The 72,089-nt window shown below is 36.1% G+C and overlaps 2 protein-coding genes across 2 annotated transcripts; both read left to right on the top strand.

Moving 5' to 3' along the window:
- The first annotated feature begins 31,866 nt into the window (after positions 1-31,866).
- Positions 31,867-34,118, top strand: LOC115929463. Its single transcript, XM_030998417.1, has 3 exons — positions 31,867-31,929; positions 32,435-32,535; positions 33,609-34,118. The coding sequence occupies exons 1-3, from the start codon at positions 31,925-31,927 to the stop codon at positions 33,872-33,874; spliced, it is 372 nt and encodes a 123-aa protein (XP_030854277.1). The 5' UTR covers positions 31,867-31,924; the 3' UTR covers positions 33,875-34,118.
- A 21,166-nt stretch (positions 34,119-55,284) lies between these two features.
- Positions 55,285-70,226, top strand: LOC100888717 (serine/threonine-protein phosphatase 6 regulatory ankyrin repeat subunit A-like). Its single transcript, XM_030998389.1, has 6 exons — positions 55,285-57,465; positions 58,334-58,404; positions 58,909-59,008; positions 59,492-59,645; positions 68,557-69,698; positions 70,161-70,226. The coding sequence occupies exons 1-6, from the start codon at positions 55,285-55,287 to the stop codon at positions 70,224-70,226; spliced, it is 3,714 nt and encodes a 1,237-aa protein (XP_030854249.1).
- Positions 70,227-72,089: the final 1,863 nt, after the last annotated feature.

The raw sequence follows: 72,089 nt of genomic DNA, 5'->3' as shown, positions 1-72,089 counted from the left end.
AGCTTCCCTGGTAGACTCAGTGGTGTGTTCATGGGAGTCAGGATGGGGTGATGATACATGTTGTAATTTCCATGTTACAAACTGTTATTCTCTTACATCTGTGACTTTGAATAAAAACCTTCACCCCACATTTCAATTATTGTAAGATTAGTTGAACATCTCATTGATTTACTCAATACCCAGGTAGGGATAATGTAAATTGAATATTCAAATACGGTTTGTTGACAAAAGGAATGTCCAAGATGTCGGCTACTTATTCTTCAGGTAAATGGTAACTGAAATGTGGGGTGAAGGTTTTTATTCAAAGTCACAAATGTAAAAAATAACAGTTTGTAACATGGAAATTACAACATGTACCATCACCCCATCCGGACTCTCATGATCACACCACTGAGTCTACCAGGGAAAGTTACAATGCTACAATAGAAAAATAAATTCCTGTTCCGTGCATAAAAGTTTGGTTTAATAAACCATGAAATTCACTCAGCAAATCATGAATGTATCATATCACCCTCAATTCGGTAAGCTCCAAAGGATTTACCTCTCACAAATTGGAAGGCTAATTCCTGCGCAACCTAATTTCCATACCCTTTACAAAAGTGAGCAGTACTCACCCAAGCATGAATTATTTTCAAACTTTTTGGTGTCATATGAAAGTTGAGTTTATGAGCTTTCCATACATATATAACTTTTCCCCCTAGAATCATATATTTGTTATTCGGCAGCCATTTCAAAAGTGTATAGTTTTTTTCGGGACACACTGTATATATGTTAGTGTGCAAAACACTCCGTTTCATTCGAGTACTTTGTTTTCACTAAATAATTTAAGGGACTCACGAAGCCACCGGAAGAAGAGCAATTGGCTTATCATGAAGAACTAACATCAAACTGCAACAAAATGATTTGTATAAATGTGAATAAGCAGAAAGGCTGCCATCTCATTTTCCCGTCTGAATGGGTTCTCTTCCTTACGTATATAAGTGCCCTTATTTTCTAAACTTTTTTTTTTTAATATTTGTGTGTTTATTAAATTTTCAATCATATACAAATTACATATTTACAAGTCATTGGTAATAATTAGACAAACAAAATAAACCAATATGTATAAGAACAACTAACAATAATGAAAGGACAAGAAAGTTATAAAAAAAAAACATTATAGTAAAAAAAAATACACTGTACACATATAAATCATAGTTTGAACTCCAGTGCATAAAGGGGAGTGAGGGGGCACAGGAATAAAAGTTAAATCAACATGAGTATCATAAGTCAAATCGCCATTTCTTAAAATGCGAAACAAGCTTGTTCCTTTTTTTCGCTGAGAAATATTCAATATCTTTTTGTTTCTTTATAAAACTCTTAAAAAGATCAACACTTGGTAAATCCCCCTTACTTATTTTCTAAACTTCCATGATGACCTATTACATTGTATGATGCTTTACCTAGTAAGATGCATTGATCGAGGTAATTTCAGGTATTACATATTGATGAGCTACTTGAAATTAACTAGGAGGTATGCGCGTATTGGGGAATGTGGCTTGCTGCTCTACTTTTTTAAAAAAACTTCCCACGACATGTAATGAGTGTTTAGTATACATTATATGGGACGTACAGTGATAGATGGAAAGTTATTTCAGTATATTCGAAATGACTTTTAGGTAACTCCTTTTTCCTCCCACTTCATCAACATTCATTCATTTCATTTCATCTACATTATTTCAAGAAATGCATTCAGAAAATGAAGAAGAAAAAAAGAAACGAAAAAAATAGGTGTAAAGAAAATATTGTCGGCGAAGCATTTGTCGTAGTACTAGTAGCATTTGTAGTTTATGGGACACTTTTTGGGCGGAGCAAATGTCGTCGGAGCAAATGTCGGCGGAGCAATTGTCGCTTCAGGCGGAGCAATTGTCGGCGGAGCAATTGTCGGCGGAGCAAATGTCGGTGGAGCAAATGTCGGCGGAGCAAATGTCGGCGGAGCAATTGTCGCTTCAGGCGGAGCAATTGTCGGCGGAGCAATTGTCGGCGGAGCAAATGTCGGCGGAGCAATTGTCGCTTCAGGCGGAGCAAATGTCGGCGGAGCAATTGTCGCTTCAGGCGGAGCAATTGTCGGCGGAGCAAATGTCGGCGGAGCAAGTGTCGCTTCAGGCGGAGCAAATGTCTGCGGAGCAAATGTCGGCGGAGCAATTGTCGCGTTTTGCGGAGCAATTGACGGCGGAGCAATTGTCGGCGGAGCAATTGTCGGCGGAGCAATTGTCGGCGGAGCATCTGTCGGCGGAGCAATTGTCGGCGGAGCAACTGTCGGCGGAGCAACTGTCGGCGGAGCAACTGTCGGCGGAGCATTTGACGTCGGAGCAAACGTCGCGGAGCAAATGTCGCGGAGCAATTGTCGCGTTTTGCGGAGTAAATGTCGGCGGAGCAATCGTCGGCGGAGCATGTGTCGGGTTACCCCCCCCCGGCCCCTCCTCTCTCTCTCTCTCTCTCTCGCCCTATTGCACGCGCTCTCCCCATCTTGCTCTCTTTGTCTGTCATTTTTAAGCTCTCCGATATGTACAGTACTCTCCCAGATAGCTAGCTCGGGCCAGACATATAATTTGCATCACAAATAGTTTTTCCGACTGACTGAGCAATAAATATGTATCGACGTCAATGCTGACATTGCTATGACGATGACTTTACATTGCATTTCATGTGGAAGGTTTCGTTTCGGGGTGCGCCTAGAGATAATACGCATACTCTATACCACCTTTGTATTCTAAGTAGATTTACGCACCCCTATGCCTTTCGCTATCTAAGTCATTGTATCTTGTCCGTTAATTCGACATGGGACTCGGATTATGGATAATAACATATTTCTGCACACGGAATCTGTATTGCGATTTATTTCTGGTGCAAGTGTTTTCCGAGCTCTGCGTGTTTCGATATAGTGCCAATACCGGGTTCGCCATTTAATGGACACCAACCCTCCTGATTCTGATCGTGCAAAATAACAGTATCTCAACTTCATTTTATTCATGACACGTTCAAGAACAAAAAATTCAAGCGAGTTTTTACCTTTTACTTTGACTGAATTTAAACAAGATACATCCTTGGGAGTTGGGACGCATGAATTTAACACAGACAACACTGCTGATGAGGAGAAAGACTGAAGGCCTCGCGTGTTTCGTCGTGTGTTTGGACACAGCACATAATTAAGCATACGGTAAGCTTCCTCTTGCAAATTTTCATGAGAATATTAAACATAACGATGACTCTTTCAACAACAAAATGAGTAGGATAACTAACTAAATTTCTTAATATGAATCGTAGTTCAATTCTGTTTCAGATTTAAAATAACATTCCAATATTTAAATAAAGAAAATCAACCAGTAAGATCAAATAATTCCATATATTTGAAAAAAATTCATTGACATGTTGACTTGCCAAAATATAAAAGATTGGCTATATCTCCAACAAAAAAGGACTTCACTAACAAATTTAGTATCAAACAAAAACACTCAACGAGCTTCGATTCTAGTGGTATGTCAATAGTATTAAAATTACTTCAAACATGATTACCATCTTTTTAAATCTCGTTTAGGGTAAAATATGGCAACATTTTTTTGCCGAAACGTCCTACCTTCGCGTTTAAGTATTTCATTTTGTAAGTGCTTCAGATTTGATCTTTTTCTAGTAATTTATGATGAATGGAACCTAGATCACTGATCAGGGCTTTTCATAGTCCATCGAAGAAGCTAAATCAAGGCGGACAACGTATCATGTCCGTTACGCTTCCTCTCGACTAGTTTAAAGAGCAATCCAACCCTTGTAATAAGTTCAATTGTATAAAAGCCGATAATAAGATAAACACATGTTGAGATGTTGACATATCAGATTAAGGCAAAATAGAGTCAGTAAGACAGGAAACGAACACATGTTATTGTCAAATTTGCAATACTTAATTCTTTCAGTGATCGATTCATATTTGAATGTTGTAAGTACTTTTCGGGTAGGTGGTATGATGATGAGAATTACAAAACAAAGTATGATATTTTAATATTCTTTCATTTTATTTTCAAGTCTAAGGTTGGCTGGTTCTTGTTAATTAAAACCTGTTAGTACAAGATCTTTATGAGGATTTAATTAATGATACATACACTGTAGTTCTCCAAAATGAAAATATTATCAATCGTTTTTAATTCTATATTGTAATCTGAGAAACCAATGCACAAGCGTAAACAACATTGTCAACAATTGGAAACAACGGCCTACTTTGACCGAAAAACAATGTCGGAAAAACTTCCATTGAAATTCTCCTCTTCAAGATTGTACTTTACAAGGACATTGTTTTTCTCACCCAAGCTTCACAGCTATCTACCATTGATCATAATAATCTACTTTTAATGATAAAACTAGGTGCATCAATAACGTAACAATATTATTTTAAGGTGTTATTTTCCCTTCTTTGAGATCTAGCCTAAAAATGTGTACAGCTTCGTATCGATGCAAAATGATACATGAGTGTGGGTGTAGATGTGTGTGTGTGTGTATGTGTTTTTTGTTGTTGCATGTGTACATGTAGGCGCGTTTAATTGGGTAATACAAACGTGTACCAATCATACATGATCAATTGTTTATGGGGACCGAACTCTTTGACGATAACCGTCACAGGAAGCCTTTAATGATCATGTTTATAAAAATGGTTATAACAAGGAGTTATTGGGTTATATGGGTTCAGCATATTACAAATCCTTTGTTATGGAGAAATATTCCTCCTATAAACATGTTTTTAGATACCCCCCCCCCCAAAAAAAAAAAAAAAAAAAAAAAAAACCTAAAGAAAGAAACATAGAAGAAAAAGAAAGAAAGTACAAGCGAAAAACGATGATGGTATAACGTTACGACAAACTAACACTAACCCGGACATTCTCTATATCGTTCAAGGTTGTTCGGCAGAAATGATTATATTAGATTTATCTTACATAAATACCTTGGAGTTAAAGTTTTGAGAGCCAAGTGCTAAAAGAAAGAAAAACATCACCAATCTTCAGATCGATCGTAGAGTATCACAAGAAAGGAAAGAAATGTTGATGACAGTACGAATACAGTGACCTGTACTGCAACTGAAGAAGAGCCCTTGGTTACGAGATTGTACATTTAGATGTTTGAATTAAATGATGCCAGAGTATCATTGTTTAATGTTTATATATTCTGTTCTTGTATAGCGCATATAACATTATAACTTCTTTATGCGCTTCCAAGGATCTTTGGAAATTGTTACCCTAGCTTTAGCTCCGGCAGCCGTTATCAGTGCACAGTGCATTTCAATGAATAATCCTATCAGGTACCCATTTACATTGCCTGGATCGAGTGCGGCAAATGTAAATTAATGTCTTGCCAAATAACATTAGTGCCGCGGTGGGACTCGAACCACAGGCATTGTGATCCACAGTCCGGTGACATATCCACTCGACCACGACACACATTAATGACATACTGAGCAGCTTTGAATGTCATTAGGCATTCAAGACTGACAAGAAAACTAATGAGTGAACCTGTTTAAGCTTGTGAAAGAAGAAATCACAGAAAAGGAAATTTGATTGCAAGTAAACATTTGAAATCAGTGAGGATACATAAATATTCCTACTATTTACGATCTGATTAGTAATGTCATATTATTTATCGTTTCGTTACATCTATACACTGATAAAACAGTTTGCAGATGTTACTGGGTAAATCGAAGTTTGGCAAATTTTGTCCGATAATTGGGCTATTTTCTCCCAACCATTTACTATATGAAGTTATCTCATGAAAGGTAAACAAATAGGTTGGGTAGGTGTTACTTGGCAAATCGATGTTCGACAAATGTCGTCCAACAATTGGGTTATTTCCTACCAACCATGTAGTAACCGATTAAATAATTGGGTAATGTTATCGCGCAAATTAGAGTTGGGCCATAATATGTCCAACATTTGGGTTATTTTCTCCCAACCATTTACTACATGTATTTACCTAATTACATGTTCAATATAAGTTGGGCAGATGTAACTGGGCAAACGTAAAATAGGCAACATTATTATACAACAATAGGGTTACATTATTATATAAGTGGTGTCGTGGTCGAGTGAATATGTCACACGACTGTAGATCTCAAGGTACGGGGTTTGAGTCCCGCCGCGGCACTAAAGTCCTTTTGCATATAATATTGTATCCAACTTAAAAATTGCCCAACTAGTGTCTAATATATGCTACACATTATGGTGAGAATTGGATGAATTTCTGATTGGGTAAATTTTTGTTGGTTAAAAGTTGGGTATCTTCTTTTTATCCAACACTGGGTAAATCATGCAAAATCTTTAATTTACCCAACAGTTGGTTAGACACATAATCGCCCTCATGATGGGTAAAAATTGAGCAATTTTTAGCCCAATATTTGTTATAGTGTACATCTACAGCTTTAGAATTTCAAACGAAAACTTCCCCTTTCAAATAAAAAGAAATAAAAGGGAGGAATTCAATTTGTTACAAAAGAATCGGGAAGTTGTGCCAAAATAACACCACTCACCGTGACCAACTCTTCAATAGGAGTAGCTTCATATCAATAGAAATGTTTATGGATTCGCAACTTCCCTTTTCTTTGTCCCCATTTTCTCGGTTGTCCCCCGAGTTCCCCGTTTTCTCTTTCTTTTTGCTGTTACCCAGCTCACTTGAGGTTAATTTCCCCTGATAATGTTTGAGCATCATAATACAGAGGAAGGTCAATAGAGAGCTAAAGAGAGAGGGGAAGAGAAAGAGAGAGAGGGAGGGAGAGAGAGAGAAAGATAGAGAGAGAGAGAGAGAGAGAGAGAGAGAGACCCTGGATGCTCATCTGACCATAATTAAATACCTAAAACCCCTGAGCTTCCGGGGCTCTGCCCCTGGACCCCACCAAGGACCCTAAGAAGGGCCTCTGGATGCCCACCTGACTGTAGTTTAATGCCTAATATCCCTGAACTCAGGGGGACTCTGCCCCCTGGATGCTCATCTGACCGTAATTAAAAACCTAAAGCCGTTGGGCTCCCGGGGACTCTGCTCCTGGACCCCACCAAGGGCCCTCAAGCGGGCCCGTGGATGCTCATTTGATCATAATTAAATACCTAAAACCCCAGTATGGGCTTAGCCCCCTGGACCCCACGCTAATTATTGACCTGCCAGTGTCACAAATAAGCTATCTAAATACTAAATATGCTTTAATATCTGCCTAAAACCCCTGAGCTTCCGGGGGCGCCGCCTCTGGACCCCACGTAGTCTAGTTCTGGACCCTATTGATTTTTGTTATTCGCCGACTATAAGCGTTAAGCCAGTGATGGCGCGATCGTTAGTGACTGCGCGATCCCCGAGAACCGGGTCCAGAACTAGACCCCACGCCGATTTATGCTCCACTCGCTTCGCTGGCTACACTCTACCTGATCGTTAATACTTCACTTTGAAAAAGGTGAGCCCCCTGGAACGTTTGCAGTCCCAACCTAAACTGCTTCCGGCGCGCCTGCCTAAAATGACGTGTCCAGTATCTCTTCCGTTTAAATGGCATCGAAAATAGTTATAACTTTCTGCGTATGTGATGTGTATTTGGCAAATAGATCCTCAGAGTGGCAAAACCAGTTATACCTGTCAACCTCCTGGTACCCAATACATATGGACGATTTTTGTTTTAGTAACCTATGTCATATCATCTTAGAGCGATTATTAGAGCAACAATCAGCTTCTTTTTGTATAAAATCATCAAATTCTGCCCTCATCCTTTTTTCCTCATTTGAATTATTAAAGTATAATTTTATGTATGGTTTTAAAGTTCCACCATTTTCTTTAAAAATGTAGAGTATATAATTATCATGAATTAATTTGCATTAAAGAATGATAAAAACTACACACTGGCTCCAAGATGAACAGAGCTTGATGCCTTGTGACCCCTTTTTGATGAATATTTTTACATTTTACTTGCTACAGAGTGATTCCATCATGGGGGTGAACACTGATGGCGAGGAGACGGGTCCTGGATCAACAGTAACAGATGAAGTCGAGGTAAGCAAAATGTATTTTTATGCTCAATCATTCTGGAAGGTTTAGTCATTAAAGTCTAAAGGAAACGATATTATATCTACTTATCTTCATATTTCATGTATACTTACGAGGTTTATAGACTTGACGTTCGCGCTTCTGATGTTGTAATACGTTCACGAAGAACATCTCCCACTCAAATTTGCCTACAGTACTATTTATATAAATATCAATCATCAAAACTACAAATTTCCTTAACAAGAATGGAACATCTGATTTTATAATAATATTCACTCGTTTCTCTAAACCCACTGCCCACGAGACCTTAAAAATAAAGAAATGCATAACAAAATATAGAAAGAGAAGACAAAGCTACGAGATCGACGGCCCTCGAGACCGACAGCCGATGAAACCGACAAAACAAAGAAATACATAAAAGAAGGTATATAAATCCTGCAGGCTTTCGGTCTCGTACGCCGTCGGTCTATTGAACCTTTTAGACAGTTGTCAGAAGGCCTGCGAGATTGACATAGCCGGTCTCGTGTGGTTTTTCCTGATGCATGTTATAATATGATTACAGATTAAATGGTCAATGCGCCACAAAAAAAAAACACTTGATTCAGTTCATGTTGACAGTCAGTAAGGATGTATTTTCATCAATTTCTATAGGCACCAAAATGGCTTTTTTTGGGGGGGGGGGGGGTTAAATAATATTGTCGCCGCTCAAATCGTCTGACGGGCGAGACGAGGCTCACGAGCCGTAATCTATAAAAAAAAAAAAATAAAATAAAATAAAAAAAGGCCACTGTAATATCAAGGTGGCATAAAATGGGTAATGAGAATTTCTTCTCATAATGAAATAATTCTAACACAAGGATGCTGATTTTGTATTTATTTATCCCTATTGCACCCTAGCCAGTTCTTCTGTACTAAACAAAATTCATTTTATTGTTTAAATTATTGGTTACATGTTTTAATCATCAACACACTCTGTAATAGTATTACAATGATTTCATCAGAAAAGCAAATGGCCAAGGCGTAAGCAAGGTAGATTACATAGTGTGTGATTGAAACCAAATTAAAGATTCATAAATGTTCCATCCTTTTGTCGGATTTCCTTTAAATTTTCACTGATCCATTTTTCTCATTACCCTGCCTTTATTAAAATTAATTTCATTTAGAAATGGGGTTCCCCCATAAGGACCCGGACGTCTGACGTAATACAAAATGTATTATTTCTTAGTCCTCTCTTAAGAATTATTCTTGGAGTGTCTAAGTGGTTTAGAACCAAATTTATACATTGTTTACAAAAAAACAGCTTTGGAGATTAAAATATGACAATCAGTCGGATTTATTTGTCCTACCGGACAAATTAGCTTTCTTCGTTAAATAAACCCTTCCATTTTCGGAGGTTTTTCGTTGTTAGCGTAATTTTCAATGTTACGTTCCACGAAACCGTCATGAGAACAAGTTCGCCGACGACCTATTGAAACATGTGTATTGAATTTAACATGCGTTTCATTGGGATGTTGATGAACTCTTACTTTACTTATGACGCTTTCGTGAAATGAAATGTTAGGGGTACATGTACTTCAACTAGTAGTTAGTGGAGGAAATGTCATTCCGGTACTTGTTCAGGATATTTATCATGACCTGTGAATGAAAGTTAAAAAGGATTCGATAGTTTAAAGCCTAAGATAAAGCCTAACAATAGAGATACGACCGGCCGTCGACAGCCGTCAAGCACTGGCCGCGAGTTGGTTGTCTGTGGTCACCGGAACATTTTGGTCAGCTGGAGGTTTACGCTGCTTCAACGAAAATCTTTTGTACACCAAACTGGTCGTGGAAAGGTTTGTCTTGGTTTTCAAAGGGTAGGCAACACTTCTCAGACTGATACACGACAGAACCCCAGTGGTTGTCGACTATTACTGGGCGATAGTTGGTTGAGAAAAAGTCAGCAGTTAATCTGCGAATGATGTACGATCAGTTACCGATTTAACTCTAAACGCTTGCCGAACATCAACAACCAGGAAGGAATTTCATTTGAAATTTTAAATTGTATATCGATGCTTATACTGCTGGTTCACAAATTTAGATTGTTTGATATTTTTCTATCGAAAGAAAAGAGGACGAAAGAGAAGAAACAATGAAACTTGATAGTTATACTGTGTCTTTATCTTATTAGATCAAGTTATTCTGTGATTTTCTTTTTATGTAAATTACCCAGTTTTTTACCTGCTGAAGCAGCCTAGTAAAAGCCAAAAATTCCAGTTCCAAAGTTAGGTAAAGTCTCATCCATTCATTGATGCAAGTTACGTATGCTACTGTTGTTTTGTATATGGATCCGGAAAAGTTCCCTCCATTTCATAAGCCTTTTCGGAGATAGCACTTGTACAAATGACCCCCAGTTATCCACAGATTCACAGATCCGCCAAACTTTAATTGCAAATCTTAAACAACTTTGTGAAAATGTTCTCATCACTTTATCATGACGATATCTGTAATTGCTGATCTATTTAACCGCGTTGGTCTTCTGACCTTTTCGTATCTTATTTTGCCAATAAAAATAAAATTGAATTGAATCGAAAGGAATTGTATTTCACCCATTCCTAATACCGGTAGGTGTTACATCAGCGTTTATAAACTGATACTGACGAAGGTGAATTTGACATGCTTTCCGAACATAATGTTAGTGTTTTGGCAATCGTAATCATTCCCGGAGTATGTTATTAAAGTTTCGAATCAACTAAAAAAAAAAAAACTCATTTTCAACCAAATGTGAATTATGTAGTTGCGTTTTTTGTTTTAGAGTTGCGTTTATACGCAAAATTTTATGTTAGAGGCCCCTTGATAATCTACTGATTATCACTTGCTATTCACAACGACTTCGAGGGAAAGGTACTATGGTATTTATTATGCGACAAATTTGAAAGACAATTCTGATTCGTTGCATTTTAACACAGAAATTAGATATTCGGAGGTTATTTCATTTATTGATAACGGTCATTCCCTCTACTGTATGTCGCCGGAGCAACCACTGTCGTAGTGCTAAATAAATTTGTCCATGACTTCCATTGGGGTATTCATACCTTGGTTGAGGGGGGGGGGGGGAGGTGATGAGATGTTATTCTATATATTTCAACAAAATAATCAGTTTTTCAGGCCGAATTCGATTACTTATATTGTTTTGTACAATGACTATATTTCGCTATTTATATTTTTAAGAGGTGTATTCTTTGTAATCTATACATAATTTATACATTGATCTCTACTATGAATGTTTGTCGATGATCCAGATTTTTATCTTAACTCATGAAACCTTGTTTCCTTTCTTTGTTGGGCTTCATTTATTAAAAATAAGTGCCACACAGTTGACCTCTTAAGTATAAGGTCGCATCTTGACTGAGCAAAACGACTCTGATAAAATACCTTAAATGTTCACACACACACAAAATCAGTCATCATTTCTTTCTTGGGTTGAAAATCGTCAAACATGAATTTAACAACAAGAATATATACAATTGTTCCAGGTTATTTCACCTTATATCCAAATTCTCTGCTATGGCATATTGGACTAAATCAATCATTTGGTACACAAAACCCTGTGAAATAATGACATAATTATTGTGATGTGTTTTATTTTTGTTTGTTTTCCTCAGCACACTGAGAAAGATTGCGATTTTGAACAACATCGTGACAATGAGAAGAGTCCCCCTCAAGACGCTGATTGTGACGTAGGAATTCAGGAACAAAAACCGTAAGTTTCTCTTTTTTAATCAATCATCATAAAGTAAAATGTAGGCCTTGATTGTGACATACTGGTTATCATAAACTGTATTCGGGTAATTACTCTAGCATAAAACATATCACTAGTGTATCAGTAAATATAATGGAAAGAGGAAACGGGTTAGAGAGAGATGTGGAGGGAGGGGGAGTGGGGGCGGGGGTGGTGGGGTTGTTACATAGGATTTAATATTCATTTATGAATAGGAATTAACGCAGTCACAACTAATGTATTTTCGCTGAGACATTACATTTTATTTCCGATGACTTCATACATGAAATCATTTTATTTTCAATCATTATCTGCAATCATTCATCATATTTGGATAATCATTGCAACTAGTAATGTCACGCATGTCCAACATTTTAAGCACAATGGTCAATTTCCGGTTTCAGTACCAAGCCCTTTACATTTTTTAGTAATTCTGTCCTTCTCTTAGATGAAACTTGGTATGATCCCCTCTCTTCTTTATAAGACTCAATTTTCTAATTGAAAATTATCCGCTCAGTTGAATGCTTGTTAACGGCAACCCTTTTAATATTAAAGTTTTTTTTTTCGTAACGCTCACAGACCGTCTGCATTGTTGGGGTCAAAATCTTTGAATTTAATTGTTCCTTGTTTTATAAATCTTTTACTAATGACAAAATAAACTCGCCTCTATCTGATCATTTTGGTATTACATTTTATTCAAAAATCTTACATTGTTCCTTAAAAATCGATATAGACGAAATGCATGATTTGCTTTCAATTTCCTTTGAAAAGAAATAGCCGGGGACCTAAAACCATCATCTAATCAGGCAGTAATTACATCCAATGATGTATCAATACGTGGCAAGGGACTTTAAATGTCACATTCCAGATTTCAAACAAATGGACACCCCCCCCCCCTTTCCCCCGAATATGGTGTCAGTCTCAAATGACGCCATGTAATGTTATTGCCTATCAATATCAATTGCATATCATTGTATAGCTTTTTGCTTAAAACTACATTTTCATAATACAAACCAAATTAGTTTCCAATGGATCGTTTCCATATCAGTCTTATTTTAGAATGGAATTTGAACAAGTATAAGTCAAATGACGCAAATGATTTCACAGGTTTTAAATGCCTGGTTCCATAATATCACATCGAGTACAACACCCAAAATATGTCTTTTTTATAGGGCCAAGGGAACCGGTATACCACTGATCACATCACTGCCAAACATGCCATCACAACCTACATCCGGTGCTTTGAATACTGAACACAATGAAGCACAGAGAGAGCATACAGATGGAGAAGATAGAGGTCTGTCTAATACTCCTACATTACTTCGACCTAATGTAGATATTGAGGACGTAAAAATAGAGCTGTCACATGGCGCTCTTGTAAATTTGAATACCGACACATCTGCTGATGACAAGTTCGTCAAATTGGAAGAATGCACATCTCCTCTGCAGCCAGGAGACGTCGTGGATATCTTAGAGACGGATACGAATGATGCTTTGTATGCAATGTATACTACACTGAAGGAAGAATCCCTGAGCGATGTCATCAGATTCCTCATGTCAAAAGGAACTGATTTGAACGAAGAAAATTTCATCGGGAGGATTCCTCTTCATAGTGCTGCTATTGACGGTAATACTGAAGTCATTGAATATCTCATTCAGCAAGGATCTGATGTGAACAAGGAAGACACTACTGGCTGGACGCCATTCCATGCTGCCATTCAATATGGCCATTTAGACGTGATCAAATATCTCGTGACTGAAGGGGCGAAACAGACGAGTTTTTGCGGAATCCCTCCACTCCATGTCGCATCGCTATTTGGTCATTTGGATGTCGTCAAATACTTCATTTCAAAAGGAGCAGATGTAAACGAAGGAGACGCCAAATGTAAGATTCCTCTCCACGGTGCAGCTTCTCGAGGCCACATGAAAGTCATGGAATGTCTCATTCAGCACGGCTCTGATGTTGACAAGGCAGATGCCAAGGGTTTGACTCCGTTCAATGCTGCTGTCCGAAATGGTCAACTAGAAGCTGTCAAGTATCTCCTGACTGGAGGAGCAAAGCAGACTAGATACAATGGAATGACCCCACTCTTTATCGCAACACAATTTGGTCATTTAGATATCGTCCAATTCCTCATAGACAAAGGAGCTAATGTAAACGAAGAAGATGCCAAAGGGATGATTCCTCTCCATGATGCAGCTTCTCGAGGCCACATAGAAGTCATTGAATATCTCATTAAGCACGGTTCTGATGTCAACAAGGGTGATGCTAAGGGTTGGACACCATTTAATGCTGCTCTTCAAAATGGCCATCTAGAAGCCGTCAAATATCTCATGAATCAAGGAGCGAAGCAGAACAGATATGATGGTATGACCCCACTTTATGCCGCAGCACAAATCGGTCATTTAGATATTGTCAAATTCTTCATATCCAATGGTGCTGATGTGAACGAAGAACATGACAACGGGATGATTCCTCTCCATGGTGCAGCTGCTGAAAGCCACCTGGAAATCATGGAATATCTCATTCAGCAAGGGTCTGATGTGAACAAGGGTGATGCCAAAGGTAGGACACCAATCATTGCTGCCGCTCAATATGACCATCTAGAAGCCGTCAAATATCTCATGACTGAAGGTGCGAAGCAGAACAGATATGATGGTATAAACCCACTCTATGCCGCAGCAGAATTTGGCCAATTAGATGTCGTCCAATTCTTTATAGCCAATGGCGCTGATGTGAACGAAGGGAATAATGATGGGATGATTCCTCTCCACAGTGCAGCTATTCGAGGCCACGTGAAAGTCATGGAATATCTCATTCAGCAAGGATCCAATGTTAACAAGAAAGATAACACTGGTTGGACTCCATTCAATGCTGCCGTTCAAAATGGCCATCTAGAAGCTGTCAACTATCTCATGACTGAAGGTGCGAGGCAGAACAGATATATTGGTATGACCCCACTCTTCGCCGCAGCACGACTTGGTCATTTAGACATCGTCAAATTCCTCAGATCGAATGGCGCTGATGTAAACAAAGAAAATACCAAACATCTAGGGTTAATTCCTCTCCACGGTGCAGCTATTAACGGTAACATTGACGTTCTGGAATATCTTATTCAACAAGGATCTATTGTAAACAAGGGCGATGTCAATAATTGGACACCATTCGATGCTGCCATTGAATTTGGCCATCTAGAAGCTGTCAAATATCTTATGACTAAAGGAGCGAAACCGAACAGGAATGATGGTATAACTCCATTCCATAACGCAGCTAAATTTGGTCATTTAGACATCGTCAAATTCTTCGTTGGAAAAGGCGCTGATGTGAACAAAGAAGATAACACAGGGATGATTCCACTCCACGATGCAGCTTCTGGAGGCCACTTAGAAGTCATGGAATATCTCATTCAGCAAGGATCTGATGTGAACAAGGCAGACGAAAAGAGTTGGACTCCAATCATTGCTGCCGTTCAAAATGGCCATCTTAAAGCTGTCGAATATCTCACGACTGAAGGAGCGAGGCCGAACAGGATTGGTGGTATGCCGCCACTCTATGCCGCAGCACATTTTGGTCATTTAGACATTATCAAATTCCTCGTATCCAAGGAAGCTGATGTGAACAAAGAAGATGATGATGGGATGACTCCTCTCCATGGTGCAGCTGCTCGAGGCCACGTGGAAGTCGTGGAATATCTTATTCAGCAAGGATCTGACGTAAACAAGAAAGATAATACTGGGGGGACAGCATTCAACGCTGCTGTTAAAGAAGGCCATCTAAGAGCCGTCAAATATCTCATGGCGAAAGGAGCCAAAGCTACCAGGTTGCACGGAAAGTCTCCGCTTCACATCGCAACACAGTATGACCATGTCGATATTGTACACTTTCTTGTCTCTAATGGATATGATGTGAACAAAAGAAATGAATGCGGCAAGTCCCCTCTCCATGCAGCATGTTACAATGGTAACATGGATATCGTGAAAGTTCTCATTCATCACAACGCTAATGTCAATGAACAGGATCATGATGGATGGTCACCACTCAATGCTGCTGCACAAGAAGGACACCAAGACATAGTCGATTACCTCGCATTGAATGGAGCAGACATGCACGTGAGGGATATAGATGGTTTGACACCTCTTCATGCAGCTGTCAACGCGGGCCATCCACATTCAATCGAAGGCATATCGTCATGTAGAGGTGACCCTGATGAAGAAGTAAATGGATTTCCACGATCTGGAGGCCACCAGAATCTAATCACAAGAGGATATGTGACGATAACGATGAAGGACGACAAGAACTCACGTAAAAGACAGTTAGCATACCAGGTAGACAATGAGGATGGGAATGACTGCACTCAAGCTGATAATGCGAAGAGAGGAGCTGATGAACTCTCCTTGAAGAGTCTCCCCACAAGGACCAATGATGACGAAAAGGGTGGCTATGAGGAACACAATCCGTTCATTCATGCTAAGCTGAAATATCCTGACAAAGTTGAACAAGAACCAATGCTGGGTCAGATGGAAGCAATAAAGAGCCCCGTGACAAAGAAAAGAGACACAACAACAAATGGCACAGACTTTTCTTCCCCGCGTGGATCTCAAACATGGCAACACATCAGTTTCTATCCATTCTATCTAGAAATCATGGGAACTGACGGTCACCCGTCTGAAAAACCGGAATCCAGATGTCACTCATTAATTGACGAAAACATGAGAGTGAGTGGCTATTGGTTATTTCAGTGTTATCTTATTAAACAAAGCATATATTTGATTGAAACTTCGGATAAGAAAGATATTAGCAAATACAAATTTGTTTGGAAGCAACCATTTAGCCAATTATAATGTCATCATAGAGATGAAAAATAAAGATTCGTAGAAATCAAAATAAATGACCTTTTGTACAAATACCTATAGTAACGATTCCGTAATATCTTATGTTTCGTTTCCTACACACCTGTGCATCATAAAAGGCCTCAAAATATATATTTGGAGAATTAAACATTGCATGCAATACTATTTTACACATTGGTCAGTTATTCCTGTTGTGAATAAAAAGAACGTGTTTATTCTATGCATATATGTCAAAGTTTGTTTTACTCATTAATTTGTCTAATCCTCCTAGAGCATCGTGCTTACCAAAACTTATCGTCGCAACTTTGTCTTCTTATTTCATTACCTTTTACAGCACTCTAATATGACAATTTCTTTGATGATATTTATTTTCCCCATCAGGAATCTTCTTCACCGATGAATGCTGGAGATGATCTACCAATCAAAGCAACTTCAGTGAAGTTTGAGAGGTACAAGTCACTTTCCATTTCTTCTATATGAGCAAACTTTATTATTTGTAGAACGAGATGTATTTAGAGCGTAAAGTTTGCTCCACAATTACTTGCATAATTGACAACATCAGTTTCCTTCATGTTTATTGAATATTCAGAATTATTTTGTATATTCTTCATAATGTATATGAATAATCGTTTACGGTAAAAAAAAAATCATTATGTACCTAAACTGTATGACATCACCTATTAGCAGAATTAGAGCACTTTAAGATGTATTACCTGCCTGGACTTGAACCTCAAGAAGCTAGAGAACAGTGGAGCAAGACCTGATGTGGTACCCATGGTACTGCTGAAGTCGATATTTTAAATCTAGGTATTTTTCATTGTAAGTCTATTTGTAAACATTCATACATACATTTGTATATTACAGAGATGTTTTGTTAATGGGCTATACATATTTAACATCATCTGAGTAGACCCTACTAACGACCAATGTGGTTTATCCTTACATCAGCTAACAGTAATTTCTACAATTAAATTCAACAGCTACCCTACACACCAACCCGCTGTCGTTCACCAAAAGCTGTATGACGGGAACCCTGTCTCCACCCATGGAACCTCCTCAAACCCAGTTTGGAAAATCGGGGTAAGAGAAAAGTATTGCCTAAATGTATGCTTATATAAATAGCTGTCGAAGCTAATGATAAAAATGGAATAATGTTCTACATCTGTGCAAAACAATACTTGTATGGGCCCTTTTTTAAAAGGGCAATACCAGAATGTTACGATTATATTTGGGAGGAAGCGTCGATTATTAACCCTTATAAGTAGTTTTAAACGTCGGCATTGAATGGTGCCCCCCACTCTGTATTGTTCTCATCGGATCCTTGCTAAATGAGATATTCCATGACTTTGTCAAGTTTCAACGAGGTTCTTTTAAATTCATACCTTTTTGATTTAGACCAAACATCGGACAGCGGTTTACCGGTGTCCTTCAATCCTGGCCCTCGTACAAACTTTCCTGCAGATGAGTATTGCTATGGCCATCATTCTTGCAGGAAGTCCAGTTCTTGTTGCAGGGAGCGGTATCACCGAACGAGTCACATTACAAGCTGGTAAACCTGGTATGGTCCCATTCCATCTCCCATTGCCACCTAATAGTACATCCCAGACTGTTCCATATTACACACTTCGATTCGAATCTCGGCATCGTCCATTCTGCATTAACGGAGAAGCTGATATCGAGGGCTTTAAAAACTCATCCCAGTTGCAAAGGTTTACCACCTCAATCACAGGTTTAGACACCTCTCCTTGCGTGAATCTTATGATAGATAACGTCGATAGTCTAGACGAGGATGGGTACTTGTTAACGGCAGTCTGGCATAGTTTGGAGAACGTTTGGCATGAAACTATGAAGAAGGAGATTGATGTACAATTCCCACCGGGACCTGCAAAGTGCTTCATCACTTTAAGTGAAGATGGTGACTATCCCTATGAAGTACACTGTCGAGCCACCACTGGGAGTGTACAGACCACACTATCATGTTACCAGAATGATCAGAAGATTGACGTCAAGGGTGATATTACAGATAATGGGCTAATTACCAATGGTATATTCTGGCTACACGATTACACTCATTTTTCTTGTTGCTCACATGATGTAGCCTTGTATATGAGGGCAAAAATGTGCAATGACTTCCAGTGGCCCCCTGGCAAAGAAACTACGAGACAGACTGTCCATACTGTACCTACATCGGTTACCACTCCCACACCCAAAGTAGAATCTGATACAGAATCAGGGGCTTGTAGGCAATTCACGCTTCCTTCTCTGTGGCACTTCACATACCTGTTCGTATACATCCTCGCCTTTGTTACAATGTACTAAACACAAAGTCATCATACGTCATATCACTTTCTTGTTTAAAAGATAGTGTTATACTTACAAATAAATATAAACAAATATCATCGTTCGAATTTGAATGTCTTTAATGTGTACAATGTTCAAAGTTGTTACTATTTCACATTCGTTTCTTAAATTCTTGCATAAATGTTTTTATGTGAAAGAAATATCAAAATGGCCTACTTTTCAATTCGTTGTTATGTGAATCTATGCTTAGTTTAATAGTCTATAGTCTCCTATATTTCATTAATTGAGGGAAGATCTTTAATAATCGATGGCATTATCTTTTATCACCATGTCGATTTGACACTTAAGTAGTTTGCTAATAACACCCAGCCATGTCTGACCCCAATTTTAGAATGAAGTTGAACCAATGGGTTTATACAAGTTACTCCTAGGATCAACATGCTCACGATGAACATTACTCTAAAGGTCTATGTTGCCCATGTTGCCAGATATATTCTCGTCACCAATCATGTAAATGTTAATTTGGAGTATGATTTCATTTTTTAGATTTTATTTTTTGCACTTTTCAATTTCATGTTGAGCCGGGTGTTACATTCTGAGTTTGAATAACTTGATATATAATAGTGAATGCATTAATGCAGAGTTAACGCCGTTCTAAGCTTCAAATAGGTGATTTATAGTTATTTGTCGCTATGTCAATAGAGGTCAATATGAGTTTGGTTTCTAACATATAAATGTATTCGTGAATTGGTAATAATGTATCTGCCAGGACTAATCCAGGAATAAAAAACCTCATGCAATCTACGGTCATCTTCACAACTAAATCTCGTATCTACTTCGGTGTCAACTCTAGTCATCGCTCTTTTTGCAAAGATTCTGCTGAACTTTTGAACAAACTACATTTACATGTCAAAAACTGTCCGACTGTCAACCAATTCAAAACTTGTCTTAAGACACAATTATTCAAAATTGCTTTTGATGATTAACTTACTCTCTGTTCACATTGATGTATATTTCATAGGTATTGTAATTTGTGGTATTGTTTGTAATTTTTTGTTTTGTTTATAATGGAATTGTTTATCATTGTATTTTGCTTGTCATAACGCTTAGAGACTTCGGTTGAAAGCGCTTTATAAGTACCGTTTTTATTATTATTATTATTATTATTATGCTCATGGAAATAAGAAATTTTCAACGGGGACGCATGTTCCACTGTCGAAGTCATAGTACATGTATATTTTGTAATGCACGGACAGACTTGTTGCCTGATCATTTAACTCCTAAAAATATTTTACATGTATGTCTACACTTCCTAATGTTTTTTTTATATTGACAAACATGTGCTTACAGGATATAAGGCCATTCCCAACACAAGCCACGCACGATAGAAAAGTTGTGCTTCATTGCAGAATATGATGTTAGCACCTTATTGCATGATGTTATGGTAGTGTCTATCACATGTACGTTTTATAATCTGTGGATTTGTGAATCCCAGAGCTGGAATAAGTTGTACAATGAAAAATTGGGACACTATAACCACGTAAACATTACAAGTTTCTTTGGATTTTCTTTGTAAATAGATACAAATATAAAAGTGATTTTAAAAACATGCTTTGCACTCGTTGAACATTTGTTTCTTATTTATGCTCGAATTCAAGTGCACTAATTCAAATGTGTATATACGCCGCAGTTTAATTATGACATCTTCATTATGAAACTCATTGTGGATATAAGAAAACCTGCGCTTTCTCGCATTTCTCTAATATAATTTTTTTTTTCCATACCATGATAATGAAATTATTATATACCCATGTATAGGAACTATTATATTGTTTTAAAGTGTTGTGATGTATTGTAGTATGAACAAATCCATAAACACAGGGCACAACTATCACAAGTGTATATATAACACTAGACAGAATGCAGCAAATGAAACAGATAACAAATCAACGCATACATGTAGATATATGCAGTCCAGTCTGTGTAAAGCTGTGTAGCGTCTTTGTAGAGGTTAATTTGTCTCACTTTGCATGATGAGGAAATGTTAATAGTAATAAAGAACCTCTTCACATATTTTTAATCGTATGAAATGAAATGTGGAAGGATAATTAATGGTAATCAGTGGTAGTCGTGATGTATTTTATTTGTTAAGATATTGTTTATTAATTATTTACATGAATTGATAATGAATATTGTTGCCCATATTCTGCATACTTTGCAGCATATTTTCTGTATTTGTACAGAAGAGTACAGTATGCATGTTGTACAGTAATCTACGAATCTCGTAGTAGATTCTTTTAAAAAGATTGTCATGTATAATAACCGAACATCTATGCGTATATTTTGAATAACAAATAGCGAAAGTTTTAATTCTTAGTAACGAAAATATTACTGTTGTATATGTATATCACCCCATTATTTTACTCAATATCATGATCGTGATAATAAAAGATCAACCTCTTTTGTATTAGATTATGCACCTTATCAAATTATATTTCACATTCATACCGACCTATTTGCTCATATGACAAAAGAATGTTGGTCACAAATGGTCTAACTGTGCTATTTAAGAATAGCAGTACAACTTTTGAAGACCGTTTATTTCGATGTACATATTTATGCTCGTGAAATAATGATAGAAAAAAAAACATCAAAATACCAGCCATGAAGAGGAGTCACACACTAAAAACAATAATTGAATATTTCACACAAATATGTATATACATATCCTGATTCATGGCTATACAATATATGTACCCATATATAATTTACAGCAATATAATGAATGTAACAATGGTACATGCATGTATCAAAGAAGTAAATTCCTAATGTATTTGATAATTTTGAAAATTATCTTCCTTTGTAAATAACTTTATCACTATACAATATATGTATAAGTTTACTTACTGTTTCAGTGTTCTTCTATACAAACGTGAATTGTTTTCTTCAAAACACTGAATACATCTAATAGATGTTGAGAATGAACATATAACCTTTCTCTAGTTGCTTATATGATCAGTGTGTTTCCATGCATATCAGTGGGTTATGTTACAATTAATATATGTTAAAAATCGCTTCAAACACCAACAGCGAGCAAAACTTAAGCTGCTTGTTATGCACTAGCCATGCTATCCTCTCATGAATTTCAATAGTTGTGTGCACTTTGTCTTTAAAAGCTTGAAAATGTTTGCTTTCTTGCTTTTCTCTGGAATAAAGAACTTGTTTAAACCATGACAATGACATAATTATGTACCCAAGCAGGAATATATATTGTTTGACAGTGTTGTGGTTTCTTGTAGTAGAATGAAATCCATATTTAAAGGGCATAAATAATCAGTGTAAATATAAAACAAGAAAGACAGGACAAGCGAAACAGATACCAACTCAACGCATACATGTATTTATATCCAATATACTCTGTTTGTAGAGGTTTATGGGTTATACTTTGCATGATAATAGTATGGTAATAGTAATGGAGATTTTCTTCACATTTTGTTACTTATATACGATATAAAACTTGGAAGGAGTATTGATAGTATTCAGTGGTAATAGCTAATGCTGTATATTGTTCATTGATACATGTATTACGTTAATGAATTATTTACAATTTGTAATACATCGTTTACAATAAAATCATGAAAATCATAGTAAATTGATTTACAAGGACTGTCATGTATAACAACAGAACCTCTTTGCGTATTTCGAATAATGAATTACGAAAGTTTGAAATCGTAGTAACAAAATGATTAATGTTGTATACATGTATATATATATATATTACTTTACTCAATATTATGATCATGATAATAAAAGGCCAACCTCTTTGTATTCAGTGGTGGATTATATGCTTAGATTTGAAGTTATCTTTGACGTTCATACCGACGTACTTGCTCATATTACAAAAGTATGTTGGTAACAAAGGGTCTAATTATCCTATTAAAGAATAACCGAAAAACTGTTATACGCCAAAATATCAGCCATGGCGAGGAGAGACAAAATAAAAGCAATAATTGATTAATGAACACAATTATGTATGTACATATTCTGATTTATGGCTATACAATATATGTTGCCTATATATAATTTACAGATATCCGACGAAGGTAACAATGGTACATGTATGTATACAAGAAGTAATTTCCTAATGTATTTAATAATTTAGCAAACGAGATAAATTTGTAAAATTATCTTCCTTTGTAAATAATATTATCACTTTACAATATATCGTAACAGTTTACTTTGACTTCCAGTGTTCTCCTATTTACATGTGAATGTTTTTTTTTAAATACTGAATAAATAACATAGATGTATATAATGTACATATAACTTTCTTTTAGATTCATATATGATCAATATGCTTCCATACACCTCAGTGGGTTATATTACTTTAAATAATGATTAACTTCGCGTCAATATAACATCAACAACAACAACCAGAATCCATAAGCTGGTTATTATGCACTATAAAAAAATGCTATGCTCTCATGAATTTCAATTGTTTTTTTGCACCTCGTTTTTAAAAGCTTTAACAAATTTGCTTTCTCGCTTTTCTCTGGACTAAAGAACTTTTTTCAAACTTTGGCAATGACATAATTATGTACCCATGCATGCAGTTATATATTGTTTGACAGTGTTGTGTTTTATTGTAGTAGAATGTAATTCATATATATTTGAAGTGTAAATATAAAACAAGAAAGACAGGATAATTAAGCGAAACAGATACCAACTCAACGCATACATGTAGTTATATTCAATACAGTCTGTTTAATAGCGTCTTTGTAGAGGTTTATGGGTTTTTACTTTGCATGATACTGGAATGGTAATAGTAATAGAGATTGTCTTCACATATTGTTAATCATACGATGTGAATTTTCGAACGAGTATTGATAGTATTCAGTGGTTATAGCTAATGCTGTATATTGTTCATTGATACATGTATATCGTTAATGAATTATTACAATTTTTAATACATAGTTTACAATATTTTGCTTACTTTGGAGTTTTTCTAAATTGAACTTTGATATCTAGTGTATTGTTGAGTATAGAATGCATATTGTGCAGTTGTCTATGAAAATCATAGTAAATTGATTCACACCGATCTTCATGTATAACAACAAAACAACTCTCTGCGTATTTTGAATAATGAATTATGAAAGTTTGATATCGTAGTACAAAATTGTTAATGAATATCACTCAGTACTTCACATACAATTATAATCATGATGATTAAAAGCCCAACCTTTGGTACCAATGGTACATGTACATGTACGTTCAAAATAAGTAAATGTATCTGATAATTTTGAACGCGAGAGATTTGAAAATCATTTTGAAAATCATTTTCCTTTTAAAATAATGTTATCACTATATCATATACCCTGTAAGTTTGCTCAGTGTCTCAGTATTCTTCTATCCAACTATGAATCGTTAATTTGTTTTAAACATCAAATGTTTACTAACCAGTATGCTTCTATGTGTTTCAGCGGGTTATAATAACAAACGTATCAATTATAATAGTATGCAAGATGACCCGCATATATGGATTTTATGAAATTTGAAGGCTTTCTGTTCTTTAATTTGTTCTGTAACCAGCGTTTTTTTTTTAAAATTGGATATTGGATGTGTCAGATCAAAATGTATGATCGAATTTGCTTGCTTTGCTAATAAATACATAAATGAAAATAAATTGTTCTCAGATTTGTTCTTATCTTGCTATGTACTGAGTAGGACTTTCATCCTTACTGAATATGATTTTCATGCCTAATAAATAGTACTTTCCTAAAAAAATATCAAATAATATATATGTCAGTTACTCCTATTTGGAACTATATACAGTGTATATCATCGTATAAATGCCCTATGCGTTTAAAAGGTTAGACTGAATTTCATGTGTGTAGTCCCCTACACCTTTACATGTGTGCGACGGTTGGTTTTACTGTGATATTTAAAGGTAATACAAAGTTTTGGTATTGGGTCATGAATTTGGTTCAAATGTACATATTGGAAGCATAGGCGATCCTACAATATTCAGTGATCGGTGTCGCGGTTGAAATCGAGTCTAAAGTGATGAAATTGTAAATAATAAACTGTTTATGTTGTATAGCCCCCTCTCAAGGTCAATATATAAATTTAGCTATAAAACAATTTTCTTTGAGTAAAATCAACCGATTTGCTATTACCTTTTGGAATATATATATCACAACTACATATTCTGAGATTTTCATGGTCGCAGCTACCATCGTAGGGTCGTAGGCGCTATTTGAAATTCATCAAAATTTACCGGGAGCACCGGTAAATTTTTATATTCAATTTTTCTCGAAAGCAGAAGTGTATTAGGGGATAATTTTGTTAGTGCTTATAATACATCCATAGGGGCATCCAGATATATCAAAATTGTAAAGAATCACTATCCAGCCAATTTTCAAAATTTACCAAAACTTTGTAATACCTTTAAGCAAGAGCGGGTCTTCTATATACGGAGAGAGAAATTGGAGGAGAGAGATAGGAAGAGAGAGAGAGGGACAAAGAGGGAGGATAAAGAGGAGTAGACTGAGAAACAAAGTGAAGAAGAAGAGAGAACCAGTATTTACTTGTCTTGTTGTGTGTGTGTCAGAGAGAGAGAGAGAGACAGACAGACAGACGTAGAAAAAAAGAATAGTAGTGGAAAGAGCGTCCTCATCTAAAGTTGCCAGCTTAATGGTCCTTTTATAAAACCTTACTCAGAACCAGAACCAGCTAGAACTCACCTAGGGAGAATTGTTTTGCCAACTAAAGAATGTATTTCTAAGCTTTTGGGTAGAGCACACTTTAGTATAGAAGAAGGAATGTGTAGACGTCACTCTGCCAGGCTAATTTCCATGACTCTTTGTCCAAAGTTTTTAGACCCCAAATATTAACAGCGACTGATTGATTTCTTACTCTTCAGGGCATATGTGAAAGAATAATTAGGAATTTGTTGTTGTCTCCTTTTCCTACCGATCTAATATATATGTGCATCATCTCTCGTTTTTTCTTCATTATCTCCCTTCTTTTTCCATTTTCGCTTTCTTCTTAATATTTGCTCGTGGTATTCGTCGTATTTTGAACTTCAGACGTTCCCATGAAAACCTGGGGTCAAATGAAGCAAATTCTTTTCTCCAAACCAATCTCTTTCTTTTTAAGGATTCACAATATTTTAATACAGAGAAGCACAGGACTTCCGAATATCCATCATCTGTTTTTTTTTTTTTTTTTTTTTTTAATAACTCCAACAGAGTTATCACTGAGTGGTATGTGTAGTGGGAAAGGATAATAATATTTTACAACATCTTGACACTCTCTTGCGATAATAATCCAACCTACTCTAGCTCTTTAAATCTTTTCTTCTCCAAGTATATTTCTTAGATTTTTTGGCGCCATATAGCAATCAATTCATATAAGCTAAGCATGGATAACAATTCCGCTTTGCTTTCTTGATGGTAGTCACTGGTATTTCTCATTTCATCTAAATGAGTTAATTCGCAAATACTAGGTCTCGGTCTTTGCAAATCGTAGATTCCATGTAAAGTACTAGTACATGTAGTACCGATTTAACAATGAATATTAGTCAAACAAACAGCTTGTTTGATTTGATTTAAGGATTTGTTGATTCATTGATAAGTAGCATTTGAACACAGCAAACTATATATGGCGCTACCAAAAAGATAAATGCTGTCCTCTGAGCGAAATGTGTTTCTTAAGCTTCCAATTAATGCTTGAAATTGAAGGGCGTAATTTAGAATCAGGAATTTCACAAAAAGTATTTTCTTGTACGTCGCGTGAAGGAGACCTCTTAACATGAAAAACGAATTACTTTCGGAGAAGTCGGTGGAACACTAGATTCGTGAGTCCCAATACATCGGCAAACTTGCAACTTTTGCATTAAGACGATGATTATAATGACGAAGAACAGTAGGCCAAACGCAATTAAAATTGGCATTACATAGAGTGGCATATATACCTTCAGCTAACTCCTTCGATGCATTTGTAGTGGTGGCGCTATTCAAATACCATTTCGTAGTGGTTGCGAAATGTGTCGAGATTGTTGACGGATATTGATGCTGTTGAATGGAGGATGATGCAAAAGGGGTATTATCAAGTTCTTTCATTTGAAAATATAGCTTCGTAGAGACGACGGCAGAATAATTGGTCCTTTGCCAAGATTCCGTGTTATTTGTTAGCATATAATTTGTATATACAAAAATAATTTAAAAAACAGAGAGAGAGAGAGAAATGAAAAAAAAATACCTCGAAGTAAAGCTTAGATTTATGTGTGATTTATTAATTTCTTGAGTTCGTGTGTAGACTGGTACCCATGGGTGTCGATCTGTAACTGATACCTATTCATCAGGGGGGATGATCTATTCATTCACCCCCCCCCCCCCTCTGATGAATAGGTATTACGTAAGGATCGAATGTGTCGAGATTGTTGACGGATATTGATGCTGTTGAATGGAGGATGATGCAAAAGGGGTATTATCAAGTTCTTTCATTTGAAAATATAGCTTCGTAGAGACGACGGCAGAATAATTGGTCCTTTGCCAAGATTCCGTGTTATTTGTTAGCATATAATTTGTATATACAAAATAATTTAAAAAACAGAGAGAGAGAGAGAAATGAAAAAAAAATACCTCGAAGTAAAGCTTAGATTTATGTGTGATTTATTAATTTCTTGAGTTCGTGTGTAGACTGGTACCCATGGGTGTCGATCTGTAACTGATACCTATTCATCAGGGGGGATGATCTATTCATTCACCCCCCCCCCCCCTCTGATGAATAGGTATTACGTAAGGATCGACACCCATGCTGGTACCTGTGAAGTATTCTAGTCCGTTGTTTGCCCACCCTATATTAAAAATGTTTATGTCTGTTTATACATGTAGAAGAAAATATATTAATTCACAACGCAAGATGGAATACACAAGAAACATGGATTGAACTCCACAAACGTTTTCGATTCCTGTCTGTCCTTAGGTATACCTATTACCCTACTCACATGGTGTTTACGTGACTAGAAGATAATATAGTATCGGTCCGAATTTCATTCAATATCACTTTAATCATTCTCAAGACATCACCTGTCAGCTACAATCATCTCGTGCACAAGCCACTTCTCATTAATTATGCAGTATGTGAGAGATCTTGGGTTTGGTTGTATATTTCATTATCATTGTAAATATGATATTTTATTGTTTCCACTCCAGCATAGGCTACGAACTATACATGTCGTGTAAAAACACGAAATGATAATAACAATAATATAATACAGATTAATTTTTATAGCGCATATCAACTATCGAGGCCTTCTCTGCGCTTACTATTTATACAATGATTTTGAAATTGTATTTCGTGCTGAAGTTCTCACCTTAAAAAGAAACTGTCACTTCATTTAAAATGTTCAATTTTCAATGTTAAAATTTTAAAGTACGTGTATTATTGTAGGTCATCCTTACTACAATTACCAAATACTTCAATTTAATGATGACCTCAATTTATTAAGAGGCGATAAATTTTCATGATATGTTGTGAGTTCAATAATCATCCCCTGATAATATAGATTATATTGAGAACAACCCATTATGGCTCTGCGATTACAGTTTCGTAATGATCTCAGTTAAACGGATTGTCAAACATTAACCACAATCATATATGTTTCTATAAATCTATATTCTAACATTTTGCGGAAATTAACTCTTTAGTCCTTCCAGTGAATATTATGTTTATGATATCGACGGTGATGGCGTGTTCTTTGATTGCTTGATTGGTGAGCTGTTAACATTCCGCACCTGAATGGCTCGTTATAATCGTGTTTGTTTGTTTAATCAAAAGGATGACATCATCACTGAAGCACTGTGGTTACATTGTGGTCTGGGTCTGGGTCTTTATTTACAGTTCACCGTAGAGGGTCGGAATTCTGCTCACTGGGGTGTCCTTTTGTTAGAAATATTAGAGCGAATTGCAAACAAACCTGACCCCTTCTTCTGGTCTAAGGAAAAAATGCAAACCTTTGTCGTCTAAATTGAAACTAATTGAGTTTTACCAGTGTTGGAACATTTGAAAATTGGAGGATTCTAGTTTTTAATTGTAGGATATTTTATCATAATTCTTTGTTGAATGCGGTTGAGCACAGCACATGCTCACACAAGAATTTTTTTTTTCTTTTCTTCATACAATACCTCCACATTACCTTTCTTTTCCTGGTGTTGCCACAGTTCGTCTGGCACAGCAACTCCTATGTTGGTATTGTATGGTCTATTGTAAAGAGGTGGTCAGCTCTGGTAAAGCTATATACCACTGTCTCTTGTTAGCTCACTCATGTGTGATAGATGATGTCACAAGATGATTGAGAATATGGAGCATTTTCTTAGGGAGGACCTTAGCATGTCTGATAATATAATTTTTTTAAACTATTTAAAAATCTATGCAAAATAATTAGATGTTTTAGAAACAAAAAATGAGTTGCATGCAGCCCTGCACATTAACAGGAATCAACTTATATGTGGATGTCACCCGACCTTCGATTCATTTTTAATCCATCAGCGCCTTCTGTCGGTGAAAGTAGGGTAATGCAATAGTCCTCATCCATCGACGTGACGTGAACAAAATTGTACACTTATTTTCTTCAATTTTTTTTATTAACGTCCGACTAAGGCATAACAATTGTTCGAAGGTCCGAATTTCATAAATCGTGTTCGTAAATATATTATGCCAATCTGTACATTTTAAGCACATAATGATCAAATAATAATAATCGTTGTTTATTCATTGTTTAACTCTCACGATGTTGAAGATAATGCATCACCGGTCATTGCCATGGTCATATATAGTATATATATATATATATATATATATATATATATATATATATATATATATATAACTACTTGTATAAGTATTGGATACCACGGGACATTGTCATGTGTAATGTTATGATTGATTATAGTTTCATTACACACTACCATACGTTTCCGTGAGTGTGCTGACCATATACAAACATATAAATAATATAAGAATATAATAATGGGTGAGGGTCAAGGTTAAGAGTAGAGTAGAGCCGAGCCTTGTTTTTCAGGCACAAAACCTTGTCAGTCGCTGTGCGTTACAGTGTCTGCATTATGAGACTACATTAGGCTTTTTACTCTAGCTGCTATTCGACACATCCAGCAGCTACCATATTTAGGTTCTGCTCTAGGCTGTAGGAATTGTGGAAGATTGCCAAATGTATTTGCTTGCAAAATAAGCAGCGCCTTCCTATGAAAATAGTAGTTGTTAAGAAGAATGATGAAAATCCCCTGGACTGACAAAGTTAGTAATGAGGAAGTTCTTACACGAGCTGGAGTGCAAAGGAAAATGATGTTGATTAGGCAGTTGAAGTTCATGGGTCACATTACACGTAAAGAAGGCTTAGAGAATATTGCTTTGACAGGGAAAGTTGTTGGTAGAAGGAGTAGGGGAAGAAGGAGGATACTTTGGATAGACAATCTGCAAAATTGTTGGAAGAGAGAAGAGTGAAAGAACTGGGAGTGGTACTAATACAGAAGGCTAGGAGCCGAGGGTTGTGGAACAGCATGACCGCAAAAGTCAAACGATATGGCACTTAGAGAGAGAGAGGTCTAGTAGTAGTACAAGTGTTAATAGTACTATTATCATCATTATTGTTGTGATTGGTAATATTTAATATTAGCAGAAGGAGTAGTAGTAGTAGAAGTAGTTGTCGTTGTCGTTTCTTTCTTGTTTCATAAGTGGTTAATCTTCAATAGGATCCATTGAACAACTATATACCACCCCCCCCCCTGGCCTTTTTTTAATAAAAGAAAGAAAAAAAAAGTTTTCGGGGTCAAATACAAAAATAAATTGTGCATAATACCCCTCCCCCCCCCATCCCACTGAGCGAAATATTGGTAGGCTCGATTTTCACATTTCCGGAGTCATATACCAAAAAAAAAATGAAGCTCACTACCCCCCCCCCCCCCCCCCCCCCCCCCCCCCCCCCCCCCCACTGAGCGAGATATTGGTCGGCACGATTTTCACATTTTCGAGGTCAAATACGAGAAGAAAAAAATATGATCACTACTCCCCCCCCCCCTATATTGGTCGGCGCGATTTTCACATTTTAGGCCCCCCCCCCCCTATCGGCAAATCCTGGATCCGCCCCTGTGTGGGGTTTAACAAAAGAAAAAAGCCACTGAGTTGATGGATTGGTAAACATAATACATGCAATTTAAATCTTGCTGGGCCGGTGCTGCAAATATTTGCCAAACAAAGAATTTTCAAAAACACATTGTTCTACCAAATAACAGTATAGCAATAATCATTTGGCAGCCGTATGACAGCCGTGCTAAAGCCAGGGTAATAATCGGGAGCGCCAGGAGGGTCAAATCTGACTGACATGAGCACTATACAAGAACCCATTATTAGTATTATTATTTATATAAATCGTTTTTTCATAAATACCTAATATTTATTTTAAGCTAATATAAAAGCTTTAAAAATAATTGTACATGTTGTAGTTCAAGAGAGCGACCACCATTATATCAATGATCATTTTTTTTGTGTATTAAATCGTCAAATTCTATACTGATAAACCATTTTTGTACAATTTGAATTATGTAGGTCTATTATGCTTTTAAAATTTGACTTTGCCCGGGTACAAAGACGCGGCTGACCTATGAAATTATCTTCTTTTCACTTCAAACAAGTAAGAGTGCTCAATCTCTATCAGATACCAGTCGAGTGGACATGCGTGCTGGTATTCGTTTATTGATTTCTTTCTAATTTCTCCTGTACCGGATTCTAACCTCCTCTGTCCTTGAATATAACTACCGTCCTCCGTACATGGTGTTTGCGTGACTAGAAGAAAATAAAGTATCGGTCCTGATTTCAATTCAATATCACTTTGATCATTTTCAAGACAACACTTGTTAGTTACAGTCATCTCGCGCAAGAACTACTTTTCATTAGTTCTACAGTATGGGGTAAGAAAACTTGGTTTCGTTGTGTATCATTGTTTTTCCAAAACAAAATGTTATTCGATAGTTTTCATTAGGCTACAAACTATTCTTTTCGTGAAGAAACAAAATCCAAATAATAAATTTCAATAATAGTAATGCTTAAAGCGCATACACTTTAAAACTGTCAAGTCTCCATGCTCTGAACGATACAGAAATTGATTGCTTTAGATTTTCTACCGAGTAAAACTTGTTACCATATTCAGAAATATTTTGATACAGTGAGACTGTTAAATCATAATGTTCGTAAAAGTTAGATTTTGCAAGTAAGGACATCTGCTACCTCAGAAATATCCTGAATACCTAAATTAAATTGTCACTTTTATCATTAAACTGGGAATGAATGTTCACAGTATGTTACTTACTTTCATAATTTAAATTATATTGAAAACACCCCAATCTGACTCTACATCTACGTCTTTTGCATTACAATAACCACAGTCAGACAATGTTTATTATCTATATTCTATAGTTCGCCGATATTAAACACTTTGATAGCCCTCCTAGCGACGATCATGTTTATGATATCAACGGTGATGGCGTGTTCTTCCTGCCCTCATGATTGCTTGCTTGGTGAGTTGATAAGATTTCGTCCCCTTTTTAAATTTTGTTTTAATCAAAAGGATGACAACGTGATAGAGGCAGTGCATGAACAGGTCTGGGTCACAATTCACAACTCACCTTAGAGGGCTCACACTCTGCTAACAGGATCGTCCCTTTAAATGTTAGAGGGAATTGCAAAAAATGAACCTTAATCGTCATATTTGAAAAATCGAGTTTGAAAATATTTGGTACATTTGAAAATCTGAGGGCTTTAATAATTTGTCTTAATTCGTTTTTAATATTGGTCCAGCACTTCCTCCATTCCTTCCTTCCTTCCTTCCTCTCGCGATACAGCGATCTTCGCATACATGTATGTATAATCAATAGTATTTATTTTTCGCATGAGGCAGAAGAATATAAAAAATGAAATAACTAATTTCTGTCCGCAGATTGTGTTTAGTAGTTAACTCATATCCTGCCATATCAAGCTTGGAGGCACGCTACCGTTATAGGGCTTTGTACACGCTTTGCTGCTTCTTGCATGTTTGCAAACATTCGTTATAGCAGTTATTGTTTGTGCCCATTGTCCTGTGACTCGTGTTTCGCACGCGCTATTGATGGTATCATCGTGTTAATCTGATTATCTTATAATAAACTTGGCACTGGGGTTTGTGGCTTGGCACAATGGGGATTAGCCCTGTGGCAGGATAAAAGTTAAAGCACATCAAATGCGTTTTAGGACACATGCTCCTGTGAAAACTGTTCCAAGACCATTTTTAAAAACTAGCCGAAATGTTAAGGATTAAGCAAATCCAAAACCTAATTACAACTGTTAACCTCAACTAAAACCCAAGTGCTATCCTAACCATAACACTAGCACTGATGTCAGAGAGTCGGAATATGAAAGCAGCTATGAGAGATGTAGATATCCATACATGCAACTTCCGAGCCTTGTTGGGAAGTAATCTCGCAAAATTGACAATTTTAATACTAGCGTTCAGCCTGGTCCTCAAATTTGAAAATAAGAATGTTAGTTGCTCGTCGGAAAAAAGAGCATTGTCCTGTTGCAATGCCTTGGTATTTTCCTCCTGCTTTTCTTCCAGCTTACTACCCGTTTGAGGGAGACGGTACAGACAGCTCCGGTAACAACCGCGACGGAACCACGACCGGCGATGTTTCTTACGCGGCTGGCCAATGCGGTCAGGCCGCGTCCTTTAACGGTGCGTCTAAAATGAGCGTCCAGTCGTTTGCCAACTTCGCCTGGGGCACGAGTTCAGTGTCAGTGTATGGTTCAAGCGCACCGGTGATTGGGGGAACTACCAGGGCATCGTCAATAATGGGTATTACACTACAGGGAGCTGGGAGATAAGAATGGGTAGGGAGAACAGCGGTCAGATGCTGGGCGGTGGTGTCATTACAACCGCTGCGGCTACTACCTGGGACTACATACATCTTGTCGCTTTGCGGAACACCTGGAACCACGTGACCATGACCTATGACGGGTCTACCTTGCTCTACTACCTCAATGGTCAGCAGCAGACAGCGAACAACCAGAAATGTTGCACTGGTCCTATTCTAACACGCAATACACCGGTCACTATTGGTAATGCAGGTCCAGGGAATAGTAATAAGTATTTTTATGGCTTGATTGACGAGGTCAAGATCTATGGCCGAGTTCTCACTGCGGTCGAGGTTCAAAATATGGCCAACCATCCATGTCTTTAAAATCCATAAATCGATTCTTCTGAAGTACATCGTTCAAGGAAATGTAGAAGATAATTTTGTTTTGTTAGAGAGCTTTAAACCAGGCCTATAACCATTGTGGCTTCTTTATTATTGGCATTAATCATGTTAATGGCATGGTATTTCATGAAATATATAATTTAAGCATAACTAATGTAATGCCTTTATTGTTCATTTTTCAGAACATAATCCTTTTGATATGGTTTTAGGCTGTTTAATACAGTTTTACTGCCTTGTTTCGAAAATTTAAAATACTGTATTACCATCAGATATAATTATTTTCGACTTAACGGTTTTAAAGGCGTTGGTTCTAAAGAAATGATACATGTTAGTATTAAATATGTCCATGTAAACTCATGATAAGCCGAGATATGATTATAAGTTCATCGGGAAATTTTAGTCGTTTTATCATTAATGATTATTCTGTAAGTTTATGGACCTATCATAGTGGAAGTCGTGGTATAAACCCAAAATAAATATCATTTCGATAAGCCATGCTCATACTCTTTTATGCTTGGATTGTTTGTGCAAAAAAAGCTTCTACAGGATGATTATGGTTTCACTTTGGACCTCTTAATTGTTCTTATCTTGGAAACTTCGTGTGATGTTATCCCTAAATAAACAGTACTTTAACCGAGTTATAGATGTCAACAATCATTTCGTGTCTGATAAACGTGAACCCGACGAGCCTTGTCAAGAGACAGTGGCTGTGATAGAATGGAGTCGAAGTGTACACCAACAAACACATACAAAAAACATCAGCAGATGAAGAGAAATAGAGGGGGAAGGAGAGAGAAAAAATAGAGAGAGAGGGGTAGAGAGAAAAAAGAAAGAAAGGGGGAAACTTGATTTTAAGGAAATTGCCCGGGAGCCGGCCGGTGATCGGCGGGGCGTCAAAATACGCTCGGTGCCCGGGCGTTCGACGCCCGGACACCGACCTAATCGAGCATTCACCGTCGAGCGATTTAGGTCAAAAATCATAGCCGCTAGGTCAAAGGTTGCTGACCGATTTTGACCTCGCCGCCCAGTGACCGACAGATCTCCCAGCGGCGACCGGGCGGCGAACGCTCAGCAGCCTTTGACCTAGCGGCTTCGATTTTTGACCTAAATCGCTCTACGGCGAACGCTCGATTAGGTCGGTGCCCGGACGGTGATCGCCCGGGCACAGAACATACTTTTGGCGGCGAGTGAAAGTGAGCAGGCGCCGCCCGAATTTTAACTCCGCGCTAAATTTTCAGCAGCGACCGAGCGATGCCCTAAAAACAAGCGGTGCCCGGGTGGCCGCCGCTCGGTGCCTGGGCGAAATTGGCTCAAAACTCGCCGCCCGGCCGCCGAGCAGGCTACTTTTAGGTGATGTGACCATAGCATAAGAGACAGTCACATCCATGATTGTCAGCGCTGTCTGTATGTATTGGGCTAATTGATGAATTCCTCCTGACCTGGAATCTTTATTTCACGGTTGACTGAGAGAAAATTAAAGGAACAATGAGCAAGATTCAAAGGTTGCTGAAGTATAGTGTCATTGCAAGGGATTATACGTTACCTGTTTATCAATACAACTGTAGTAATGACACCACCTCAGCTCCGTTTGAACAGTGTGATAATGGACTTTAGGATGTGTCAGGATATCACTAACAAGCCCAATACATACACACAGCACCGTCATTCATGTATTTGACTGTCTCTCAGTACAATAAAGACATGTCATCAATCTTGTGACGTTTGAAATGTAGTCATTTTCTCTTCAAAGTGTGCTTATCCAAGCATGTCTGATTTTCAAACAAAAGTCATATGAGAACCACAGGCAAAGTGAAGTTTAGGTAAATTTGTTCATAACTTGGCAGTTCAAAAAAATAATAGGAGTTGCTGGGGGGGGGGCTCTAGTTTAACCATTTCCATTGCAGTTTCTGTACTAATAAAGAACATATATTATGTCTCTATCTTCCTCGCAGCAAGCACACTCAATTACTTGAACTTGAAAAATGAAAATGAACTTGAAGTAGTGAAATTCGTCACTGATACTGACTGCAGTACAAAATAATACAAAAACCTTTTATGTCTAGGAACGCTCCCATGTCGTCCTCTTACACAGGATTATTGATGACTAACACAAACATTCTTTTAAATCGAGCTGTTTCAAGTAGGGTTCTAGTGTAAATTGTGTTTGTCTATATCTTTAGCGTAATTAGCCATGTAGTGTGAAAGGTAGATAATATATATATATATATATATATAGAGAGAGAGAGAGAGAGAGAGAGAGAGAATAGAGAAAGTTAAGAAGATAAAAAGAATAAAATAGAGGTCAGAGACAAAGTCAAAGAAAGACGACAGATTCCATTCTGGACATATTTGATAATGGTATTGCCATGCTACCACCGGGATTATCACATTCAGTTTTAAAACTGAACAGTCGGTCAGAATATAAACACAGTTTTGCAGGTAAGATATTTGAACTGTCCTATTTACACAAATAAGATTATGAACACCTTGTTTATTTTAATTTCATCTGTTAGCATATGTTAATATTTTCATTCCTTATTTCTTACGGAGGTATAGATATTTTAAACTAAAAAAAATACTGTTCCGATTTATCCTATTCTATATCTCAATATATCTAGATCAAATGACAGAGTCCATGGAAATTGAAAGATAAGTATTGAAGTGTTTTGTGTACATATTAAGCTACAGCAACAAAATAGGAATTACAATTGTACTTTGTACAGTAAATATAACCATAACGATTACTTACACACATAAAAACTCAATGATTAACAAGAGAAATAGAGGACAAGACTTTACAGCCATAACAATAAAAAAAACAAATGGCTGGTTATGTCGCATATTACCTCCAGTGAGTCTAGTTTAAGCTCACGTATTTTATAAAGCTTAATTGATATGCTTCAACCATGACAAACAATCAATATGAAGATGATTGAATCTGATTGTGTTTATAGTGCTTGGATTGAATTGACCACATTTAAATATTCCTGTCAGATGGTGCTGCTGATCAGTTGTCATACACTAATAATTTAGAACAAATTGAAAGAAATTAAAAAGAAAAAAAGGGGAATATTACGTATAAAACTACAAACACAATGTAGACCACCTTACTGCCCGAAAACCAGGTTCCGAGTATCGGAATATTGGTAGTTTCTAAATTGACGAGAGGGGGGGGGGGGGTGTATAATGGCAGATATCATTTCTTGTATATATACTTTCGACAAAACAAAAATATTTTCCATTTCTAATCCAGCAACTGACCGAATTGAGTTCATCTGGGATCAGATGCGATTCAGATGCGAAAAATTATAAACATCCGAATCCAACCTTTATGCTTGTCTTTCTTGACTGGCAATATTGTTGTTTTGATGGTCCACTAGACCAACACCCAATGAGACCTTCACAGCACTATACCAAAATTTCTAGGCAATTTTAATAATTTTCGTTAGATTGATGGTCCGTGAAACCGACATCTTTCTATCTTCCCATGTGTATGTTTCCGTTTTATCGGTCTTATGGGCTGTTGTTGGTCACGTGCGCTGGTGGTCTCGTGAGCCGTGGGAATCGTGAAACTTTTGTAACTTCTTTTTGTGTTCTATATTTTCCTTTTTAAGTCTTTGATTTATCGATCTATTTTCCTGTTGGTATTCTGTGCTGTCGGTCTCAGGGCCATATGAAAGTATTCTTTTAAAATGTATTATTATTGCTCGCTTAATTGTGAGTTATTAGTGAGAATTCGCTCCTACTAGCCTGGAGGACCGCCTTAAAAGCTTGTACGGTAATGTTCCTTATAATCAAGTATTACACATTACTGTCCATGGTGTGTTAGGAAGGGAACATTTGAGTGAAATATTGTTTACCAGTCTACGAAAATGAAGAATGGGGTAATTACGTGGGCTCCCTGACGAGGGCAAAACGAAATATAAACATTTAAACAGATTCGTCAAATATTTGATATGATAATTTCATATCTTCAGCAATAAATATAATCAGATAACAGGAGCCATATTTATTCGATTGAAATATTAACTCTGATTGGTTATCATAATAAGCTCTAACACAATCTATAAAATACAAATACAAATTATGGAAAATGATTAACCACTGTATAAACTCACCATAACACAAAGGTCAAAGCAGGCCTTCGACACCTCGTGATATCATAACTTCTAGGGACCAAAATTGACGCGATATACATCACGTGACAAATAAAGGCGTTATCAAAATGTTCCTAACCACCATTCTAAAAATACATGCCATTATTTTGCGACAACTCCTGGCAGTTGGTTTGGTGTGCTATTTACAGCCAAGTTTTTGACATCTTTTCTGGACTAGGCTATTGACGTCTCCACCGCTAGATTAATACACGGCTGAGAACATTTCTATACATGAGGATTATATAAGAAGTAAGTTTTCATTCAGTCTTTTTTTTTAATACAGGGAAGCCCTTCAGAGCCGCAAGGCCTGCTTTTCAGGGGAGCCCTGTAAGCAAGTGACAAAGTACATGGTAAAAATTACTACTAAACAAATTAAAGTGCGGGTTCATAGAAAATCACAAATATGGCAAATAGCGTATTACCAGAAACTGGTAAGCTAACAGATGGCCATCATGCAAGTTTTAGGTCAACTACATATCGGTTGATTTATAAAAAAATACAAATAAAACAACCTCCATAGCATCTGGGATATACGAGAGATTCGCCCAAAAATAACGATGTTTTAACGCCGTCACAATATGAACCAAACCCTGCCCAAGCAGACGACATCCCATAAAGAATGAACATAATTGCAATGCTTTTATTTCTCAAATTATAATGAGTTTAGTGTATATAAATGTGATGGAATTTTACACCATTCAAAAAGGGATATGACCCCCATTCTGATAACTAAATTCTTTTGTTTGTAAATACACAGGTTAGGTGTTAATGAACAATCAAAGAAACCACTTTTTCAAATTAAAAAAACCTCCGGAATGATAGCATTGGCGTCATTTTGTTCCCTCTTGAAACGCCGAACATGCCGCGGTGTCTGCAGCTAAAAATACAATGGCGTCTTGTTTTGTTTACAAGCGACGGATTCCTTTTTTTTTTTAATCCTTGCATTTTTCATCAAAATAATACCATGCACGGGGCTCAGAGTGAGTCAACAGATTAAACATTTAGCCTGAGGGTATTAAAGTGAGAGAAATAACTGAAGAAAAGATGACAAAACAGGCACTGAAATTGTGTGAGATGTCATGGGACATCGTCTGCTTGTGCACATCATGTTCAACATGTGACGTCATATCCCAGCAGCGACCGGAGAGCTTTTCAGGTGCTATGTCGGGGCTGTATCTAAGCGTTTTGTAATTGTTAATAATCATTATCTCAAATGTTTCCAAGCATTGGCTTCTGATAACTTGGCCAATCAAAGTGTCACCTTTGCAATAATGACATTAAATTTAGTTTTTTTAAATCAATGAACCTTCTCTTTAAGTACATTAACACAGAACACGTTTCAGTTTGAAAAGACGAACTACATAAAAGCCAAGCTTGATTAAAATGAGCCAAATGAAGTAAGGGCATTTAAACTTATTTATCAATCAAACAAAACAAGTTCACATAAGTAAATAATACTTGCACTGATACAATAAAATCATTCAAAGTTTTTAAAACACACTAAAAGATTTGTTTTAAACTCAATTCAGACTGGAGGGTTTAAAGAAAAGTGTGGCTAAAAATTAAAAACAGTCAGATTAAAGTGGATTGCACAAAAAGAGAGACATAATAAGAGAAATCCACTATATGTATTTATTTGTCAAAGAAGAGACTTATAGTGGCAGGTTCGATTTTTGATAACTTGCAAAAATTATGATATTTTAATAGGAAGCGGTAATTTATTAAAATGTGATCATACAAAATAAGAAAATGAGAGTTTTTTTTTAATCAGTTCGGGGTTCGGGTATAATTATTGGGCTATTGAGGGCATTTCTTGTAGGGTACGGTTCTGGACGCCTAAATACAAAATGCATTTGAATACAAATGAGCAAAACTATTTAAAACTTTGTAAACGTTTACACAGCATTAGTACTTTAATCCTTCTTCAACATTTTTCATAATAAGTTTTGGCACGATATAGCACTCGACGTATTGAAATCAGCATCTAAACTAATCTTGCATATTTTTTTGGACTTAATTATATTTTTGTCATATATTTGTTTGTACACGTACCCTATACACAGCAACAATAATCTACACACTTTTCCAATTCAATTCAATTCAATTGAATTTATTTTAAAACGTTACAAATCAATTATAAACAATTACGACAATTTAGGAATACATATTGGAAACAGAGGGGTCCATTACAAAGCAATAGAATGAGTGTAGACCTATCATATGATACTTAGGAGATGAGTAGTTGAACTTACAAGTTCGTAAGTACAAAAGGAACAACGAAATAGGGGAAAGGGGGGTACCAACAGAGACAAGAACGGGGCAAGACAATAATTTACATGACAAAGACAGGAGAACACGGTCACAATACAAAGAGTAGACGATGCCCCCCAAAAAAGAAGTGAGGTAAGACAAGTGAAAAGTAAAGCTGAATCATGTTTCGCCTCGTCACACATGATCTGATTTTTCTTACGCATGCTACAGTACGCGATATGTTCCGGACTACTTCATTAGTATGCAACAACCAATTAAGACTTTGTTGAAGAACGATACACGAATACTTAATATTAGTAACATATTCTAGATACTAACCCCGTATTTCTAACTCAACTCATAATTCCGTACTTTTCTTTGAGACCCAAATAACATAGTTTTTAGTTTTACTTGAATTTATCTTCATTTTGTTTATGGTAGACCATTTTATTGAAACATCCAAATTATTTGTTAATGTTTGTTGAACTTGAATAAGATTATCCCCTAATGCAAAGATGACAGTTTCTTCAGCATACAAAGATACTTTTGACATGTTTTGTAAATCAAGTGACATTATTTCATATGGAATACACTTTAAAAACTGCTCTAGATCGATTGTCTTGATTGTCTGTCAGAAGAGGTGGTAATACAGGTTGAATTTGGGGGTTCCTTCTTCGACAAGTTCCTTCCCTAGCAAATGGTAAACCGGCGAATAAACATTTCTGACATCCCCAATTAAAAAAGATTATATATTAGGATTGTAGTTATGTGAGGTGAAGGTTTTTATTCAAAGTCACAGATGTAAAAAAAATAACAGTTTGTAACATGGAAATTACAACATGTACCATCACCTCATCCTGACTCCCATGAACACACCACTAAGTCTACCAGGGAAAGTTGCAATGCTACAATAAAAAATGCAATTCCTGTTCACTCTTGCATAACAGTTTGGTTTAATAAACCATGAAATTTACTCAGCAAATCATGAATGTAGCATATCACCCTCAATTTTATAAGCTCCAAAGGACCTATCACAAATTGGAAGGCTAATTCCTTCGCAACCTAATTTTCATACCCTTTACAAAAATGAGCAGTGCTCACGCAAGCATGAATGATTTTCGAACTTTTTGGTGTCATATGAAAGTTGAGTTTATGAGCTTTCCATACATATAAAACTTTTCCCCCAGAATCATATATTTTATTCGGCAGCCATTTCAAAAGTGTATAGTTTTTTTGGGGACACACGGAAGAAGGATATACTTTAACAAAACGAGAAGAACAATCAAAGTGATATGGACAAGTAAGTTCTCATATACGAATAGAAATGAACATGTAGGTCTAGATATTACTTTTCTGAGTAGTTTATTCTATCAGCCTCACTCTAAAGGACTACAGTCAACATTGATCGACTGAAATAAAAGAAATACCAGACATTTGTCCAGGGTAGAAGGAATCTTTGACGACATATGTGCTTTTGTTATTGTTATTATTTATTGTTTTCGTTCGTTTCACAGCGTGTAGATTCGGGTCCCAAATGAAGACTATGTACAGTTTCCTTATTAATAGGGTTTCAGGAAGGAGGAAAAAAAATTGTTGAATTATGTTTGAAAGGGGAAAATTAATCTTTAGAAAGCAAGATGGCTTCAGACCATTGTTTGACAATACACATTTGCAGCTCACTTATAAAAGGTTTCTAAACAGAATAAAAAGTAGTTGTAGTAGTATTGGTAGTAGTAGTAGCATTAGTAGTAGTAGTAGTAGTAGTAGTAGTAGTAGTAGTAGTAGTAGTAGTAGTAGGCCTTGCCTCCCCCCCTCATCAAAAAGATAAGAGAGAAGGAATTAAAGGGAAAATGGAAAAAAGGAGATAAAAGGAAGGAAAAAAGAGGAAGAAAAAAAGAAAAGGAGGAGGATATCAGTGGCAATTTTCCCACCAGCAAGTTGTGGTTTTGGGGGGCAAAAGGCCCTTGCCCTCTGCCCTCGTCAAAAATAAGAGAGAGAAGGAAGGGAAAGGGAAAGAGGAGAGCTAAAAGGAAACAAAGTAGAGGAAGAAGAAAAGAACAGAATGAAAAGAAGGGGAGATCAGTTGCGCTTAATCCCGCCAAAAACGTGTGGATCAGGAGGGCCAAAAGGCCCTTGCCCCCCCCCCCCCCCCCCCCCCCCCGCCCCAGCAAACCAAAAAGAGAGAGAAGGAAGGCAAGGGAAAGAGGAAGAACCAGAAAGAGAAAGATAAAGGTAGGGGAGATCAGTTGCGATTTTCCCCACCAACAAGGTGTAAATTGGGGAGGGGCCACTGGCGCCCCCCCCCCCACCCTCGAATAAAATTAAAACGTGGTTTATTACTAATTCGATACCGGTAATTTACTAATGTTGCTGAAATGACATAGTTTTCCAAGATTTGTCCTCACTTTTTAATAGTAAATTATACTTTTGTATGCGTTTGTTGGAAAATGACAAATTCCTAAATTCACAGTCAGGCAAGAAAGGCCTACATGTCAGAAATAGAAAGAAAGAGAGAAAGAAAGAAAGAATAGTGACCTGCCAGTGTCAACAAAAAATGATGTATCAAAATATGCTCATCTGACCGTGATTAAATGCCTAAATTATACACTTTTCACTATTTTCAAAAGCTTTTTTAATTGTTGGAAAAGAATTTGAAAACACAAGAACAGAGACTTCTTCATATTCTTTTTGACCTACTTAATTATCGTTTATAAATTGCAGAAAATATTACAAAACCATGTATATCCCTCCAGAAATGAAGGCGAATGCTGAAAATGTGAAAATGATTATATTGTTTTGAGGAAATTAAGGGAGACCAGAAATGATTATTTTACAACAACAACAAATATAACGGTAATATAATGCCTAGAACTCCTGAGCTTCCAGAGATTCTGCCCGTGGACCCCACCGAGGACCCTAAGGCGGGCCTCCAGATGCTTATATGACAATAATTTAACGCCTAAAACCCCTGAGCTTCTGAGGGCTCCGCCCCGTTGACACCACGCCAATTAGTGTCCTGCCAGTTTCACAATTCAGTAAGTTATCAACAAAAATGATCATCTGAACGTTATTAAACGCCCAATAGCCCTGAGCTTTCAGGGGATATGCTTCCTGGACCAAACCAATGGCTCTAAGTCGGGCACCTGGATACTCATCTGACAGTAATTTAAAGCCTAAAACCTTGGGCTTCTGGGGGCTCCGCCCCCTCGACCCCACGCCAATTAGTGTCCTGCCAGTGTCACAAATAAGGTATCAAAATATGCTCATTTGACAGTAATTAAATGCCTAAATTCCCTGAGCTTCCGGGGGCTCCATCCCTCGACCCCACCGGGGTCCTAAGGCGGGCCCCCTGAATGCTCATCTGCCCGCAATTAAATGCCCATTCCCCCTGAGTTTTTTGGAGCTCCGCCCTTGCCCCCACCGGGGTTTTGCCCCTAGACCCCACGCCAATTTACGCTACGCTCTAACGGATCGTAAATACTTTAGCGAGTTAAAAAAAAGAGAGAAGATTGCAGAAAGTAAAGATATAAATTGTTCATACTTGGTAGTGTATAATACAAAAAAGATTTTCATTTCCTTGCCTTGTTGGGTCCCATTTATTAGAAACATGTGCCCTCAATTTCACCTCGTTTGAGGTTTTAATAGCTAGGTTGCATCCTGACTGAGCAAAAGTATTCTTATAAAATATCTTAATTTGTTTTATGTATTATGGCATGTTAATGATTATGTACTTTGGAATGGGGAAAAATCAATTATCATTTTCGCTCTTGGGTTGATATACCGTGTGAGTCAAAAATAAAGTTAACACCTAGAAAATCTATGAGCAGTAAATTATTATACATTTTATTAAAGAATGTTTTATCCCAAATCATTTGGTATCATTTGTGTGTGGTATGTGTTCACAATTGGATGAGCAGGAGACATTGTTTGTGAGAGTGCAAAAATCGACTTGCGCCAAAGTGATGCCTACAGTATGTATAATGTTGGGATTAGCGGAGTGAGAGAATGCCAATGTATCAAATAACTATTGCATTGCATATGCTTTTTGCAGAAGCAAAGTTACACACACACACACCCACACGCGCACAAATGTTCGTTGGTTTCTTATATTCGATATTAAATATGTGTGGCATGATTAATTTTGTTAGGGATGTTATTTGGATCTGCAAAGTCCGAATTAATACCCAAATTCCAATTGTTTTATTCAAACATCACATAAGCAACTTTGGCGCAAGTCGATTTTTGCACACTCGCGAACAATGCCTCCTGTTTATCCATTTGTGAAGTTCAAGCTCAAGTTCAAGTTTTATTTCCACATGTGGTTCATAAAAAACAAGTATTCATACATGGTCAGACATATAAAAAATGCAAAGTAATACAAAATTAACAAACAATAATATTAAGAGAAACAAATAGTGAACAAAATTTAAAGTCCATAAAAACAGAACAACTAAATACATGTAGATATTAAAAAAAAAATAATAACTTAAACATGTGGGGGGACCAACAAAGACGAAGGGCCTGTCGAGGCTAATTCCCAGAACAATAAAATATATTTTGGATATTTTATATATAAAAACAAGCAGAAAACAAAAACAAACCCAAAACCCACAAACAATAGCGACGTACAGTACATGATAAAACAAAATTAAGTTGGCAAATTAAACAGGCAAAAAAAAAAATTAGAAAGTGTCGGACTGTTTTTAATCTCTACTGGTATTGCATTCCAGGATTTTACACCAGTGTACGAAATTGTTGTTTGAGAGAAACTATATTTATACAACGGCAATCTTAAGTGATTTGAATTTCTGGTACTATGGCTATGAATTGCACAATTTGAAGTGAAATAATTATTAAAACTATCTGGTAAAATGTTCTATGTGTGTTATTGAACAAAATAACACACCCAATGACATAAATGATTCGGGATAAAACACTTTTTCATAAGATGTATGATAATTTACTGTTCAAAGATGATTTTTAAAACAATTAGCAATATTCTTGGTGTAAACTCTATTTTGGCTCAAACTATTTGTCAAGGGCTCTAGTTTGGCTGTTTCCTCCGAGTGCAGGTCATTATTGAAGTGTTTACGCTTAGGGTGACCCATAAACTCATTCCAGTCATATTGAACAATTCTCTGTGAAATTATGACATCATTTAAGATAAAGTTGAGTCTAGTCATGCGATTGCATTGTGAAAGAAACGGTGTGGAATCGATCAGAAAAAAGTTGATCATGTAGCATATAAGTATTGGTATGTACTGCAAGGTTCTGGAATCATCAAAATGATAAGAAATTAGGACCAGGCTTGGTGAAATTAACAAGCACTATACACAGAAAGATGTATTTGGGACTACACAAATATGTGCCATAAAAATGAGGTCCACATTTTTAAGCTGTTATAAGTCATATTTAGAATATTAAGGCATTTGAAGAGCCATGCTTTACATGGAACATTTTTTCTCTGATGTTCTTCCACACTTACATAATAACAATGAAAACGCTCAAAAATTATGTTTCACCTCCCCAAGCTTACCTTATCTTTAAAGGTATATACCAGTTCAATTTAATTAAATTCAATTAAATTCAATTCAACTAAAGTTTATTCCTTTTCCTTAAAAATCACATTACAAGAAGACATGCATTTGCAAAAGGTACTGTAAATAACATGCAAAATCTTTCACTAGAATATACATAAGTACATTAAAATATTAAACAATAGTGGAAAAAGGGAAGTTATAAAAACCCAAATAAATGAGTTTGTCGAGATATCTCCCCAAAAATAATTAAACAAAATGTGATGAACATAATAAAGATTGAAATTACATAAACTTATTTTGCCCCAGAGAAAACTCGTATAACAACAAAAACACACAAAACATACAAGCCCGCCAGATACACACATACACACACACATTATATAAAAAGTGGAAAATATAATATACAAAATCAAATATGATTAGATGCTGATTTACACTTCTTTTAAATCCATTGTAATCATTATAGATGTTATTTTATTTGGCAAAGTATTCCATATTGTTGGTGCTTTATTTCTGAAAGAAAATAATAAATAAGATTTTTCAACAACCCATATATGATATTTATTTTTAGTATTCGTATTATATGTATGAATTGCATTATTGAGCCCGAGAGCCAAATTTCAGTTTCTTTTACAAAGTATACATCAGTGACAAAGTAAAATTACACGTTAAACATATGCATGGTAACATTATGGTAGTAAAATTGCAATTCTTTTTGTACATAATATATAATTGTGCTTCTACGGCACCTGCTCCGGCTACAATTACTCCGCGGCAATCCAGTACATTAACCAAGCTCCCAATCCCAACCCCGGTTAAGAAACCTACACCGCACAGAACCCAACACCAAGCCCGCACCTTGCTCCCAACCCAACAACAAATACAACCCCAACCCCTTATCATTGATGAAATAAAGCCTGGAGCAACCGCCGCCAGAGCATGTGTCGCTCGCCATCGATCGTTAAACATTATGGCAGATTGCTCGGTACATATACATAAATCTGAATGTTATTACCACATTTCCAATACAATTATATATTGAACTGAGACAATATATGAACAGGAATAAATTTGTTTGAAATTCGAAAGAATTAAATGTTATGGTTGGAAAAGGCATACTCAGATGGGTATGGTATGGTTATGGTGTTTTCTTTAATAACAGAAGCAGATACAACAACAGATACCAAATCCAGGAATTAAAAAATCAAATAGATGCTACAATGATTTAAACAAATTATACATTGTAGGTAAAATGCCGACAATGTTGTATTTGGACCAAATTAGTAAAAGGTAGAGTATTGCATGAAACTGATTTTCGCAAAAAAACATAGATCGCATAAAAACATGGGTAATTGTTAAAAAGTCAAACTTGATTTTGTACAATTAAATCTTTTTAAGTTAAAAAAGTAGCAAATATTTGAAAAAAGAAAATATAATGATTTTAAAATGAAATGAATAACTTTGTTAATAACTTGAGGATTAATATCATCTATTCCACAACTATTTGTAGCCTTTAAGTCCTTTACAATTTATACAATTTCGCTCTTTGTAACTGGCACTATAACGAATTTGTACATTGTGTAGGCAAGAACTTGGCGTAATCATCATTACAGTTAGGCATTGATTTACTTATTTCACTCCCGATATTTATATTTTGAACAATGGTTAAAATAATCAGAAATAATTTTAGGATCATAAATGTCTTGTCCATTGATATATATATATATATATATATATATAAAGGATTTTTTTTTTTTAAAGATTTCCAAATCAAAGGTAGTAAACAGTTAGCATATATGACACTCACAAAGTTAATAACTGCATTATTTGTATGCTGTATGATATTTAGATTACAATCACAGTATAAATACACTTGTTTTTACGGTTCATTTTTTCTAAACATTTATCCAATTCTTCTGTAAATTCTCTAAGATTATCTAAGTTAAATAACATAGGGTATTATTGTGTATCCAAGTTTCATAAAAACCATAAATAGACAATTGAAAAGGAATAGTAGATATGAAATTAGATATTGCATCAACATTTTTGTTTAAACTACATGAATCGAAATGAAGAATACTACAATTATCAGTTTGAATGAGTGAATTAATAGGTATACTGTAATAATCATCATCGTCATCATTGAATACATGATCATCCACATAAGACAAGGAATTTAGTGTGCAAATATCAAAATTGAATATTGCACAGACACTATCATTATGTAAATGTGTCGTGGACTAGTGGATACGTCGCCGGAGTGTCGATCACAATGCCCGCGGTTCGAATCCAGCAGCGGCACTAATGTCCTTTTGCAAGACATTGATCTACATTTGCCACACTCCACCCAGGTGAAGTAAATGGGGACATGTAAGAAGCACTTCATTGAACGCTGTGAGCACCGAAATCGGTAGCCTAGCAGAGCCAGGGTAATATTGGAGCGCTTTGAGCACCTTACAGGGTGGATATGTGCGCTATATAAATAGCCAATATTATTATTATTATTATTATTATCTAGAATACTGAATGGAAAAACAGAGTGTACACAAACAGGGGAAAGACAATGGCATGTGTCATTAATGCCACCTTCTGAGATTTCGTGTAAGCAAGCAGAATATGTTTTATCCATAATTTCCACTAAAAAATTACAATTGGAACATAGCATATCAAAGCACAAAGATTAAACAATGTATATACAAATGGATTAAAAAAACGAAAATAAAAGAGAAATAGAAGTCAATGAAGCCCCTACAATATAACATCAAAAGTATGAGCCATCAACTCGACCAGGAGGCACATTGTAAGAACTAAATTGTATTAATGTCTTGTTGACAGTTGATCAGTCGTCTCCTACTGCCAGGCTTCTTTGAGAGTGCAAAGTTCTGGTCATGCGATTACATTGTGAAAGAAACGTTGTGGAATCGATGAGAAAAGGTTGATCATCTAGCATATAAGTATTGGTGTGTACTGCAAGGTTCTGGAATCATCGAAATGATAAGAAATTTTGCCCAGTCTTGGTAAAGCTACAAGCACTGTACAGAGAATGATGTATACGGGACTACGCGATATCTATCCAGTCCGGATATGTATAATAATTTACCAATATATCAATTAGTAGGCGGTTTCCAGGCAAAATTCGTATAGTCAAAACATATTCTTTCACATGATTGGTAGTAAAAGCTTCCATTTCATTTTTTTTGAGAGGGGGGCGTTTCCAAAACTGGTCTAGACCTTTCACTGTGAGGTATTTTGTTTTCGTTTCTTTTTTGTTTTGTTCAGAAAACTGAGAAAGCTTGCGAGTTGTTCAACAACATGAAAATAAGACGATTCTTCCCCAAGACTCTGATTGTGACGTAGGAATTCAGGATCAGAAACCGTAGGTTTATTTGTTTTGTTTGTATCAATCGTCATCAAGTAAAACGTAAACCTCGGTTGTGACATATTATTTTTTTTACTGGGTGTAAGCCACAATAAAGTTTAAATAATAGACACATTGGATGTTATAATTTTCACTTGCGTAAAACGCTATTGCATATATAAGTGAATAGAATGGAAAACGGTTAAAGTGAGGCTAAAACGTTAGAATAAGATTGTTATCTGCATGAGCAAGCATTTAATATGCTATCTTTGATCATTCCAAAAATTTGGACAATTTCTTGAGATGATAACGACAGAGAAGTAGAGAAGAGTGCTCAGCAAAATATAGACAAAGAGAGAGAGAGGGGGAAGGGAGAAGGGAGAATGTCGAATATAATTATATGTATTTATGCTCAGACTGGTAGTAAAATAAAATTCCCCATAAAATACGCGAGTCTCCAACGTTAGAAACCTTCAAGGGTGAACTTAAGACTTATCTGTTTATATATTAGATACTGGAAACTGATTTTCTCAATGTTGAGTCAACGGATGTGTACACGTGCAAATAAAAAAATAAAAACGTGCCATTTTACACTGGGCTGTTTATACAGTCATGTACTATACTGCATGGATGTGTGAACGTCGTTCGTGTGTGACCGATTTTCCTATCCGTGGTGTAGCATTCATCTACATACAATGAATAGTCTTGATACGCACTGATGGATACCTACAAAGTATACGTTCTTTTCTACATTGCCCTATATGTATAATTCTCGGCCTCCGAGTTACTCTAAACATGAAGCTGCTGATACAGACTAACTCCAGCCGATGTCCAAGACCCTATAAACCTTGAAGTGACTTGGGTGAAGATACGCCTTCCTCCGTTCCTCGTCGTCCAAGATCCATCTCCTGCATTTACTGTGCAGTCGTATATTACCCTTAGCCTGATGTTGAACTTGAGACAGAACTCATATATCATTTGGAAACAACTATTGATGTTATTTTAACTAATTATTCGGATGCAGGTCTTGTAATATTGGGAGATTTTAATCGAATAATTATTGATCCGGTGCTTTTAACCCACTCATTTCGTCAAGTCGCTGATTGCCCTACTAGAGGAGCTCACATTTTAGATAAGATTATCACTAATATTCATCAGTTTTATGATAAACCACAGATTTATTCTCCTATTGGAATGTCTGACCACGATTCAATTATGTGGTTTCTACTTAAAATCCTAACCTAAATTACCAAATACTACTCGTTATGTATTCAACAGACCCATGACAGATAGTGCAATAAGGGTGTTTGGACAGTGGGTATCTTCTTATGATTGGCCAGAAGTGACTGAAGATGTTGATGTAAATGTTCGATGTGATTCTTTTTATAATACTTTAAATAATGCAATTAAAATTTATTTTCCAGTTCGTAAGGTATTATTGCACTTTAGAGATAAGCCCTGGATGACAGTTAAAATTAAATCTCTGATTCATAAGAGACAAATTGCATTTCATCTGGGTAAGGGAATTTTGTGGAAACGTTTAAGAAACAAAGTAAATTCATCAATTCAGAAAGCAAAAGTTAAATAATACAGGTCACGTATTCCGAAACTTAAGAAAAGTAATCCTTCACGATGGTATCAAGAAATACGCATCCTCACAAAGGGAAGTCGTCAATCACTCAATATCCCAGTTGATGGTGTTCATCCTAGTGAGAGAGATACAATTACGAATACCATAAACAAACATTTCATATCTGTCTTTTCTGATTTACACCCACTAAATTTAGCAGCTATACCTGCATACTAACCTTCTAGAGGTTTACCCGAGGTATAACCTTGGCAGATTAATAAAGTTCTTTCTAAAATCAAATGCTCGATGGCGAATGGCCCAGATAATATTTCAGCACGCCTAATCCGTCTTTTTTCTGTTGAACTCTTGGGACCTTTAAGCTATATAATTAACGCTTCTTTTAGTCAAGGAAAAGTTCAGGCCTCCTGGAAGTGTGCTATTGTAGTACCGATCCCAAAGGTGAATCATGCACGTATTGACAAACTCATACCTATATCATTAACATATCACTTTGCTAAAGTCATTGAAGGTTTCATCGCAAAGTGGATTTATCAGGACATTGCCCAACATATTGATCCCTATCAGTTTGGAAACCAGAAATGTTTATCGACCTCACATTGTTTGATTAATATTCTTCATTATGTTTTTCTAAATGCTGAGGTACCAAAAACGTCATCGACGATACTTCTCACAGATTTTCCAAAAGCGTTTGATAGAATAGATCATACAGTTGCCATCAAAAAGTTAATTAAAATCGGTGTACGACCAGCGGTAGTTTACTGGATATCTGATTTTCTTTCTGAACGTAAACAAAGAGTTCGCTATCACAGCGATCTCTCAGAATGGTGTCAAATAAATGCAGTTGTGCCTCAGGGTACGAAACTTGGACCCTTAATTTATCTTGTGATGATAAATGATTTCAAATCTTCTGAAAGCATACATATGTTTAAATATGTCGATGATCTAACCCTAGTTGTGTGTCGTAAATCAAACCAAATTTCAAACATGCAAGAAGCTGTAGAATATCTATCTTTGTGGGCTGATATTAATAAAATGCAATTGAATCCTACAAAGTGTATCAAAATGGACATTTGCTTTTCTAGAGTACCAGTCAATCAGTCTTCCATCATTCTCGAAAATTGTGTTCGTACAACTGTGTCACAGATTAAATTACTTGGTATCACGATACAAAACGATTTGAAGTGGGAAGCCCATGTCAGAGATATTGAAAAAAGAGCGAATGCGAAACTATATGCTCCGTTCTTTAGGGAAGTTCGGCCTTTCACATGAAGATCAGATTACTATTTTTATTGGCTATATTCGCCCAATCCTTGAATATGCTACTCAAGTTTGGAGCGGAGGCCTCACTGGTGCACATAAACAACGCATAGAAAGATTACAAAAACGTGCATTGAGGATTATCTTTAGAAAGGATTACCATAGTTACGCAAACGCTCTTACTCAATCGAAATTACAAGCATTGGAAAGTCGTCGAAAGGACTTATGTGTTACCTTCTTTAAACAAAACTCTATCATGCACAGACCAGTTCAAACAATTTATACCCCAAAGAGCACACAATAGAACTTTGCGAAGAACTATCAAGATCCCTGAACCCAGATGCAAAACTAAACGTATGCAGAATAGCCCAATCCCAGATTTGATCATATTGTATAACAACAGTTTGTTATGATTGTATTATACTTTGAAACAAATTAAATTGTCGAATTTCTTCTTCTTTTTTTTTAATTACAATTTCATACTCCTTAGTATATAATTAATTCATAAATCTGAGGTCTGATATTTTACCAAGTTATTCAATGTATTTTGTTTATGACATGAAGAATGCGATGCATATCTATATTTATATTTTAATATTTCTAATGTTTACCTCATAACATTCATATTTGTTTTGCAATGTATTTTTGTATTTTGTCAGCATGTACATAATTGTTTTCCCTCTCTGTCTATCTGTCCCCTTTCACCCATCTTTCTCTATCTCTCTCTCTCTCTCTTTCTCTCACTCTTTCTCTCTCTCTCTCTCTTTCTCTCCTGTTTTCCCATCTCTCTTTCTTTTTTAACTCAAATGTTTAAATTGAAATATTGAATAAGATTAATGGTATATAGTATATACACGCTCTTCATAATTATAAAGATTGTAGTGTGACATCCTGTATACTTGCTTTTTTTTCAGCAATTTACTTATGTGCAATTCAGTTACTTTTTACTGTGATATCTCTTGAAATGTTATTGTCTTCATCATCAATGTTTTATTCCTGCACAATTCAGTTGCTTGTAACTGCGATACATGGAAATGAATCAATAAATACCATTTATCTATGTATCTATCTATCTATGTAATGTAATCGTATTTTGTTTGTTAAACTACAAATATTAACTATTATTATTTATGAATGTTATAATGAATTAGTTATTATAATTATATATCATGTATTATATTGTTGTAATTTGTAGGTTAACATTACTTTGTATTTTTATTTTTGTTAAGCGCTTTGAAACATTAAAGCGCTATATGTAATATATTGTTATTATTATTATTATTATAAAATGTTAATTTAAATCGTTCATTTTTTTCTTCTATTATCAAGGAGATTTCATGTTCTTCATTTTTTTTTAATAAAAAGTCTAAAATACTTGATTTTTTGCTTTTGAATAATATGTGTTTTTAAGGCTACAAATGGCTCTCCGTAATGTTTAAGTCCAACTTAAAGGTAATACAAAGTTTTGGTATGGGGTCATGAATTTGGTTCAAATGAACATATTGGAAGCATATACGATCCTACAATATTCAGTGATCGTTGTCGCGGTCGAAATCGACTCTAAATTTATGAAATTGTAAATAATAAACACTTTATGTTGAATAGCTCCCTCTCAAGGTCAAGATATTAATTAAGCTATAAAACAATGTTTATTGACTAAAATTGACTGATTAGCTATTCTCGTTCGGAAATTATATACCACAACTACATACTCTGAGATTTTCATGGTCGCAGCTACCATTGTACGGCCGTAGGAGCTATTTTAAATTTATTAAAATTTACCGGGAGCACCGGTAAATCTTTATATTCAATTTTTCTCGAAAGCAGAAGTGTGTTAGGGGCTAACATTTCTTGTGGTTTTAATACATCCACAGGGGCATCCAAATATATTAAAAGTGTAAAGAATCACTATCCACCAATTTTTCAAAATTTCCCAAAACTTTGTAATACCTTTAAGAGTTAAGTTCGACTTAGGATCTTTGTGAAACACCCCCTGAAGTTCAATTGTAAGCATAACAGTCGATTTTCCGTTTCATCACCAAGCCTCGTAATATTTGTTTTGTTATTCTGCCCTCCTCTTAGAAGAATCTCGGTATGCTCCTTTCAATTTTCCATGAGACTCCATTCTATATTTAAAAATACTATCCGCTCAGTTGAATGCTTGTTTATGAACACTTTTTGTATTAAAGTTTTCATTTCATAACGCTAACAAACCGTTGACGTGAAGAGATGAAAAGCTTTATTTTTTTCTTTGTTCCTGACTGCCTCTACTAATGATGAGACTGATTTCATCTCTATCTGACCATTTTGATATTAAAATGTTATTTACATATCATCTCACATTGTCCATTACGAATCGATATCGACTTGGTTTAATTTCCATTTGGAAAGAAACAGCTATGGGGACTTAAAACTATCATCTAATCAGGAGTATACAAAACAAATGAATAAGGTATCAATACGCGGCAAGGGACTTACAGTTTTACATTCCTGATAAGAACCAAAGACCTACCCCCTAGTCCCCCTAAGATGGTGTCAGTCTAAAATGTCATCATGTTATTATATTTCCTACTCCATATCATTCTCCTGCTATTGCCTAAAATGTAATGTTCATGAACAAAGAAGAACCAGGTTTGAAATCAGTTTTCATTTCAGTAGCTGTCTTTCGCAATTGCATCAGAGCGAGTTTAAATTATAGATTCCATAATACAATTTACAGTACAACGATATAACTATGTCTTTTGCTGTAGGGCCAAGGGAACCGGCATCCCGCTGATCCCAATTCCCAAAATAACATTACAATCCGGGGCTTTGAACACTGATCACGAGGAAAGAATAATACGCCTACATCACTGCGACCCGATGCAGATATAGAAGACAGAAATGAAGAAGGTGTGGACTCGTCTCCATGATGCAGCTGCAAGCGGGAACATAGAAGTCATGCAATATCTCATTCAACGAGGTCATGGTACAAACCGATATGATGACAGGGGTTGCACACCACTCACTGCTGCAATTAAATATGGTCAACTAACAGCTGTCAGATATCTCATGACTAAAGGAGCAAAACAGAACAGATATAATGGATCAACCCCACTTCATGATGCAGCATATTATGGTCATTTAGATATCGTCGAATTCTTGATGTCCAAAGGAGCTGATGTGGACGAAGAAAATGACGACGGAATGATTCCTCTCCACGATGCAGCTTCTGCAGGCCAATTGAAGGTCATGGAATATCTCATTCAGCGAGGGTCTGATGTTAACAAGGCAGATGCCGACGGCTGGACACCTTTCAATGCTGCAATCCAAGAGGGTCATCTAAAAGCTGTCAGATATCTCATGACTCAAGGAGCAAAACAGAACAGATATAATGGATCAACCCCACTTTATTGGGCATCATCTTGTGGTCATCTAGATATCGTCAAGTTCTTGATGTCCGAAGGAGCTGATGTGGACGAAGAAGATGACGACGGAAAGATTCCTCTCCACGATGCAGCTGGTGGAGGCCACTTGAAGGTCATGGAATATCTCATTCAGCGAGGGTCTGATGTTAACAAGGCAGATGCCGAGGACTTGACTGCATTCCATGCTACAATCCTAGAGGGTCATCCCAAAGTTGTCAGATATCTCATGACTCAAGGAGCAAAACAGAACAGACATGATGGATTAACCCCACTTTATGGGGCAGCATCTTGTGGTCATCTAGATATCGTCAAATTCTTGATGTCCGAAGGAGCTGATGTGAACGAAGAACATGACGACGGAACGATTCCTCTCCACGGTGCAGCTTTTGGAGGCCACTTGAAGGTCATGGAATATCTCATTCAGCGAGGGTCTGATGTTAACAAGGCAGATGCCGACGGCTGGACACCATTCAATGCTGCAGTCCAAGAGGGTGATCTCAAAGCTGTCAGATATCTCATGACTCAAGGAGCAAAACAGAACAGATATAATGGATCAACCCCACTTCATGAAGCAGCATCTTGTGGTCATTTAGATATCGTCAAATTCTTGATGTCCGAAGGAGCTGATGTGAACGAAGAACATGACGACGGAGCGATTCCTCTCCACGCTGCAGCTTTTGGAGGCCACTTGAAGGTCATGGAATATCTCATTCAGCGAGGGTCTGATGTTAACAAGGCAGATGCCGACGGCTGGACACCTTTTAATGCTGCAATCCAAGAGGGTCATCTAAAAGATGTCAGATATCTCATGACTCAAGGAGCAAAACAGAACAGATATGATGGATCAACCCCACTTTATTGGGCAGCATATTGTGGTCATTTAGATATCGTCAAATTCTTGATGTCCGAAGGAGCTGATGTGGACGAAGAAGATGACGACGGAAAGATTCCTCTCCACGGTGCAGCTTTTGAAGGCCACTTGAATGTCATGGAGTATCTCATTCAGCGAGGGTCTGATGTTAACAAGGCAGATGCCGACGGTTGGACACCATTCAATGCTGCAATCCAAGATGGTCATCTAAAAGCTGTCAGATATCTCATGGCTCAAGGAGCAAAACAGAACAGATATAATGGATCAACCCCACTTTATTGGGCAGCATCTTGTGGTCATTTAGATATCGTCAAGTTCTTGATGTCCGAAGGAGCTGATGTGAACAAGGAAAGTGACGACGGAATGATTCCTCTCCACGGTGCAGCTTTTGAAGGCCACTTGAATGTCATGGAGTATCTCATTCAGCGAGGGACTGATGTTAACAAGGCAGATGCCGAGGGCTGGACACCACTCAATGCTGCAATCCAATATAGTCATCTAACAGCTGCACAAAAAGGACACCAAGGCATAGTCGATTTCCTTACACCGATTGAAGTAGACATGAACTTGAAATATATAAATGGTTATACGCCGCTCCAGGCAGCAGCGTACACAGGCCATCCACGTGTAATAGGAGGCATCTCAACACGTAGGGATGACCCAGGTAAGGGAGAAACAGGAGATCCACAACTTGAAGACCACCATAATCTAATAACAAGAAGATATATGACGGTATTACTGGAGGATGCAGACACGCATTCACGTACAGGAAATTTAGCATCCCAGGTAGATAATGCAAAGGAGAGGAATGAATGCAATCCAGCTGATAGTGCGAAGAGAGGAGCAGATAACCCCCCCCCCCCCCTTGAAGAATCTTTCCACGAGGACCCATGATGATAAAAAGGGAGGCAATGAGGAACTCAATCCTGTCATTCTTCCTCTGCTGCAATATCCTGACAATGATGAACACGATCCAATGCTATATCAGATGGAGGCAATTAAGTGCACCAGGACAAGGAAAAGAGACACCATAACAAATGGCACAGACTGTTCTTCCCCGCGTGGACCTCAGACAAGGCAACACAGCGTATTCGATCCACCCAATCTACAAACCATGAAAGCTGACGGTCATCCGTCTGAAGAACCGGCATCCAGATGTCACTCACTAATTGATGAAAACAGGGAAATGAGAGTGAGTGGTTATTATTTGTTTAAGTTTTCTCTAAACAAAGCAAATGCTCTATATTTGATTGAATCTTTGGATTAAAAAAAATAATGGAAAATACAGATATGTTTAGAAGCAACCATTCAGCCAATTCTAAAATCATCATAGAGATGAAAAACAAAGCTTCGTGAAGATTCCGTAATATGTTTTGCTTCAAACACACCTATGCATGAGAAGAAGACTCAAATTCTAAAAATAGAGAATGAAAAATTTAATACAATTATACACAATGGTCAGTTATTTTGGTTGTAAGAAACAATAACGTTTTCATTCTATGCATGAATTTTGTCTTTCTCGTTGTTTGTCTAATTCATCCTAGAGCACCCGTGCTGACCAAAACTAATTGTCGCTATTCTGTCTTCTTGGATCATATCATTTCACAGCATTCTAATATGACATTTTCTACGATGTATTTTATTTTCCCTTCAGGAATCTCCTTCACCCTGTCCGATGAATGCTGGAAATGATCTATCAATCAACGAACCATCAGAGATTGAGAGGTACTAGTCACTTTCCGTTTCTTTTATTATGAGGAAACCTTGTTATTCGTAGAACGAGATGTATTTAGTGCATATATTTCGCTCCACAAGTACTTGCATCATTAATAAAAACAGTTTTCTTCATGTTTATTGATATTTAGAATTATGCTTCATAATGTATATGAATATTCGTTTATGAAAAAAAAAGCATTATATACGTAAACTGCATGAGTTCACCTTTTGGCAGGATTAGAGCACTTTCGGATATTTTACCTTCCTGGACTTGATCCTCAAGAAGCTAGAGAACAGTGAAGCAAGACCTGATGCGGTACCAGGGTACTGTTGGTGTCAATATTTTAAATCTAGGTATTTTTCCTTTGCCATATGTGGGCTTTCTCCGATGAACATGTACGTCTATTTTTCAACAGTCATACATACATTTCTATCTTTCAGAGATTTTAGGGACCTAATTCGATTGGCTTTTTTGAACATCAGCTAACGTATTTCTACAATTAAATTCAACAGCTTCCCTAAACACCCATCAGATGTCGTTCACCAAAAGTTGTATGACGGAAACCCTGTCTCTACCTATGGAACCTCCTCAAACCCAGTTCGGAAAATCAGGGTAAGAGAGAATAATTATTGCTCCCATTTATAATTTATCAACAAATTGCTTTGGAAGTCATAAAATAGAATAACAAGCTTAAGATTTAAAAAAAATGGATTATCATTCTGTATCTGTGCAAAACAAAACGTATATGAGGACACTACCGAATATCAGTAGATTTAATGGTGAATTAAATGAAATGAGTAACCTTTACGATTTGTACAGGAAGGCATTCGTCATCAATTCAGATTTTTACTGCCTCGTTATATTTGCTATTCACTTTCAGGGGGTTAGGAATCGATATAATTTAATCTTTTGCACATATTGAGAAATGTCACTTGATTCCTTGTGGAACATTGAATTCAAGCATTGAATGGTGTCCCCTCCCCCAAAAAAAACATTTGTTATTGTTCACATCGGATGCTTGCTGATTAAGATATTCAGTGACTTTTGTCAAATTTCATCAACATTCTTTTTCAAACTCATATCATTTTTATTTAGACCAAGCGTCTAACATCAGTTGACCGTTGTTCTTCAATCCTGGGCCTCGTACAAACTTTCCTGCAGATGATCATCTCATGGGCCATCATTCTTGCTGGAAGTCCGGTTCTTGTAGCAGGCATTGATACCTCCGAACGGGTCACGCTACAAGCAGGTAAACCTGGTGTGGTCCCATTCCATCTCCCATGGTCACCTGATAGTACACTCCGAAGTTATTTTACACTTCGATTTGAATCCACACCTCATCCATTCTGTATTAATGGGGAAGTTAACATCGAGGGCTTCAAAAGCTCATCCCAAATGTCAAGATTTACAACCTCATTCACAGATTTAGACATTTCTACGTGCGTGAATATAATGATAGATAACGTTGATTCTCTAGACGAGGATGGGTACGTATTAACGGCAGCCTGGCATAGTTTTGAGAACGTTCGGCATGAAACTATGAAGAAGGAGATTGTTGTTCAAATTCCCCCCGGACCTGCTAAATGCTTCATCACTTTGAGTGAAAATGTTGACTATCCCTATGAAGTACACTGTCGAGCCACCACTGGAAGCGTTACAACCACACTATCATGTTACCAGAATGATCAGAAGATTGACATCAGGGGCGAAATTACAGATAATGGGCTAATTACCAGTGGCATATTTTTGCTACCCCATATCACTCATTTCTCTTGTTGCTCACATGATGTATCTTTGAATGTAAGTCAAACAATGTGCAATGACTTCGAGTGGCCATACGGCAAAGAAAGTACAAGCCTTACTGTCAATACTGTACCTACGGTTACCACTCCCACACCCCAAATAGAATCTCATACAGGGTCAGGGGCTTGTAGGCGATTCATGCTTCCTTCTCTGTGGCACTTCGAATACCTATTCGTAAACCTCCTCGCCTTTGTTACAATGTACTAAACAGAAAGTCTTCACACGTGATATAATAATAATAATAATAGTGGGTTCTTGTATAGCGCTCATGTCAGTCAGATTTGACCCTCCTGGCGCTCCCGATTTCACTTTCTTGTTTAAAAGATAGTGTAATACTTACAAATAAATGCAAAACAAATATCATCGTTCGATTTCGAATGTCTTCAATGTATATGATGTTCAAAGTTTTTACTATTTCACATTCGTTTCTAAAAATCTTGCATAAATGTTTTTATTTGAAAGAAAATATCAGAATGGCCTACTTTTCAATCCGTTGAATATATGCTTAGTTTGATAGTCTATAGTCTGCTATATTTCAATAATTGAGGGAAGATCTTTACGAATCGATGGCATTCTCTTTTAACACCATGTCGATTTGACATAGACTGTATAAGTACTTTGCTATCACCCAGCCATTTTGATCCCAATTTTAGAATGAAATTGAACCAAGGGGTTTATACAAGTTACTCCTAGAATCAACATGCTCACGATGAACATTACTCTAAAGGTATATTATACCCATGTTGCCAGATGTATTCTCATTACCAATCATGTAAATGTTAGTTTGGAGTATGATTTCATTTTTTAGATTTTATTTTTGCATTTAATGCAGAGTTATTGCTTTTCTAGTTTCAAGTAGACGATTCATAGTTATTTATCGCTGTGTCAATGTAGTTAAATATGACTTTGGAAATGTACCGCATTATGTACAAAATCTTGGTTTCTAAGTTATAAATGTATTCATGAATTGGCAATAATTTATCTGCCAGAACTAATCCAGAAATATAAATCCTCATGCAATCTACGGTCATCTTCACAACTAAACCTCGTATCTACTTCGGTGTCAACTCTTAATATAGTCATCGCTCTTTTTGCAAAGATTCTGCTGAACCTTTGAACAAACTACATTTACATGTCAAAAACTGTCCGACTGTCAACCAATTCAAAACTTGTCTTAAGACACAATTATTCAAAATTGCTTTTGATGATTAACTTACTCTCTGTTCACATTGATGCATATTTCATTTGTATTGTAATTTGTGGGATTATTTGAAATTGTTTGTTTTATTTATATTGGAATTGTTTATCATTGTATTTTGCTTGTCATAGCGCTCAGAGACGTCAGTGGAAAGCCCTTTGGAAGCACCGTTTTTATTATTATTATTATTATTATTCTCATGGAAATAAGAAATTTTCAACAGGGACGCTTGTTCCATTATCGAAGTCATAGTACATGTATATTTTTTAGTGCACGGAAAGACTTGTTATTTAATCAATTAACTTCTAAATATATAGTACATGTATGTCTACACTTCCTAATGTTGTTTATATTAATATATTCAGAACGACTCGCATTGATATTAACGCGTGTATTATATTATATAAGGCCATTCCCAACCATCACAAGCCACGCACCATAGAGAAACTGTGCTTCATTGCAAAATATAATGTAATGTTAGCAACTTATTGCATGATGTGAAGGTAGTGTCTATCACATGTACGTTTCATAATCTGTGAATTTGTGAATCCCAGAGCTGGAATAAGTTGTACAATGAAAAATTAGGACACTATAACCACGTAAACATTACAATTTTCTTTAGATTTTCTTTGTAAATAGATACCAATATAAAAGTGATTTTAAAAACATGCTTTGCACTCGTTGAACATTTTTTTTTTGTATGCTGGAAAATTAAAGTGTACTAATTCAAATGTGTATATACGCCGCAATTTAACTAAAACATCTTCATTATAAAACTCATTGTGGATATACATGTATACAATATGCATTTTGCATTTTATCATACCAACAAAAACCCACAAACTTTACGTAACAGATATAGCTTTACTCAATTCATTGTTTTATTTTAAAGTTTTATATTGTAAATAAGTGTCATTATCAAATATGTGTTAGTTTTTAAACAAATAATTATGCGAGTTTTATTATGAAAAAGTGCATTTACCTTACATGAAGTTTGGGACGCGCGTGCTTCGATTTTCGAAGCCTTATGGAGGAATGACGTAATCAAAATTGAGTTTTAAGAATGTGCATCAGTGGCCAATCTTGTTTTACTGCTGTCCTGTAAAAGATATCAAATATTTTACAATTTGATCTTATTCAGAAAATACAATATTTTTGTGTCATTGTACCACAAATATGGCTATTTTTGCCGAAAAAATAAGGATCAGATTAGAACCAATTGCTACAATAATGCAGATAATGATTGTTCTTCATTCAATGAAAGAAGATTGTTTCCCACCTATTTCGTGTGACTTTTGAGGAACACATGTGTCTTGTGCATTTAGTTTTAAGTGCTTGAAAACCTGCGCTTTCTCGCTTTTCTCTAATATAAAGATTTATCCAAACCATTATAATGAAATGATTATATACACATGTAGGAAATATTATATTGTTTTACAGTGTTGTGATTTATTGTAGTATGAACAAATCCATATAAACAGAGCACAGATATCACAAGTGTATATATAACACTAGACAGAATGCGACAAGTGAAACAGATAACAAATCAATGCATACATGTATGTATATGCAATCCAGTCTGTTTAATAGCATTTTTGTAGAGGTTTATTGGCCTCACTTTGCGTGATGAGGAAATGTTAATAGTAATAAAGAACCTCTTCATGTATTGTTAATCATGTGATATTAAATGTGGAAGGATTATGAATGGTAAACAGTGGTAGTCGTTAATGATGTATATTATTCGGTAAGATATTGTTTATTAATTATTTACATGAATTGATAATTAATTGTATATAATGTATACTGTTGCCCATATTTTGCATGCTTTACAGCATATCGTCTGTATTTGTACAGAAGAGTATAGTATGCATATGGTACAGTAATCTACAAATCTCGTAGTAAATTCTTTTTAAAAGATCGTCGTGTATAATAACAGAACATGCGTATGAGTATTTTGATAAACAAATAACGAAAGTTTCAAGTCTTATTAACGACATTATCACTGTTGTATATGTATATCACTCATTATTTTACTCAATATCATGATCATGATAATAAACGATCAACCTCTTTTGTATTGGGGTTAGAGTAAACGCTTAGATTGTGCACCTTATCAAATTATATTTGACATTCATACCGACCTATTTACTCATATTACAAAAAGATGTTGGTCACAAATGGTCTAATTTTGCTATTTAAGAATAGCAGTAAAACTTTTGAAGACCGTTTATTTCGCTCTTTATATTCATGCTCGTGAAATAACGATGCAAAAACAACATCAAAATACCTGCCATGAAGAGGAGTCACACACTAATAACAATAATTGAATATTTCACACAATTATGTATATACATATCCTGATTCATGGATATGTACCCATATATAATTTACAGGAATACAATGAATTTAATAATGGTACATGCATGTATCAAAGAAGTAAATTCCTAATGTATTTGATAATTTTGAAAATTATCTTCCTTTGTAAATAACTTTATCACTATAAAATATATGTATAAGTTTACTTTGTGTTTCAGTGTTCTTCTATACAAACGTGATTTAAAAAAACAAAACACTGAATACATATAATAGATGCTGAGAATGAACATATAACCTTTCTCTACTTTCTACTAGTGGGTTATGTTACTATTAATATATGTTAAAAATCGCTTCAAAACACCAACAGCAAGCAAAAAACTTAAGCTGGTTGTCATGAACTTACCATGCTATCCTCTCATGAATTGCAATAGTTATGTGCACTTTGTCTTAAACAGCTTGAACAAATTTGCTTTCTCGCTTTTCTCTAGAATAAAGAATGTTTTCAAACTATGACAATGGCATAATTATGTACCCATGCATGAAGTTATATATTGTTTGACAGTGTTGTGTTTTCTTGTAGTAGAATGTAATTCATAGTTAAAGGGCATACATATCAGAAGTGTAAATATAAACACGAAAGACAACGCTACATGTAGTTATATCCAGTACAGTCTGTTTAATAGCGTCTTTGTAGAGGGTCATGAGTTTTACTTTGCATGATACTGGAATGGCAATAGTGAGTAATAGACATTTTCTTCACATATTGTTAATCATACGATATGAAATTCGGAAGGAGTATTGCTGGTATTCAGTGGTTATAGCTAATGCTGTATATTGTTCATTGATACATGTATATCGTTAATGAATTATTTACAATTTGTAATACATAGTTTACAACATTTTGCTTACTTTGGAGTTTTTCTAAATTGAAATTAGATATATAGTGTATTGTTGAGTATAGTATGCATATTGTGCAGTGTCTATGAAAATCATAGTAAATTGATTCACAAAGATTTTTATGTATAACAACCAAACAACTCTCTGCGTATTTTGAACAATGAATTATGAAAGTTTGATATCGTAGTACAAAATTGTTAATGAATATCACTCAGTACTTCACATAAAATTATAATCCTTTTAAATCCTTTTAAAATAATTGTATCATTATATCATATACCCTGTAAGTTTGCTCAGTGTCTCAGTATTCTTCTATCCAACTATGAATCGTTAATTTTTTTTAAACATCAAATGGATACTAACCAGTATGCTTCTATGTGTTTCAGCGGGTTATAATAACAAACGTATCAATTATAATAGTATGCAAGATGACCCGCATATATGGATTTTATGAAATTTGAAGGCTTTTTGTTCTTTAATCTGTTCTGTAACCAGCGTTTTTTTTTAATGGATATTGAATGTGTCAGATCAAAATGAATGATCGAATTTGCTTGCTTTGCTAATAAATACATAAATGAAAATAAACTGTTCTCAGATTTGTTCTTATCTTGCTATGTATTGAGTAGGACTTTCATCCATTAGGCATGAAAATCATATTCAGTAAGGCTTACTGAATATGATTTTTCATGCCTAATGAATAGTACTTTCCTAAAATCAAAGAGTGATGAAGTCTGGTAAAAATATCAAATAATATATATGTCAGTTACTCCTATTTGGAACTATATACAGTGTATATCATCGTATAAATGCCCTATGCGTTTAAAAAGTTAGACTGAATTTCATGTGTGTAGTCCCCTACACTTTTACATGTGTGCGACGGTTGGTTTTACTGTGATATTTAAGCAAGAGTGGGTCTTCTATATACGGAGAGAGAAATTGGAGGAGAGAGATAGGAAGAAAGAGAGAGGGACAAAGAGGGAGGATAAAGAGGGGTAGACGGAGAAACAAAGAGAAGAAGAAGAGAGAACCAGTATTTGCTTGTCTTGTTGTGTGTGTGTCAGAGAGAGAGAGAGAGAGAGACAGACAGACAGACGTAGAAAAAAGAATAGTAGTGGAAAGAGCGTCCTCATCTAAAGTTGCCAGCTTAATGGTCTTTTATAAAACCTTACTCAGAACCAGAACCAGCTACAACAAACCTAGGGAGGATTGTTTTGCCAACTAAAGATTGGAATTCTGTGCTTTTGGGTAGAGCAGACTTTAGTAGAAAGGAAGGAATGTGTAGACGTCACTCTTTCAGTCCAATTTCTATCACTCTTTGTCCAAGGTTTTTAGACCCAAAATATTAAAAGCGACTGTTTGATTTCTTACCCTTCAGGGCATTTGTGAAAGAATAAGTAGGAATTTGTTGTTGTCTCCTTTTTCTACCGACCTTATATATTTGTGCATCATCTCTCGTTTTTTTCATTCTTTCCCTTCTTTTTCCATTTTCGCTTTCTTCTTAATATTTGCTCGTGGTATTCGTCGTATTTTGAACTTCAGACGTTCCCATGAAAACCCGGGGTCAAATGAACCAAATTCTTTTCTCCAAACCAATCTCTTTCTTTTTAAGGATTCACAATACTTGAACATAGAGAAGCATCGGACTTCCGAATATCCATCATCTTGTTTTTTATTTTTTAAATTCCAATAGAGTAAGCACTGAGTGGTATGTATAGGGAAGGAATAATAATATGATACACAATCTTGACACTCTCTTGCGTTAATAATCCAACCTACTCTGGCTCTTTAAATCTTTTCTTCTCCAAGTATGTTTCTTAGATAAAGGATTTTTCTGGTGCCATGTATCAATTCATATAAGCTAAGCATGGATAACAATTCTCTTTGCTTTCTTGATGGTAGTCACTGGTATTTCTCATTTCATGTAAATGAGTTAATCGCAGATACTAGGTCTCGGCCTTTTCAAATTGCAGATTCCATGTAAAGTACTAGTATATGTAGGCCTAGTACCAATTAACCAATGAATATTTGTCAAACAAACATCTTGTTTAATTTGATTTATTGATTCATTGATTCTTTGATAAGTAGCGTATGGACACAACAAACTATGGCGCTATCAAAAAGATGAATGATCTCAATATGTCCCTGTCTTCTGAGCAAAATATGTTTCTTAGGCTTCCAATCATTGCTTGAAGTTGAAGGGTGTAAATCAAAATCAGGAATTTCACAACAAGTACCTTCTTGTACGTCGCATGAAGGAGGTCTCTAAACATTAAAATGAATTACTTTCGTAGAAGTCAGTGGAGACTAGATTCTTGAGTCCCAAAAGATCGGCAAACTTTCAATTTTTGCATTAAGACTATGATTATAATAACGAAGAGCCTTTTGTCCATCATTTACAGGTGTTAAAAATAAATAGTTGATAAACATCCAAAAAAGATTGATAATTACATCGTATAATTGAAGGTACATTTCATACAATCATATGAAGAATAAAAATCAATATCATTATAGTTCAGTGTATTTTAAGATATTACTTCAAATTAACATATTGAATGTATATAACAAAATAAACATATTAAGCTACCAACACCTATGAATTGGACTTTATGTAAAAGACAGACACAAAAAATCCACATACACTTTGTCTTTAAACAAAAACACAACAAACAAACAAGCTTACGATGATAATTTCCTATGGAGTTATGATCAATTGCCAAATTGTATTCTTGCCTTTTACTTTCTAAAGCATTCTTTTTATTTCTGCCTTAGAGGATGATATTCTCTTTTCCCGACTGCGATAAATTATAAACTTGATCAGCAGAATTACATGATTCACTAATTTTCAAAACATCTATTTGTATGATTTATCCCTAAATGTACCTCTTTCCAGAGTAGGCCAAACGCAATCGAAAAGGGTATTACAAACATCGGCATACCGTCAGCTAACTCCTTCGATGCACTTGTAGTGGTGGCGCTATTCAAATCCAATTTTATAGTGGTTGAGAGATGTGCTGAGATTGTTTTTGGATATTGATCTTGTTGAATGGAAGATGATACTGAGGAGGTATTTTTAAGTTATTTTTAATAAAAAATATCACTTCGTAGAAACGAAGGAAGAATAATTCGTGCTTTGCCAAGATTCCGTGTTATAATGTTAGCATATAATCAACATGAGACAATTTACATGCAGTATGTAATTCCGAACGAAGTTCATCGAATTGGAATACATGATATTACAGACAATAAAGCCGGGCCTAGTCATCTTTTGTAAGTTGAAAACGATAAGATGACTCCAGCCCTCCGGTGATTTGATAAGATCATGCTCTCCGCCATTCTCCGAAATTAGAAGGCACTCTAGATACCATCACAATGCAGCTGCCTCTATAGTTTTGACCTCAGTTGAAAATTGTAAAACATTCGTTGCAACATTGCAATTTGTATGTGGTTCTCAAGTATTTTGTCATTTGTGGCAGGTCTGAAGTACTTGCCCTGCAGGTAGGAATCAATGACTCGGCAACAGGCGCGTACACAGGGGGGGGGGGGGGGAAGTTTGGGGGTTTAACCCCCCCCCCTTTGGTATTTTTTGTATGTAAACCCCCCCCCCCCCCATAAACCCCTAACCCCCTCTTTGATTTCTTGAAACAACATTTCATAAGATGCTCATCACACATAAGAGGGAAATAATAAGGAAGATGTATCGAAGATTAATTCTGAAATGAAATAAATAGTGAGAAAGTGAGCATGTGAAACTGGCTCATTTGCTTCCTACCCCAAGTATCAGATTAATTCTCCGGATAACAAATTACTTGTCATTCGACAAGTGTTTTTTTATCGAAACCGTAGTTTGATAAATTATTGGGGCGTGTACCAAAAGGTTATTTCATGATACTTTTAAGATAACGTAAGCTTGTTTCAATTGCTTTGACAAATCCTCTGTACATGGCAGCATATTACGGTCATTTAGACATCGTAGAGTTCTTGAGATCTCAGGGGATAGATGTGAACAAAGAAAACAAAATATGGCGAATTCCACTCCATGCTGCGGCTGCTAATGGTCATCTCGATGTCACAAAGTACCTTATTCAAGTCGGATCTGATATTAATAAAGAGGATGAGAAAGGGTGGACACCAATCCACACTGCGATTCAATACGGCCACGTGGATGTCGTCGAGTATCTCCTCTCCAAAGGAGGTATCCCGACCAAATATTCCGGAATGACCCCTCTCTACATGGCGGCCCAATATGGTCAATTAGAAGTAGTCAACTTCCTTATTTCAAAGGGATCTAATGTAAATGAAGAATATATGATAGGTCAGATACCTCTTCACGCTGCGTGTACTAATGGTCATTTGGAAATCATCCACTCCCTCATTTTAAACGGATCGGACGTAAACAAGACAGACCACAGTGGCGCTACACCATTACATTCTGCAGTACACTGTGGCCACATGGACATCGTCAAGCATCTGGTAACAAAAGGAGTTCACAAGAACAAGTTTGAGGGTATGAACACCCTATATATGGCAGCATCTTACGGCCATCTCGACATCATCAAATTATTTGTTTCACATGGTTTTGATGTGAACGAAGAAGATAGTAAAGGTCGGATTCCTCTCCACGCCGCGACTGCTAACGGCCACACTGCAGTCACCAGATATCTAACTGAACTTGGATCTAACGTTAATAAAAACGATGGAAACGGTCGAAGTCCTTTCCAAGAAGCCATTCAACGTGGCCACCTCGAAGTCGTCAAATATCTCCTAACACAAAGAGTTCACAAGATTAAGGTTGAGGGTATGAAGCCCCCATATATGGCAGCACATTACCGCCATCTCAACATCGTCAAATTCTTTGTTTCACATGGACTTGATGTGAACGAAGAAAATGGTAAAGGTCAGATTCCACTCCACGCCGCGACTGATAACGGTCACACTGAAGTCACCAGATACCTCACTGAAGTGGGATCTAACGTCAACAAGAATGACAACAATGGTTGGACATCGTCCCTTAAACGCAACATGGCGGCACCTACCTTTCCACTTCCAATTAGGAGGCAACCAAGTGTACGTCGAACCAAGAAAAACGCTGTAAGTAGTTAGTCCCGTTGTTTTATTCATAAATCATCGTATAGGTAAAAGCAAGAAGGCAATGCTAATGTCTTTCAGCTTCATGACCATCGTAAATCCTGATAATCTGTATAAATGTCTATATTTTGTACGTGATATGAAGGTCATTACATCATAAGTGATGGATTGGGTTTCTATTTAAAAGAGTTATACGAATGATGAGCAAATGGAATAGTTAATTTTGTTAACACTCTTAGATTTGTTTTACTACTATTAAGTGACACAATTACTTTAATAAGAATATAAAATCAGAGAAAGAATCAATTGATGATGTATAAAGTTTAGGAAAAATCTGGGATTCTAAATGAAGTATTGTCAGTAACCAATCAATTTCTTTCTGAAATGCTCGTCTGCGTTTTTCCGTTCATCTGATATAAAAGAGATTTTATTTATATTATTATCCATGTGATTTATTGCTTACAGCATCTCTCTTCACCCCGGACTGATGGAAGGGAGCTACTGATGGAAGAAAATTTTATAAAGAGGTAGGACCTTACAGATATTACATCGGCGGCTACTTTGTAAGCCTATGGCATATGGGATTTTGGGACATGTTACCTAAATGTTTTAGACTGACTCGTTCATTCGATCAATAAACTAAATTCGGTGCAAAAAGTCGGAAACTCGAGTTTTATTGATGATATCTCTTAATAACTAAAAATAAAATGTGTTATTTTTCTACCCTCTTTAGGCCTGATTATTTCCTTTTACAATGATGCCCAATTTGTTATACTGCAATTTTGGAATCACAGTACATTTTTATGTGGACGTTGGTCCTAAATCAGATCCTGCAAATTGATACAAATTTTGGGGTATTTTGGTATTTATTAACATTTATTTCCTTCTCAACAGCACAATATGAAACACAATGTAAATGTAAATTAGATATGTAACAATTATTTCATCATAGAGTATACAGTAAATAATTCAGATACGGAAGGAAGCGAAAACCCGGAAAGTATAGCTTGAGTTGCTAACGCCCATAATAAGTTAACACAGTTACCGAGAGAACTCTATTTAACAACATATATTGAACTTCTACACAGCTTAATTCTTTTTCAGAGACAACCATGCTCCAAAATACTTGAAACAAAAGTCAATAATAAGGATAACGCTTCGACAAACCATTGCAATTTGAAACATTTTACTTTCTAAGCCCCCCCCCCCCCCCATTTCCAGCAGTACTTCAAATCCCAGAATCACACAATCATAATGAGTTAAGGACACTAAATAGGTGTTCATGTAATTGTGACAACAAGTACAATGATAATAAAATAATAAACATCTGTTTAAAAACTGTATGTTTGGTTGTACACAAGTAACAAAATACCTTAAATCTCCCTTTCACCGAATTGCGGTTATTTTGTTGTGATAGTTGTATCTAAAATTCCCTTTCAGTGTTGACCAAAATACTTCACCGTCTGCCGCTCTTCGACGATCATTTGAAGGTGATCTTACATCTAGAAAAAGAAATCCAACCAACTCATTTTGGAAAAATAAGGTAAGAGAAGGATTGATAGTGGTTATATAGAACGAAAAAAAGAAGTCGCAAAACATAATTAATCGAGAAAAAGTTAAATGATGAATATGAGCTATACCAACTTCAAATGCGCAATAATCCATTTTATTCAATTTAACACTTAAAGTTTAACTGATGCTTAGTGTAAATAATAATTTGATCGGTAATATTTTACAACCATAGTAATTCACATGTTTCGGTTAAAAAAATGTTCACAAAGACTTAGAAACTCATCTTGAGATTATTTCATTAGCCGTGTACCTATTGAAATTTGTTCATATGCCAACGGGATAATACCCAAACTTATACAGGCAATACAATAGAGTATTGAAATTGCCCTTAGGTTGATTACTTGAAAGCCTATACAATCATTTTTGTTATTACAAAACAGTGTGGATAAACCGTTTGCACAATATGTCATAAGGTTTAACGAAAAACAGTTATTGGATTGTTTCTAATAAATGTTTCCGGCACATAATAGCATTGCCCTATAAAACTCATAGGTATAATAGCCGTCGGTAATCATAAATCTGTAGAAGAAAATTTATAGAAGAAAATCTGTTCTGAAATTAAAAAGAAATATTCGTCGAAAAATGACAATTCCAAACTGAATTTTTGTTGTGTGTTTTAATTGCAACTTTGCGTAATGCAAGTTAAGTTGAATTCTACCAAACAGAGGAAAATCTCTCAGACGTTGTTAAAACAATGACGTATATGGTACATTTAGCTTTTCAAAAAAAGGCTTCAATTTTCCCGAATAATTACTGGTTAAACGTTTACCTGGTTTCTTATATTTCCATTTAACCGAGGAGGTATTACAAACTGGAGTTCCA

This window comes from Strongylocentrotus purpuratus, unplaced genomic scaffold (genome assembly GCF_000002235.5).
Source record: "Strongylocentrotus purpuratus isolate Spur 01 unplaced genomic scaffold, Spur_5.0 spur5_contig_859, whole genome shotgun sequence".
NCBI lineage: Eukaryota > Metazoa > Echinodermata > Echinoidea > Camarodonta > Strongylocentrotidae > Strongylocentrotus > Strongylocentrotus purpuratus.
This window is presented reverse-complemented; position numbering and strand designations above follow the sequence as displayed.

Excerpts from the sequence above, each read along its gene's own strand:
- LOC100888717 (XM_030998389.1), top strand. The coding sequence starts at position 55,285 with ATGAAGAAGGTGTGGACTCGTCTCCATGATGCAGCTGCAAGCGGGAAC. Across the intron at positions 57,466-58,333 it reads CAGGAAATTTAGCATCCCAG|GAATCTCCTTCACCCTGTCC; the intron begins GTAGATAATGCA and ends TTTTCCCTTCAG. Across the intron at positions 59,009-59,491 it reads ACCCAGTTCGGAAAATCAGG|ACCAAGCGTCTAACATCAGT; the intron begins GTAAGAGAGAAT and ends ATTTTTATTTAG.
- LOC115929463 (XM_030998417.1), top strand. Across the intron at positions 32,536-33,608 it reads CCCTCATGATTGCTTGCTTG|CTTACTACCCGTTTGAGGGA; the intron begins GTGAGTTGATAA and ends CTTTTCTTCCAG.